Below are 72,089 nucleotides of genomic sequence, written 5' to 3'. Positions count from 1 at the left end.
AAGTGTGTGGTGTGTGTGTGATTACTGCCGCAGTGATCGTGGTGCTGTTCTCGGCCCTGCGACGGCAGCGGCGGAAGGAGACCCTGATCATGTCCAAGGAGGATGTGCGGGACAACGTGGTCAGCTACAACGACGAGGGCGGCGGCGAGGAGGACACGCAGGCCTTCGACATCGGCGCTCTGCGCAACCCGGAGGCGGTCGAGGGCAGCAAGACGCGACGGGACATCATCCCCGAGATGCTGTTCCCATACCGGCGGGCGTCGCCGGCCAGTGAGTGCGCCGACGTGCGGGACTTCATCGGCGGGCGGCTGCGTGACAGCGACGCCGACCCCACCGCTCCACCCTACGACTCGCTTGCCACCTACGCCTACGAGGGCAGCGGCTCCATCGCCGACTCCCTCAGCTCGCTGGAGTCGTCGCTCGCCGAGGGCGACCACGAGTACGATTACCTCAGCACCTGGGGGCCGCAGTTCAAAAAGCTGGCCGACATGTACATTGGCAAGGAGGGCGGCGCGGCCACCTAGCTGCACGGCATGAAGCGAATGCCCCACCCCGGCCGCTAACGCCCGTGAGACGCCCCTGATCCAGAGGGATTAACCCGCCCTACCACTCACCCGCTTGATTGTTTTTCTACTGACTCTCGCTGACTTTCACTTTTGCTATCTGGTGGATTCTTCGTCGACTATGTTGTGGCCATTGTGTGCTGATGAGAGGAGTGTTAGTGATCTTGTTGGTTCCATTTGTTCTCAAACAGAAAAAAAAAACTCTAAACAAAACAAACTCAGCACGTAATGGATGGCTGTTCTGGGCTAAACAGGAAGCACAGAACTACTGCAGCAAGGACAATTTGGCTTCGTTCGCTCGTGTCAAAGGTTTCGTTCACTTCATTTGCCAAGCTGTGGATAACACTGAAATCAAACACAGAAGTGTCAGAAATGCTGCAAAACACTGGCTTGTTTCCGAACGCTGTTGAAGTGTTTTATATCCATATTTTTTATGAATATATTTTAATAAAAAATACAAATGCACTATTGTCTTCAGTGTGTCCTCGCAGCAGTGTGGAATGGAGGCAGTCTAAGCTTAGCTGAAGTCATGTGAAAACGGAACGGAAGGGGAGGTTGTCGAAGCTATCATGGCAGCATCTGTTGACAGAACCCCTGGTCACCTACAAGGCGGCTGTGTAGATCGCCAGGGTCAGCCACAGTGCAGGCCTACAGCAGGATACCTGTTTTAGGGGATGTCATCTGTGTACAGTAGGTCACCTGTTTACGCACAGGGGAAAATGGCACAAAGAACATAGATGTTTTCTAATTGAAACTTAAAAGGTGCAAATTATCGCTAACATGTCTCCAGACTTGCGTCTTCAAGGGTAACGTGACAGTGACGTTAGCCGGGAATGTGAAGATCTCTGCTGAACGCGCATTAGGTGTTTTGGTCCCTTTGCTCATTTCCCTTCTTTTGCTCAGGATGAAGTGGGGTGCCAAACGTAACGAACCTGTAAGGTCTGTTGGGCTTTTGCTCCGTTAGGGGTCACGTGGGTCACACACAGGCCTGAAATCATTATCGTGGATGTGTGGGAGGGATGGAAGTTATTCTCTCCAAATAAAATGCCTTTGTAACATATATATAATATGAATTAGCTGATATAGGCAAGACCCTTTTGAAGGGAGTGTAATCAAAAGAGCTTGTTGTTCTTATGTTTGCTAATGGTTTAAGCTTCTGAAGAGCGCCACTGCGAACGTCAGTGTGAGCGCGAACATTTGCAGTGGTTGTAGAAGGAAGGAATATAACAGGAAGTGCTCTTGACTGGCAAACGACCCCTTGAGTCCATCAAAAGCAGAATGGAAACACTGAAGTAACATTTACTATGCAGCAGTGATAACAGTCAAGAGCGTAGAACCACTGCGACAGCTGAGCAAAACATAAGTCTGTATATTACATGAATCTTTATTTAAACACTCTATAATGTTAAAGGGCACTGCAATTACGCTTTGTAAGATGACTGTTCTCCCAGTTGTTTCAGACATTATTAGACAACAGTGAACTGTCTGCAGGTCCTGCAGGAGCACCAAAAAGAAAGCCCACAGTTCACCTAATAATAAAATAATAATAAAATTGGACCTGCAATTGTTTACACATCCAAAAGTGTTACATGTTCAGGGCCATTAACAAATTGCTGAAGGAACTTATTGCTGAAATTTCATCCCAAAAGATCCACAACATCAGAACACACCAGTTTATTTATTTATTTGTTTGTTTGTTTTTGCCCAGTTAAAGCAGTGTTATTATGTTATAGAAGAGTCTCATACTTTAGATAAGGCATGTAAGCAGTCATCTTATATTGTCACGCACTGCTTAATGTGCATGAATTGGCCACTCACCAGTGTTCTTTGATTACCAGAACAATGGCAAATTTTCATTCTCATTTGCTCTAGTCAGATTACTGTAATTTAGATTACTTAACATTAACTGCAACAGTTAGAAATGCTTTCATGAATGCTTACCTTTTTACCTGAAGGAGCAGTGCTGATTCGGAGCTGATGTTTGACTTTTGGGGTCATTTTCATCTTACCATATTTAAATGACTCCAAACCCAAATCTACAAGTTTTGTAAAATGATTGCCATACATGATATGCAAAACATATCATACATTTTCATACAAGTGTTTTCGGGTTTACGATTTATTTATTTATTTATTTGTGTATTTAAGTATTTATTCATTTTAGTTATTTCCAGTCCTTACCACAAGGTGGCGGGATTGAGCTGTCACAGCATCTGAGACATTAAGAGGCACTATGACTAACTGTAACAAATAACTGTAGGGAGTAACTGTGATTGCAGCACTTTATAACTCACTGCCTGAAATCATTCTTTGGCTTTATGTTTTACCATTCACTGATGATGTAATCCAAATAGATAACATAATAATCTATCTACTATAAGCATGAATACATACACGTCTTACTATAGTGTACTTGCATATTAGGTAATGTAAATGAGATTCATTGTCACATAGTGGACTATACGTTATCCTAAAAGGGCATATAAAGCAATGTATACATATAAACATAGTTTTGCTTTGTTTTCCCATTTTCAAAGACAGACTCTTGGTGGCAGACTGACTTCAGAAGAATTTGTACATAAACAGTGCTGACATGCAAATACGTCTCAGTAACTCATTATCACTGAGCATAATCTCTCGCATCATGTTATTGTCACCACACAAAATGTTGCCACCGAGGGCAATTAATTCATTTGTTACTTTTGAGCTGAAGTACTTTCTTTAGCTGGCACAGGATCGCCGTGTCCTGATTTCAACTCTGCTGCTAACTAAGAAAAAACAATCAATAATTTGCGAGAATAAAATATGAGGTCAAGCTCTTTTAAGACAGGGAAGCATGCCCACAATCAGAAAAAACCTGGCAACATCCATTCAATATTCCAGCACTAAGTAATTAATTAGTTGTTTCGCCTTTGTTTGCCTCTTGTGTTTGCTTCTGTTTGTTCATTTTAAACAGCCCACTGCACGCACTGAACCCAACAGCCCTGTAAGCAGAAGGCCTGACATATAGACAGAAGAGAGGCTTTTGATATCTCGTTCTCTCCCGAGGAGGTCGGCTCAGTTCAAGCGTTCTTGCTTATACACACGCCCCGGGCTTTGGAGTAAAGATGATCCCGGGGAGGGATGTGGAAATCTCTGCGGCAGAAGTTCTCAGCGAGACGCATGAAGGCAGCCTTGCGCGCTCTTCTAAACTCACCACTCGCCTTGACCGACGCGCGTGCCTCGCACCTGCGTTTACACCTGACTCACACCTGGGTGCATTTTACAGGCACGAGATTATGCACGGTTGCATCTCATACCGCACGGTCTGATCACGTGGAGCGCTGCCGATCGGATCGTTTTTCGCGCTGGAGCGAAACACGAGTCTGTATATTACACAAATCTCAAGGATCGTTTCCATCACAGCAGTGCCATTTCGCAGGGAGGGGTGTAAATACAGACATAGCAGCGTCGTTCAAGATCTTTGAGAGTGGGATCTGCTATCGAAAAAAAAAAAATCCAACAGTCCTACAGCAGGAAGGCAAACACTGAAACTGCATGCAAACAGAATGGCCACAATTTTTGAAAATTATAAATCTATGGTGTTTGCAGTTAATAAACATTTCTATAAAGTCTCAACTAGGTCACCGAATAAGCAACGTGGGCTCAATTCTACCTTAGAGATTCGGAAGCAGGAAACGGAATATTCACCGCACCCCTTCTTTTGTTTCACACTGGGTTTGAAATGAATTACTTAGAAACGAAGGCAGCTGGTAAGACCAGAGTATTCTAATGACCTTCTTTATCAAAACAGTTAGCTTGGGAAGCAACATCTTAGTTTCTGGGATTTGTGCTGAAAAATCAATTTTATGTCTGGATGTGGCTATGCTTCTTCCCCCTTCGTCTGCATATACATTTAAAATGTGCGAGGAACACGTAAAAGCATTTTTTTTATGGAACAGATAGTCCTTTAACCATTCGAAGACGAATCATTTATCAGATATGCACATTTGCCTCATAATTCATATTGATATTTCAAATTCTCATCTGAGTCACCAGATTTCATCCAGTTGGTGTAAATGTCAGCGTCATTTTCCTCCTGCGGAAGGAGCGAACCTCGCAGCGTGGTGTCCTCGGGAATGCAAATCGTCCATGATGGTAAAAGCTAGGACAGGACTTCTCCTCCTAAATGTCTCCCTTGCCAGGAATGACCTAATCTAACTGGGCGGGCCGACGAGACACATGTCATACGCTTGAGCTCTGGCGTTCGCGTCTAGTGGGATCTGTTACTCCACTGCTCCTGACTGGCGATCGGGAGGTTTTCATATTGCACTGCAGGCCCATGTTTTCAACAGGGAATTAACAGTGGAAACATGCCGAACCAATTTGATATAAATTGCTATAGAGGATTATAGTTAGTGTTTTATGGGATTTTCGCAAGGAGTCTGCATGCATGTCAGTGCATTTATTTCAGGATAAGACTTAAAGAGAAGTGCTCTTCAATGTAAGGCTTTCTTGCTAAGCATCATTATTACACAATACACTGCCTGGCCAAAAAATAGGTCAGCACCTGGATTTAACTAAGCAAATAGGTAAGAGCCTCCCATTGCATAAGTACTGCATGAGTGATTATGGTTCAGCTGGCAACAAGTTATTTAAGCCTAACTGATGCAGTGAGTAGCTTCTCATGTTGAAAGACACATCCTATAATTGTGGAAAAGATGTTAATCTGTTTCAGAAGGGTTCAATTATTGGCATGCATCAAGACGAAAAAACGTCTAAGGAGATTGCTGAAACTACTAAAATCGGGTTAAGAACTGCCCAACGCATTATTAAAAAGTGGAAGGACAGTGGGGAAACATCATCTTAGAGGAAAAACTTGGAAAAACTTTTTTTGAATGATCATGATCGGCGATCACTTAAACGTGTGGTGAAATCAAATCGTAGAAAAACAACAGTAGAACTCAGGGATATGTTTAATAGTGAAAGTAAGAGCATTTCCACACACAATGCGAAGGGAACTCAAGGGATTGGGATTAACAGCTGTTTAGCTTTAAGAAAACCACTTGTCAGTGAAGCTAATCGGGCAAAAACGGATTTACAGCTGTTCCAGAGTGATGGGCGCATCAGGTTAAGAAGAGAGGTGGCTGAAATGATGCACCCATCATGCCTAGTACCTACCATACAAGCCTGTGGGGGCAGTGCTATGATCTGGGGTTGATGCAGTTGGTCAGGTCTAGGTTCAGCAATGTTATGTGCCCAAAGAATGAGGTCAGCTGACTACCTGAATATACCGAATGACCAGTTTATTCCATCAATGGATTTTTTTCTTCCCTGATGGCACGGGCATATTCCAAGATGACAATGCCAGGATTCATCGGGCTCAAATTGTGAAAGAGTGGTTCAGGGAGCATGAGATTTTCACACATGGATTGGCCACCACAGAGTCCAGACCTGAACCCCATTGAGAATCTTTGGGATGTGCTGGAGAATACTTTGTGCAGTGGTCCAAATCTCCCATCATCAATACAAGATTTTGGGGAAAAATGAATGCAACTCTGGACAGAAATAAATGTTGTGACATTGTATAAGCTTGTGGAAACGATGCCACAGCGAATGTATGCCGTAATCAAAGCTAAAGGCGGTCCGACGAAATATTACACGGTGCGACCTTTTTTTTGGGCAGGCAGTGTATTTTTACACTGCGTAATATGTCATTGCAGAACTGCATGGTACTTGGATCTGAATTCAGGTAAATCCCATAATCAAAGCATGCTACTCGAGCAGAGATTTGCAAGGACATCTTTCAATTCATTCATCCAACACAATGACGCAGAATGAAGGTAACTGACCCAAAGCTGCTTGTTTAAGGGAGGATTTAAGTATGCCAATCATATCAAAGAATGCACATCTTAAATCCTTGATCCTTTGGGAATGTTGACTTCTTTTTTCATGGTAAATACACAAAGAAGAACGCTTCTGCACTGATTTTGGTGGAATGCTTGTGCTGGTTAGCAATGTGCACCGTATTTGATTGGATTTTGCGTCATGTTCCTCCACTGAAAATTCTCAACGCATCGCTTCCTATTTATTTGCCAGAAGATTTAGCAGGACTATTTATAGGATTACAGTCTTTTTCATATTGTGCATGTTAGTGTGCTTCTTGTAGTCATATCTGTATGATATACATGTATAAATAGTTGCTATGTTGCCCTCTTATAAGGCTTTGGTGAAACTAGCATTAACATTTTCTAATGCAACATGTGTTGCTAAAATCAGTAAAAAGATTACTAATCTGCATCAAAAGGTACTATTTACAATCCAAATCAATGGGCAGATATTAAATTACAAGCACCGTCAGTCGACACGAAGGGAGTGTGACACCTGTTTTCCAGTAGCTTTACTCTAACATCTGCTGGTGACAGAAGGTTCTCACTCAGTTAATACCAGCTGAAGGGGAACTGGAACACCAGGGCCAGATCTTCCAAGCAGCACCCATGTCTTTTGTTTAAAGAACATTTTTTTTTTGCCCCCCCCCCCCCCCCCACTAAGCCGCTGTCATCAGTGACACAACAGAAGGTACAACAGCCTGTTAGCGCTTTTTTATTACTGAAATAGTCCCTTAATGTTCCCTGCATAACGAAGCTGCGCAAAATGAGAGGGGCGTAAACTTGAGGGTATGCCCGACTCAAAGTTGATTATGCAGTATTAAGGGATTAAGGCAGTGGTATTAGAATGATGACACAAGAAACTGATTGATTTATTTACTGGGACTTACAGTGTATTCAGACAAGGTCTACTGGCACTTCCTACCGCTTAGATAACACTATATACAAATTGCTACGATTTTTAACATGTCAAATCTTAGGAGCGTTTTAGAAGTATAAATGCATGCCACAGCAGACCTGCTCTGGGCCTAGCCCTCGGAATTAACCTGTTAAGTTGCACATTGTCCCTGTGCACACTCTGGGCATAATAGACAGATAGCAGTAGCACGGCAAACTCGAGAACCTATTCACCATCTACTTGAAGTGCAAAGCTTGCCGGCAGGGAAGCTGAAATTACCAACATGAAATATGCATATGAAACCTCAATATTTCCTTGGCTTGTTTTCAAAGATCTGGGAGAAAAAAAATTACTGCTGAAGTCAGGTGGGAGCTTAATGTTTTATGAGAGTAGCCCTGGGACCTGGGATCCCAGTTGTGTACAAGACACCTGGTGGGCTGAATTCAAAAGAATAATGCAAATCTTTGTGCAACACAATATGGTGCCGAGACCAAATTTGCCATAGACTTTTTCTCTTCGACCCCGGGGAAAATGTGTTCACAGGAATTTTTACACCTATCTCTTAATAAAATTCATCTTGACAAGTTAAAAAGTTAGATTCGGTATTTAGTTGCAATGCATGCTCTAAAACGTTCCAGTAATGTTTATCGGAGGGTGGGGGGGCGGGGCTGGGGTATGGGGTGTGGCTGGGCTGGGAGGCGGGGCTGGGGGCAAGGCTGTGGTGGGAGAGGGGGTGTGGAGAGTTGCATTCATAGCTTTTGTTACAACGCAAACCATATGAAAACCAACAAAACTGCTGTTTTTTTGCGATTGAAATTATGACCTGCCTACATGGATCTCATGGTTGCCTATGTGAAAGGTTGTAGAGGTCATGTATAAACCCTTACTTTCATGCAAACAATTGAGAATGAACCCTACCATGGCTGATTAGGCATGCTCCATCCTGTGGAAAGTTGCCATGGGAACGCAGAGATTCATCAAAGTGACAACTCTTGTCGGATCTATTTGTCATCATGAAGACGACTAATGGCAAAGAATATTAGTGAAAAATAAGGGTCAAGATAGCAGAGTATTCCTGCTATAGAATAATCAGCAAAATCCGCAGCCTTTCAGCCGGCTCAATCGATTGTGATCGTAGCGGAATTTTGACAGAGGCCTCGCCATGGCCCGTTTCACGTCTGCAGTGTTAATCTGTGCTACCTCATCACATGCCCTACATGTAGCGCATCTTCTTACAGCCATGCTGCTGTCCGCATGGCATGCTTCCACGGGAGTGTGTTTATGGGATTTATGACAAGCATCGCAGAGATACGCTGCAGAGCACGAGGTTCGGGTCTTAGACCAGAGGCTTCAGCCGATGTCAAATTTGACATTCCACGGAGCCTGCTTAAGTATGAAATGGAGAATTAGGAAAACGTTCTGTCAGAGTACACGCAGTTTCTGGAGAAAATGGGTTTCTTGAGAGATGTTTCCGATGAAAGACCTTCACCAACCGTGCAAGTGAATTTACTGATTACAAACGTCTTCTGGGATTGCAGTTAAAATCTAAAGGCTGCGTCCTGTTTGGAGGGGCCCCTTCTCTCAATCGGATCACGGGACTGCTGTTAGCTGGATATCTTTGGGTGGCTCTTAACCCAGCAGTGGCACTGACACATGTAAAAAAAATCCAGCGACACCACTGTGCCTGATACACTCACACTCAGAGCAACACCCACTAGCATGCCACTACCCTGTCAGTGCCAATGCTGTTCTGAGAAAAACCCACTGACCAAATAATATCTGATCAGCAGTGGCCCTGTGGTCAGAAACTGCTCAAGGATCAGCGGTGCGGTTGTTTCACGTATTGCATGTGGTAACTAGGGTGTACCTCTCTGGTTTATTACCTTTAATAGTAAAAAAGATTACTCAAGTATTCAAAATATGTATGAGATAAAGAATTGAAGTATTTGCACTAAAATGGACTTCATTTCAGATAATTCCAAAGGATATATATATATATCTTACTGGAGGTCAGAAGAGGGTTCAGATGCCAGCAGAGTCTGGTGAGACAGGGCAGGAGAGGCTGCCGTAATCAAAACATTTTACTCCTAAAATCTGCTTTTGGCCTGACACTTGGCAGCCGCCTTGGAGACGGGGCTAAAATATTTCCAGCATTATTGCACAAGTTGCATGGTAATTGCCATCTAGCAGCTGCTGGGCATCCAAGAGGGATGAGAACTGGATCCCATGGCAAAATGATGCGATGTCACATCTGACCAGTCACATTTATGCCTGGCGTCATGGGTAAGCAGGAAAATATTGTGGTACTTAAAATTAGAAGATGTTGCACAATTTAGCAACATATTTATGCCTCGGCCATATATCTAATTCAAGACATTTCACAAGCCATTAGAAGGGGTTTAAGTGGTTGGATGTCGATGTCACAGCCACCCTGGCAGTCAGGCACAGAACTGGGAGTGTTCTCAAAGATAATGGCTTGCTTAAACTCTGCAGGTATGCCTGAGCATTCCCTGATCTCAGTAAAGAGCAAAATTGAGGAGAGCAACTTGAAATCTGGAAAGTGGATTTATTTTTCTTCTATTTAATGGTGACAATTTCAAGAGGGAGTGCACATTATGTGAAGGTTTTTCTTCTTAATCTGTATAATACCCACATGTATAGTCTAAGTAAATGTTGGTATATGTATGTATTAACCTACTAGTAGATAGCATGGAGACATTACTACTAGGAGGGCTTTAAAATGTAAAAAAAAAAAAAAAGATTACCCTGTGCTTGCTCTGTAAGTGACCCATTACTTCCTTTCTGTTGGCTGTTAGTCATGAGCCTTCACTTTCGTTCCTGGCATCTCATTCCTTTTGCTGTGACAGCATTCATAGTTGTTTAATATTTTGCGGAGTGTTGCTGAAGAATCAGGTCGCTATTTCCCTGTGGACTTCGCCCTGGTCTCACACATTAATCGGAAACTTGTGAAGGGCTGCTTAATTGGCTGATGAGTGGAGTCAGGAGTATTGGAACAGTGGTGGGAAAATCAGAAAACAAGCGTGTGCAGTGGAGTGGCACACCAGAACCCGGACTGGGGAAAACCGGCTTAGGGAAAGCTGCAGCACCAGAGCCCTGGAAGGACACTTCTCACTGGCAAAGGGACACAAAGGATCCCTGGGTTTGTCCTTGACTGAGTTAACAGCGCCTAACAATGGAAGCATCACTCTGGCCTCACACTGTCACAGCAGGCGACCTAATAGTTAGGATGCAGAGCTGTTCCATCCCCCAACACACTGCTGTTCTTATATAATATTTATGTTAGTCTGCTGTCTGATATTCACACATCTTGTGCTTTCTGCAAGCACTGCTACTGCAAAAAGCAGGTTGGTTTTAAGGTAAAAAGACACCATTTATTGTATTTATTTATTTTATATTTATTTTAGAGCAATACAATCTCCATAAAGCCTACTTTAAGAGAGTGAAAGCATTGTGTTAAAGATCTAAAGCTTACTATTCTGTCTCATTCTTCGCAAGCCATGTTGCAAACCTGTAACTAACTTTAGCGATTCTTGGTTTGATCCTACAATAAACTCATCTAGAATTTTTTGACTTCTTTCCCCTCAGCATGCTTGTTGATTGCTTTGCGGTGTGTGGTTTGGGTCATTATTTTCTGTCATGAGGAAGCAGGAGCAAATGAGTCCGGAGGATTTTTCCAGCACATAAGCTTTGAACATGGTGACGTATAATATCTGAAGCCAATCAGTTGACAAAGTCATTATTTCCATCATCAAGGAAGATGAATGGGACGGTGCTTGACGCAGTCATGCGCATCCTAGCCATGATGTCATCTCAGCTGCGTGTCACAGCTGAAAGAATGTGATCCTCTTTGTTCTCCACGCATTCGCATCACCGTCACGTCGATGGCGGCTCGCGCTGCTCTTGTCTAGCTTTTGCGCTCCGCTCCTGAACTCTGCGCGTTCTATTTCAGCCCTGATCTGGCCATTCTGTCCTTGGTGATGCAGGCTTGGCATTTCGCAGTGTGCTCAGAGCCACGTGTGTGTCTTTTGCAAGCAGTAGATAGTGATACAGACAAGCTGAAATGTGCCAGTGTAGGAGATGATAGGAAGCCTGAAATATACATGGTGCGCACCAGAGGAATTCTCAGCATCTTGGACCATGCAAGGACAGTAATGAGCAGTAGCTACATTCAGCAGGTGTCAGACAAATGCAGCCAGGCATTCCTAGGCTACGTAGAAAAATAGCCTACATTAAAAAATGGCCACGAGGAAGAAAGCCCACTTTATTTATGTTTTTCATTTAACAGGTGCACAATTAAAGCAAATTTCTAAAGAATGTCAACAGGATTAACGTTTCACATAGATCACATCGAAAACCGTTTGATATGACAGGCCTTAATCAGTCTTCTCACTTCAATATTCCATAAGAACTCCTAAATATTATGGCCTTAATACAGAGTATTGGATTCTGTTTCGGAGCACCAGCTCTTTATGCGACTAGATACTCCGGGAGGAGTCTCTGACCTTGGCATGCTGTGTCTATCGGTATTCTGTTACATTGGGTGTTCCAGTTTCCACGCTGGTGGCAGTACGTCCGCTGTATTTAACATTCCACCACCCTTACACTATAGCTGCAAATGAAATGTTCACGAAATCACTGTGATCTTCTTCGGATCACCAAGGCCAGCAGATGGAAGGTTTTTTTTTTTCTATCTGTGTATACATCTAATCCTGTAATGATAGAGGGTATTCAACCCTTTGCCTGTGGAATATAAATGTGGTCAGAGATGAATGTCATGCTGTTTACGTTTGTTCTGTTTGTTCTGTTACGTAGTGCAGAATAGATTTTAGAAGATGAAAAAGCAAATCATATCAGACCCTCTGAATAGGCCTGAGTGTATGTAGACTATTAATCAAATACAGAAGCATTGGATCAATGAACTTGTTTGATGGCCTTTTTAAAATAAAAAGATGGGGGGAGAAAAGCCATTGATGGATGATCCGACCCCCAAAGGATGGAACATTTCACATTCTTTATGCCAGCAGTGATTTGATGGGAGGCCTTGTTTGGGTCCGACCCAGCATGAAGGATTGCTCGGGTCACCTTGCGATCGCTCGTGGATGGGCATCACTTTTAGATGCACGCGGCGCAATCACACCCCAAAGTCCAGCGGCCACTCCCGAAGCGTGCGCTGGTGGCGCCATGATTGTCCCGGGCCCTCGTCCCGCGTCGTCACGATTTAACCTTCTCACCTTTTAACATGCAAAAAGACCCGCTCCTGGGCCAACACAGAACACGTTCACCTCTGGGAGAATTTCACTGTCTCATTATTTCTATCTCTGCAAATATATATAGATATATATATGTAGTTTTTTCTCCTTCCTGAGACAGAGCAGTGATGGTTGCCTATAGGTAGATTTGCAGTCGTACCAGATCTCAGGTGACAGGCGAAAGACAAGTGGAGGTGGCATAAAGGGATGGGCTGAGACTCATACATGACAGGTGAACTCATGCTTAACAGACAACATCGGCCATCACTGCACGGCTGAGGGAATCGCTTTAGGCTGCTCAAAATACAAATGATGCATGCCTGTCCTCTTCCTCCTCCATATTTACCAGGTGTGGCGTCCACATTATCTCGATACATGCAGGAGCAAAACATTGCATGAAACAAAGAGATTAAAAGAAAGCCGTTATTTTTGAGAAGTGAAGATGAAGGTCATTACAAGGGATATTGGCTCTTTGCTTCCGCAGAGAGGGTCTGGAGTTGTGTTGGTTTGTTTGTTTTTAATGTTTCGTTTTTAAATACTGAGCTGCACTTGCTGCGACTGGGCTCTTCCGTCTCCGTGCTGAACCCAGGACAGCCAGGCCGACGCTGGGTTTGATGTCGCTGCCCTCCCCATGTCCCCTGCGGCTGAGCCCTTGTGCAGATCTCTCAGCATTAAACCATCCCAGGGGTGCTGCATCACCTTTTATTCCACCTCAGAGCACTGCAGCCTTGAAACCACGCGACTTCGCTCAGCCACCCTACTGCGCTTTAATAAATGTTTAATGAACAAATAATAAAAGAAGGAACCATCACTCTGGGCTTTAACTGCACTTTCCTGGCAAAGCTATATCCTTCAAACTCCTTTTTTTTTAATCACGCAAACTTTTAGGAATGATGAATGCCAATATTTAGCCCATATTTTCAACCATTTTTTTAAAGGCAACAGAGGGAGCTTATAAGCTCATGTTCTGAAAGGGCCAGCTAGAAACACCAAGGATGGTAAAGGCCACACCAATGGGGGTGTGCTAAACTGTAGACTCATTAACCTTACACCTACATACACGGGCCTTAACGCACATGTTGTAGTCCTGATCCCGATTAAGGCATGAACGTCACTTTTTCACCCAGCACTTGTATCGACCACACGAGTGGCTAATTTGGTATCAAAGGTAAAGTTATCTACAGGCAATGGTAGCTCAGTGGTGAAGGTAATTGGTAGGTTGCTGGTTTAAGCCCCACTACTGCCAAGTTGCCAGTGTTGGGCCCCTAAGCAAGGCCCTTAATCCTTAATTGCTCAACTTGTACTCAGTCATAATTGTAAATTGCTTTGGATGGAAGCATCAGGTAAATCTATATATCAACAGATATTGTCTTCCACCGTAGTGCTTTCAAATGACTAACTGATGTGGTCAGATTTATCACATTTAATTAATTTTTTTTTTGCAATCTTGGAGTGTTTCTTTAAACACGCCCTGATTGTTATCATTTCACTCTGATTCACAGGCTGACCATTTTTAACCATTTGACACTGTCAAAGCTTCTACAGTGCCACCTCGGTGGACTGCTGAAATCACACCACACTACAGCAAAGCTTAATGATCTTTAAGCATACTTTTATATGCCGAGACACATGCTTTGATCACGCTGATCAAAACACACAGGACACGTGGATCGCGGCATTGTTTCTATGGAAATAAGGCCTCATTCATGGCAAAAGCAACCTCGTCAGATCAAGGTTCATCTGACGGTGGCCTTTGTGACCAAACCGTTTCTCCGGTTTTCAGACTTTGCCTGACATGGAAGCTGCCTCTCTCCTTTTATGTCATTTAGGTGGTTTGTAGCTCTCAGACTAGGGGGGGGGAAAAACCAAGCCCGAAGATATGTAAGGTCCTAAGCAAAAACAACAGAAAGCCCAAAAGCTTGTTTTGGAGATGTGTGGTTTCCCTGTGACAGAACTGATTCATTCCTACACAAGCCTTCCATCTCAGTTGTTAATCCGAGCTCCTTTTGATAAAAGGAGAGAGCAATTCCAGCAGGAAATGCACTGCAATTTAACGTTTGAGGGACAGGAGTAAATAGAACTCAGGATGAGTAGATGGGTGATTTAATTGCGTAGCTGCTGCAGTGTTCCCTGCGGTCACTGACATGCTCTTTTTTTGTGACTAGCCAGGGGCAATTAACTCTGCTTAGCTGCTACAGCTCCGCTGTCCCGTCGCGCAAGATTGACCAGTTTCCCTCATCTGCCAAGTCCTGGCCAGCTCAAATACGTTTTGCACGACTTTTGGAAATGGAGTGTACTTTATTTCATTTAGTGAGCAGCTGGAAAGCCATTCCAAAGTCAGTCAGCTACAGATATAGCTTTTTTTTCATTATTGTGGGATTTTACATTCTCCAACAGTACAAATGCAACGGCAATATTCACATAAAACCCCTTGTCAGCAAATCAAACGCTGCATTCCCCACTGAGTCATGGAGCGATCGGTGCTGTGCTGAATCTTAACTGAGCTGATGAAGGGTATATCCCTTCAGTTACTTCCACCATAATGTCCGTTTCCTTCCAAATATGCACACTCTACTGGCACATGTGCGTCTTGATAGAAACAAGGAAATTACGTGCGAAAAGTACATCTCAGCCTCTCGGGACAGCAGATTTTATTTCCGGCCACGGGGACTTGTCTCCACGTCGGCTTTCACAGACGCAAACACATTTAAGCACATTTAATTGGTGTTCGACTAAAATAAACACATCTCGTCTCAGGTAGGCGTTTGTGTGGGCCATGCATGAGTGCTACCCAGGGGTGGTATCAGCTTTGACTAACACAGTAAACCGGGTATTTGGGAAGTTCTCTTCACGACTGAGAAATGTGAGAAGTGGGCCCTGATAGCAGGCGTGTGCAAAGAGAGATGTGCAACTTACACCCCTCACCACACCTGCCAGTCATGCTCTCAGCAGGGTTTCGGGACACTCCTGGACAAATATGGCGCGTGCTTAATGAGACAACACAGGTACCGATTGATCACGTGTATGCGTGGGGGGAAAGTGGAGAAGAGACTAATGAAAGGGCTTTGGAAGTGAAGACAGACAGCAGAGGGGAGAAAAGGAGAGTGTAAGAAGGAGAGTGAAGGAGAGAACCATGTTGTCCTACATGTCCTGACACGTCCTGAGTGGCAGCGGTGCAGCAATCGTGACAGGGAGGCGGGACGCACATTGCTGGCAGGATGAGCAGGGCAGGAGACGAAGTCCTCTATCTCTCTCTCTCTCTCTCTCTCTCTCTCTCTCTCTCTCTCTCTCTCTCTCTCTCTCTCTCTCTCCTGAGTCTCCCTGAGTCAGAGCACTACAGGAGTCCAGTCACATCCAGCGCCATATGTGGCCTCAGTGTAGAAAAACAATTAACCCTGGCCATCAACGGTGGACCCTGAAGAAAAATGACCCTCTGTGATGTGTTTTTGTCTGTCTGTTGATCATGCGACCATGTGTCTTACCCACCCCCCACCTTTACATAAAATGTTGAAGATTGTCTTGCTAATGACCTTATTCTTATGACAGGCCTTCCTATCTGTTGCACCTCAAGTAATCCTCCACTGCCAACAGCTCAAGTTTTTGTATTTGTTTTGTTTTTACAGTAAAAGCAGTTCTCATTGCATATACATAGCGAGCGCATTGGAACTTGTGTCAAATGTGTGATCATTGCACTGTGACACTGATACTTGTGCACATGCTGTTTGCTGTTTGCAGGCAACAAAACAAACATGCAGTAATCCAGATGTCACCGCAATTTACACATAAAAATATGCCTTTAGATTAAAGTTTAGGTGTAATAATACTTACACGACTGCACGCACTGCACTCGTTGTATGTGGTGTGCTCCATCTCCACAGCCAATCAGTTAAGGGAATTTTTTTTCTGAATTTTGTATGTGTGTGTGTGTATTTGTGTCTGTGTTTGCTGGAGTAGGGAGATCAAAGACTGTGACTTTTCTCCACCTGGGGCCTTGTGCAAAATCTACTGTTTATGCCTGTGAGCTCAGCATTTACTCTAATGAAGCTCAGTGAACCTGTGGCATAACTTCAACCCCACCACCGATCCCTATGCCCTCCACCACCACCAACACCACTCAGCCCCTATGCCCTCCACCACCACCAACACCACCAACACCACTCAGCCCCTATGCCCTCCACCACCACCAACACCACCAACACCACTCAGCCCCTATGCCCTCCACCACCACCAACACCACCCAGCCCCTATGCCCTCCACCAACACCACCACCACCACCACCACCCAGTCCCTATGCCCTCCACCACCACCAACACCACCCAGCCCCTATGCCCTCCACCACCACCAACAACACCACCGAGCCCTATGCCCTCCACCACCACCACCACCACCCAGCCCCTATGCCCTCCACCACCACCACCCCCAGCCCTCCACTCTGACACAAAGAGGGTTTTTTGCTTTTTTTCTATTCCATCCCACCTGTGCTGGGAGGATTCTCTCTCTCTCTCTCTCTCACACACACACACACACACACACACACAAAAGTTGATCTCAATCAGGGATTGAGCGGTGTGTGGTCGCTGCTGAGTGCAGGTAAGAGTGCACTTTATTTGAGAAAGCTGTCAGCCCACACACAAACAGGAGCACAACTGCAGGCCCTGCCAACACACTGCCTTAGCCTGCAATAGCTGCATCATTAGCCAGTCTTGTGGCTCCGATCAACATGGACTACCTGGAAAAACACACACGCAAAGGTTTATGGACTTGCACATGTAAGCCACTCTGTAATTTTCCACTTAAGAGACATAAACATAGGTCTGTTCATTTAAGCTAGCAGAAAAGTCAGTGACAGTGAAATGCTAATGGAGGGCTCAGGTACTGTGCATAACGAAATACCAAATATGACTAACGAAATGTTTGAAAGTTTCATATAATTAAATGTTTTTATTAAGTCATGTTGTGGCCTAAGACTACTGCACAGTTGTTTATATATGAAGAAGATTCCAGGCAAGTAACTTCAGTGTACTGCAGTAAGTTGTGTAGTACCCAAAGTTTTCAGAGAAACAGGACCTTTCAGACAGAGGTCCTTCTTCAGATGTGGAAGCAAAGTGCATCTGAATTTGTAGAAGGAGGAACCAGTTCATATTTGAAAAAGTAGGTGTTTAAATTATATCCTTCATTCCATGGGATTCTAAGGTTCTTTTTCTTTGAATCTACTAATTTCATTGCAGCCATAGCAACAACTGGCAATTCAAACATATACCATGCATCCGGAAAGTATTTAGAGCGCTTCACTTTTTCCATATTTTGTTATGTTACAGCCTTATTCCAAAATGGATTAAATTCATTTTTCCCCCTCAAAATTCTACACACAATACTCCATAATGTGAAAGTGGAAAAAGTTTGTTTGGAATTGTTGCAAATGTATTAAAAATTAAAAAAACAAAAAAATTACATGTACATAAGTATTCACAGCCTTTGCGCAATACTTTGTTGAAGCAATTATAGTCTCAAGTCTTTTTGAGTATGATGCTACAAGCTTGGCACACCTATTTTTGGACAGTTTCTCCCATTCTTCTTTGCAGAACCTCTCAAGCTCCATCAGTTTGGATGGGGAGCGTCGGGGCACAGCCATTTTCAGAGCTCTCCAGAGATGTTCAACCAGGTTTAAGTCTGGGCTCTGGCTGGGCCACTCAAGAACATTCACAGAGTTGTCCCCAAGCCACTCCTTTGTTATCTTAGCTGTGTGCTTAGGGTCGTTGTTCTGTTGGAAGATGGACCTTCGCCCCAGTCTGAAGTCCAAGGTGCTCTGGAGAAGGTTTTTCAAGGTTGTCGCTGTACATTGCTTCATTCATCTTTCCCTCCTCCCTGACTAGTCTCCTAGTTCTTGCTGCTGAAAAATAACCCCACAGCATGATGCTGCCATCACCATGTTTCACTGTAGGGATGGTATTGGCCAGGTGATGAGTTCAATCTTTGTTTCATCAGACCAGAGAATTTTTTTTCTCATGGTCTGAGAGTCCTTCAGGTGCCTTTTGGCAAACTCCAAGTGGGCTGTCTTGTGCCTTTTACTGAGGAGTGGCTTTCATCTGGCCACTATACCATACAGGCCTTATTAGTGGAGTGCTGCAGAAATGGTTGTGCTTCTGGAACATTCTCCTCTCTGCACAGAGCAACACTGAAGCTTTGTCAGAGTGACCCTTGGGTTCTTGGTCACTTCCCTGACTAAGGCCCTTCTACCCCGAACACTCAGATTGGCCAGGTGGCCAGCTCTAGGAAGAGTCCTGGTAGTTCCAACTTCTTCCATTTACAGATGATGGTAGCCACTGTGCTCATTGGGACTTTCAATGCTGCAGAAGTTTTTCTGTACCCTTTCCCCGATCTGTGCCTCGATACAATCTTGTCTCGGAGGTTTACAAACAATTCCTTGGACTTCATGGCTTGGTTTGTGCTCTGAAATGTACTGTCAACTATGGGACCTTATATAGACAGGTGTGTGCCTTTCCAAATCATGTCCAATCAACTGCATTTACCACAGGTGGACTCCAATCAAGTTGTCGAAACAACTGAAGGATGATCAGTGGAAACAGGATGCATCTGAGCTCAATTTTGAGTGTCATGGCAAAGGCTGTGAATACTTATGTACATGCGTTTTTTTTTCTTTTTTCTTTTTAATAAAAAACAATTACAATTACAAACAATTTTTTCACTGTCATTATGGGGTATTGTGTGTAGAATTTCGAGGGAAAAAAATAATTTAATCCATTTTGGAATAAGGCTGTAAAATAAGAAAATGTGGAAAAAGTGAAGCACTGTGAATACTTTCCGGAAGCACTCTATATTCCTGAGCTGGGTGGAACGTGGAGAAAGAAGAAACAAACAGTCTGAGCTCTTCAAATGTGCATGTAGCAATACCAAACATGTAATCAATGTATCTCAGAAATACTAAAGGTACAGATCCAGTATATTGTTCAAAAAATGTTTCTCACCAAATTGAACAGGCTTGCATATGATGGCCCCAATTTACTACCCATGCCATCTTGTCTTATTTGTGAGTAGTACATGGAGGTGAAGTAGTTTAGTGTTAACACAAGAGTTAACACAGGAATATCTGTAGGAGGGTTCTTCTCAGGTCTTGCATCAAGGAAATGTTTTAAAGCTCTCAAGCCATCTTCATTAGAGATGACTTTGAATATGCACTGCAAAAAGTAGGGAGTTGCCAGGTAGTGTTTGTTCTTTCAGGTGTTTGAAGAAAGTGTGAGAGTCTTCAACAAATGTAGGTAAAGACTGAACAGCTGGCTGAACAATGTCATCCAGAAAGTGGGATGTAATTTCTGTCAGACAGGAACTAGGGCATACACTACAATAAGATTGTTTTCCTTATGAATTTTAGGGAAAAGACAGAAACAGCTACAGCGAGGATTATCTACAGTAAGGCTCACTATAGAATCGGGCAGGTGTCCTGCTGAAATGCATGATTAATAGTGGATTGACTGGAAGACTGTAACTGTGGAGTGATGTCAGAGCTATTCTGCCTAGTATCAGAAACCTGCATGATTGCTTCTTTCTTGTAAAGGACTTTTCTCCAAATGACAACCCCAACCTCAGCGAGTTTATATAACTCTTTTTGTTTATTTTTTTTCCTACTGCATTTAAAGAGAGTAGACTGCACTGACTTATAGCAGTGGTTCTTATTTTTGCTGGGATTAAAGTTTAGTTGGAACCATTTTGGAACGATGAGGTCTCTCAAACATCTTTGAGTAAAGTTGGGTTAGTCCAAGTATATATGTAAGTGTATGCAACTCAGAGAGCCTTAAATGAAGCCTTAAGCTACTCAGGTTCAAACAAACAAGAAACTAAGCTTTAAGCTAACTCAGCCTCTTCTGCATACTAATATCAATCCAACAGTCCCATAAAGAAATTTGGTACACAGCTGTATGCAACATTTTCCTGTGATCAGATCAACAGCTTGTTACATGTAGAATGCTCAACTACAAAAAATGATATCTAATATGCAAATGTGTCACTAATCTAAATTCCACTTCCAGAAGGGACTTCACAGTCTTACTAAATAAAAGAGAATAGAGGGTATTTGGCTCTGGGAATACATTTTACTCTCACTGAATACAAAGTGTATTTTGAATATTTTTAGGACCACTTTAATTGATAAACCAGCATTGCAAGTTCCCCACAAAAAGGCTCAAAGTACTTTATATATGAAGAAATTTAGAGGTCCGTGCCTCATTTAAGTCTTATGCAATTGGAATTTGGCATTTTATTCTCAAATCTTTCTGTGTAGACTGGATCTGCCATGCTCAACAAGCAACAGACTACAACTCAAATTAAGACCAAGTCAAATTGTTTGCCTTTAAGTCACTGAATTCAAGAAATAGCTTGTATTTTTACATTGAAATTTTCAATTAGTCATTGCCGGTGCCAAATTAGAAATTATAATTAGTCATTGTTGATGCCAAACTACTGAACTTCATCACCTTGTAAAGCCTCTGTGCCATTGTAACCAAGCTGCCCACGTTAGAATGGAGCTTTGTGCAAGCTTGCATCTTATGTCTCATTCATAATGAACTTACAGCACATAACAACACATAATAACTTATAGCATATTAGTGCTACAGATTTTCTCCCATTGGTCACTAACAGACTTATACTGGATGCCTTTTAAAACATGAAATTGTTAGCTAGGCAAATGTCTGGGGTGGCTGATGTGTGAATGAACACTAACTGAGACTATTTTGGCTACCTAACAGACAGTAATTCTAAATGTTAATAACCTTGTCCAACAACTTCGAAAATACAGCCCATAAAACACAATGGCACAGTTAACCCAGTTAAGTCATTTTCTAGAAAATGCTTTAAGTTCACAACCATGTTAGCTGGCATTAAACACAAAAAAAGATCAAATGATGCTAAATGAGGCTAACGCATACTAAATGATTCTCTAAGTTAATTGTTTCACAAGGCTACCCTACTGCTTGGTTCTGTGAGATATCATAATCGTGGATTCCCGTATAATAAAATGTTGGGGGGGGAGACCCATCACAATCCGAAGCTGATCTCCATAATTCAAATACACAGCCATAATCCTTGTGTGTGAACGTGTGTGGCTATGTTTGTGAGTGCTCATGTAACAGTGCATTAGCATAATCCCCTGGCCACGAAATGATGGATTCTGCATTTGTATATCAAAACCAGCAAAAAGCTGGGGATGTTCCTGTTATCTTTCAACAAACAATACCCACCTTAATGGGCAAACACTGCGATGTTTCATATGCTGATTAAGTTACCTTTCAAATCACGCCACACGACATACGCCCCCAAACACACATGCACACATCCCAAGAGTCTTTGACACTGTGTATCTGTTTGCATATGAGCACCATGCCAAATACACTAGGCATGAACAATCACTTCAGAAGAAAGTATCTTTAAATAGGTCAGTCGATAATGAGAGATTCATACATCAAAGGCAATTAATTTTTTTTAAACAGCAGTAATGGTTAAGTTAAAATGAGACTTGTGTGTTTGGAGGGGTCAGTTATTACAACTCAGGGGTGTTTCTCAGAACAGAATAGTAGTAAGTACATTTTAAACAAACAGAGAACTATAAAACATGCCTGCCTGATAGATAGATATCCATATCTACACAGACCCCTCTCACCGAGAAGCGCTAGGACACCAACACACACACGCACACACACCAACACACACACACATACACACCAACACGCACACACACACACACACGCACGCACGCACACACACACGCACACACGCACGCACACACACGCGCACATACACACACGCACACAGGCACGCACGCACGCACACACACACTTCACAAACACACACACACGCACACACACACACACACTGCTGAAAATCTGGATGTGTATGTGACAAAAATCGTAATAGTGAGTTTCTCGTGGCAAGGTGCTATTTCTCTTGGGGTTAACACGCGCATATCAACACTCCCAACACACACACACGCACGCACACACACATACACACACACACAAGCAAAAAAAAAAAAATAACATGCCTGGCTGAGTGTGAGGCTTCAAGCTCCCGAATTAATCCATAGATTGTGGGGTGGAGAGTAGGCTCCCCGCAGGGACGTGCCACCCCCCCCGCACCCCAAACTTCGCGCGGCTGCTAGCGTCGGACCTGCGAGCGGAGCGAGCATTATAGCAGACGGTACCGCACATTCTCGCGCTCTACTCGCGCCCCCATCTCACCCATACCCCCCGCACCCCCACCCCCCCGCCCGCCTGATACCGCAGCGCTCAGTACTGGATTCAGCGCACGCTCTCTCTCGCTTTCCCTGCACAAAGCAGCGCACACTTCTCAGATGAGAGAGAGAGAGAGAAAGAGAGAGAGAGCATTAAAAGAGCGAGTCACAACAGCAGAGGGGATCTGGTGTGTGCGTGAGACTCTCGCAACGTGTTTTTGGGCGCACGGAGAGTTTATTTGCTATAGCCATCCTACATTTGGACTCCTGCGATTTAAATCTGATGAGACTTTGAACGATAGATGAAAGGTATGTGAATTTATGTTTTGTGTTGCAGTTTTTATCAGCTTTTCTCCTTTTCCCACTGTAATGATACGAAAAAATAATATTTTTGCCTATATAAGGTTAGAAACGTCACAAATTAACGCAAATGTGTATGTCTTTTGATGAAAACACATAAAGGGTTTAAAGTCATTTAACAGTAATGAACATATCGTGCTATTGATTGTGAATCTCTTCTGCTGCACTTAACAGCTTCCGAAACAGTTATCTTGTGTAATATCTGCTTACCTCACTGATGTGGAAATGACAAAGGTACATTTCGATATGTATAAGTCATTCCTAAATGTGCAAGAAGCCCCTGAGGTCGATCTGTATAGGTAGCTTACTGTCCTTGAGTTCATTTCGAACGCTAAGGGTCAGGCTTCCAATGCGCCTAAGCTGAGAGCTGAAATATTTATCCTGTAAATTCAATGAGGAATAAGTAATAATTATAGAACGATAGGAGCAAAAATGAATAAGGTCATATTTCACTTTGTGCAAAGTGAAGTTTCAGAAAGTTTAACCGCTAAGTGCCTGAGCGTTATGTCCACAGAAGGCGTATCGCTCTTATATATCATATTCCATTTTTAAAATAGCACCGCGTTCACAGCAAACCTGTAGTGACTTTGTGTGACATTCGAGAAGCTTAATCGCATTCCAATTTAAACCTGCGCTAAGCAGTTTTCTCCCTTTGAACCCGGAAAGGGTGTTGAAGTGTTGAACGCTAGGTGCAGAACGGTTTGTGAAGAGGAGAGGTGAAGGCTATTGGCATTACTTCAGCAGGAAAGATAACTCTGAACAGTAGGAGCCAGGGGATAGTATGCACTTGTCTTCTGGGGTCAAGTCATTTGGCAAACCATGGTACCAGCACAGGAAAAACCTGGAAAAAGAGGATAACTTGCATCACTGCTTCCTTATGGGTGAAATTAAAACACATCAGAGTAAAGAATTGTGTCTGCAAATTCCCCTAACATATCTCCTGCAATGTCTAATTGAAAGCTGGAATCAGCTATAAGAGGGTCACTGTATGATTGTGTGCGCGTGTGTGGTGAGCAGGCTATTGTACCGATGTGTTTTTTGTTTGCTTGCCTGCTTGCTTTCTATCAAACACCATCCGCACTTGTATTTACAATGGAATTAATTCCCTGGTTCTGCACCTCTCTGTATTACCACACAAAAAGCTTTGTTCCTCATTCCCCCACGGTGCTCTCTGGTGCTGATGACAGCCCCAACAGAAAGCCTCCGTGGCCCCGTCTGCTCCTGGGAGCTGCAGCGGTTTGGTACATCAATACCTAGGTTACTCCTTTGAGCCTTATTGAGAAGGTCCACCAATCCTGTGAATGTGAGATTAGACATGGCATTCCGTCTGAGCACAAGCTCAGGGGAGCACACGCACAATGGGATATTCCAGCTCTTCATTTGCACAGGCCTTTGTGGAGGTTAAATACTGAAAAGACTGAAGAGCGTGAAAGAGTGAAATAAAAAAAGTGAAATGGAGAGAGAGGTAGATAGAGAGAACAGAGGGCATTTATGTATAACAAGTGATTAAAAAAACAACATTAGGGACCCTGCAGCAATGAAAACTAATGCTAGTCCTTTATAGTAGTGGATTATTGGTTAAGGAAGAAATGATATAATCATTGATCACATACACTTACACTTTATTAGAAACATCTGTCTTGTACCTAGATTCACCTTGTACCTATACTTATTACATTCACAATACAGTACAATATATACAGTACAAACTGGAGCCCTGAATGTGTATTTTTACACATACCAACAGTATGTGCATCTTTTTCCACATACAGATTGTCAGCCACAGTCTTCCTGGTTCATCACTGTCAGTCAGCAGTAAACATCCAGTCAGCAGTTCTCCCGTTGTCAAAAACTAGAGGATGTCTATCACAAAGTGTATGCAAAAAAACAGATGGAAATTGCATTCTAACTGTATACCTATGACATGGTTGTAAAGTGCGTGGTGAATGTATATGTGAATATAATGTAGACTCAATATATTTTTTACACATAAAACATTTAAAATCAAATTTTAACCACAGATTTCAAAACCGTATATCATATACATAAATATTCCTTCCTTTCGTCATCTAGTAACAAGCCAGCTTGCTAAAAAAAAAGCGTAGCACGAGTTCGAAACTCCATAAAAGCAACAGCATTTAATACTGGGCATGGGTAGATCTTTCCTCACTGTCTGCATCTGGATTCTGAAAGCATGCATTAAAAGTTGCTCAGCTCTTCTAGTGGTGAAAGTCCCGCTGAGGTCTTGACTGGATTTCTCTTTGTAGTTACGGTTGGCCCGGGCCATCTTGCCACTGGCACAGTGACTCAGAGCCCCCACACAGGGATTCTAGTTTGTCCTCCTCGTCCTTCTTAGCCGGGGTGATAGCTCTTTAAATGTCACACCAGGATTTCTGACTAGCTGCTTGTCACTTGAGTTGAAATGCAAGGATCTGCGCTTAAAGTTTCAGCAGTACTAGAACTCGCTGCATTGTGGTTAAGGATCTGACATCGACTTTTGGTACCAATAGGCCTATTGCATCCAGCACTCCACACATGACAAAATGAGTTTTAATGTTTTTTTTCTGAATTTAGAAGCTGCTAACGGTGTGAATTTTAACACTGCATCAATGTTCTACACACACTTACACACACGTATTTGTATGTATATATGTGTGTGTGTGTGTGTGTGTGTGTGTGTGTGTGTGTGTGTGTGTGTGTGTGTGTGTGTGTGTGTATTGAATTCCTCACTTTTTCCTGGAAGCTCAGGTTTTGGGTTGTTCCTGGGATCTACTGGAGCCATTCTCCCAGTTTGGGGGTCACAGCCTCCAGTGCTCTGGTTACCACGGGAACCACTGTTGGCTTCACCTTCCACATTTCCAGCTCTTCAGGTATTTTTCGAGCTTTTCATGTTCCTTGTTTCTGATGTTGCTATCACTTGGGATTCTTTATATATGTATGGATATTTATATAAGCTCTGCGTACGGCTTGTAAATTCCCTCATAATCTAATGTAATAATGATTAAAGTAGTACAACATCAAGGGATTAAAATTCATCCAGCAATTTCAGCTGTTTGCAAAAACAGGGAGTGTAAGCATGACTGTGGATGAATCACATGGCATTCTAAGCTTGCCAGGATTTTTCCCAAGAAGGATAAAGAAAGAAAGAAAGAAAGAAAGAAAGAAAGAAAGAAAGAAAGAAAGAAAGAAAGAAAGAAAGAAAGAAAGAAATATAAAGATCAGAGAGATTCAGACTTTATTCAATCATGTACTTCTATCTCATTCCATGTGTTATTGCAGTACAGCCTTGAATTTGTCAAAATGACACAAAGATTAGAAGTACAATGGAATTAGCCATGGTGGAGTTTAGGCGTTGTACTGATATTAACCTTGATAATGGCACAAGGAACAGATGTTTGAACAAGGCTGAGCTTGGGTAAAAGTTTCAGGTATGACTCTTTATATTTGTAAGGGTAATTGTGTTGAACTTGAAAGAAAGGTCTGTCAAGGATATGACATAAATCTTAAAAACAACACAAACCACTGTAACTGTTTCCACTCCCTTTTCAGTCAGGCGGCAACACGTGTAAATGATGCAACAGTGCAGTGGTAATTTAGTGGTGTACCAATGAATCTTCTGAAAAATGTTGACAGTGGTAGTTCTCCAAACCTACGCAACATCTCAACTCTTCAGGGTGCCTTTCTGTATACAGGGATGTTATAAACTTTAATATTCTTACTGAAAAAAACAGCACACTTAGAGGTTATTATGCCCTACATCAGACAAAGAACCAGAGGACCTGGCAATCACTAAAGAAACCTGTGGGATGGAGTGTGAGTTGTTCCAAGTGATAGGCCTTGCTGTGATAGGCCTCCTGGGAGAATTAAGGAATCAGGAGTTAGGATCATCAGAGATTGTTTTAAGGAAAAAAAAGTGAAAATGATATCTAGACATTTACAAAAATACAGCATATTTTATATATGTTCTAATGACAATTAAAACAGATTAAATTAATATGGAAATTATTTATATTTTATAATAATAACTATTAGAATACTTGTAGTCTGAAGCTATATCTAGCATATCCTATACAAGCAAGCTATAAATTATTCTACTGGACTGAAAAACTAAACTGAGAAACAAATAAGACGGTGCTGACTCCATTACTCTTGGATCCTCCAATACTCCTGGATCCTGTATTCAGAGAAAGCAATGGAGCATGAGAGGTGGATGTTCAGTGTGGACTATGCCTTAGGGAGGGTGCAGTTAAAAGCCACTCCAAGTTGAACTTGATGAACTTCGTCAAGTTTATTTTTGTAGTAACTGGGATCCACTTTAACCACAGCTGTGGCACTGGAAGGTTCATACTGTTGAATGAAGTTTTAAGATTTAATTATGCATTTCCCTTACTTTTGCTATCTTCCTTACTCTAAAATAGCTCCTCTGAGGAGTGTCAGCATAGTATCTTTATTCCCAAATCCCACAGGATACTGTAGCGCAGACTTTTATTCTGAAAGATGCTGTGTTTATTTCTCATCTCAAAAACAGAGGCTATATATATAAATCAAATTATTATTATTATTAACCTGCGTGTGTGTGGGTGGGTGTCGGTGTGGATGGGTGCCCTCCTTCTGAGATTCCTTTTGCTTACCCTTCAAGTTTTGCCTAGCCTCTAGCCTGCACATACTCGTAACAGTCTCTCTCACACTGAACATGACAGTGCTGGTTCAGTACTTCTGCTGGCTGCAGGCTTGCTGAAGAGTCTAATGTATATTCAGCAATAAACATGTTCATCCAGTAACTGGGACAGACTGTAAATTCATGAAGTCCCAAAGCATTTCACACGCCAGACTTTGTATACCTACAAATAAGCTGTGGAAACTTAGAAAGGTTATCGTAGAATCAGGCATTTTAAATACAGAGAAATATTTTGCCCTTTTCCGTATTTCCTATGTCTACTTGAGCCTAATACCTTGTTTACTAACATGCAATGTCGAGGATGTAATAAAGGAAGTTTAGTTTTTGCCATGCAAGGGTCTTTATGCAATCATCTGTCAAGATGTAAGAGTGCTCTCCTGGGATGTCTTGAAAGGCTTTGAGTGCGTTGCTGCATCTAGAGAAAAGTCGGGGTGTTCCTGTGGAGAATACAGCTGTAGATGTGCAACGTCCTGCCAAGATGAGCTTTGTCACTGCTTTTGAATGGCTCATGTTAACTCCCCCAGGACACTGTCATCACTCGCTATGTGAAGCTTTCTGGTGATTAGCATAACACTTTTCCTAAGAGCTAAGAGCTTTCCACTTTTCCCGGGTCGATCTTTCCACAAAGGACAGGAGATTGCTTACAGACGCGGCACACTCTTAAAGGACTACTTCACCCAAAAAACTAACACTGGTAAATTCCGACAGGTGGCCGTTGCCTGTTCAGATGGTGCAGTGGCATTTGGGATTGGAGTATTGCTTTAAGTCAGTGCTGCAACATCAAAGCCCTTCCAGTGGAGATATGTGTTGGACTGGCAGGTTGTGATATACATTAGGAAGGCTTCAACAGGACTATATTTATTACCATAACCCTTCTCCATAAACAGGGGAGCTCGGTTTTGGCATTTTTTAAATTCTGCATTGCCTTTCTCCAAACACAGGTCTGTTCCTTTGTTATCGTCTATTTTGCTTATAAAACTTCAGAGGCCAAAGAGATGAGCTGTCCTCTTGCATCAAATTATGCAGATATTTTCCATGCAGTTATCAAACTCCCGACCTTCATCTGGAGCAGCTTTTGCTGCCCATGAAAGGCCATCTGCATAGTCAAGCCATAAACAACCTTGCTGCACACGTGGGATCACCTCATTTTAAGGAATGATGCAGCATAAACAGCCACAGAGCTGTACCTCTAGCACACTCTTGGAGCCTTGCCAGAAGCCTTATGTCTGCGGACTGGTTCAATTGCTCCTCCATTCGGCATTTTTAGATGCCCATTCCTCAACCCTCCCAATGCTGAAGTGTGCTAACTGCACTCAAGAGGGCCAATTTGGTCAGCTTCCCTTTTCTTTGCACCGTGAGCCATGAAATCATTCAAGTACGATTACATCGTTGGCAGAAACGACAAAGGATTTAAATTACAACTTCAAAGACAAAAGGTATATTGGAAGTTACAGACAGTCTGGCTCTCTCATATTGGCCTCCCCTGCACATACAAAAAACAGGTGGTAAATCGATTAGATCATCTGCGCCATACCATGAATTTTCTTTCCCCTTTTTTTCTCCAGGCAGAGGGCTGGAAATTCAAACCGCCCTGGATGTTAGTTTATCAATGTCATCGAGACATCGTGGGGCACTTCGTCTTGGTTTTGGTCTTTGCCCACGGCCGGCACTCCAGCTCGCTTAGTATTCCAAGACGGATTCTCCAGTCGAAGTCCTGCACCTGATATTTTCCAATGCTGATGGGGAACTGCCTGCTTCTGTTGCTCTGGTGCCTCCTGGACAAGAGCTTTATTTCACCCACGCACTCCTCCTCATTTCAAAGCAGGCTGGGAAAAGAGCACCACAGGGGATTGTGGGACCACAGGAGACATGGCGTGGCTGGGCTTCAGAGAGTCAAGCGAGGCTGGGTGTGGAACCAGTTCTTTGTTCTGGAAGAATATATGGGATCTGAGCCACAGTATGTTGGAAAGGTAAACCTCTTAACTTTCATTCTGCTATACAGTTTGCTCCAGTATTTTCTAACCTCATTTTGTTTACTGCTTGAACTAAGTTACAGTTTTCTAAAGGGATCAACCGAGCAGTTTATTTGGTGATAAAAGTGTCAGTGAAGTCTAAATCCTTCAAGCGGTTCAAAAGCACTGCAGAGATGCAGTAAAGGTGTCTGCTCTAAAAGGTTTGGTTTTATTTTTATTCATGATTTTATTTTCTGGTTACTCAACATGACATGTTTTGAATAGGCAGTTTTAGTGTTCATGACTCTCAGTCAGGTGTTGTGTATAGCTGCAAGCAATATTACAGACAAATATCTTTACTGCCTTATTCATCATGAGGTACCATACTTTTTAGTAGTTTCAGCAGGTTTTCTGAGATTTTTATTTTTCCTGTATTAAAAAACTCACATAGTAGAGCATTTTTGCATTATCCTAAAAGATTATAACGTGTCTAGACAATAGAAACACAGATTCTGGATGCAAACGAAGGGTTAACGGAATTTTATACACCTTTATTTGTCCTAAATTAAATGTCAAGGCATACTGCAGAATAGGCTTGATCCTAGCACCTTTAGCTTAAGTGGGATCATGGCTAAATTGAATCGTCTATGGGCAACGTGACCACAGTGGTGGCGGGGGGGAGACTGGTGCAAGCCCTTGGTCACGCACGCCTACGCCACTTCAGAGGCATCTTACCGTCGGGTCCCTCGGCCACCGCCAGTTTAAGAGTTCCTCCAGATGACGCGCAGCAGTGGCTGATTAATCTGATCCGGGAAGAGCCAGCAGAGAGAGGGGATCAAGCTTTAATTGCAGAGATTTCGCCTTGATGGACTAAAGTAAGCTTTAGATTAAAAAAAACAAAACATTTAGGTGTTGATATGAAAGCACCGTTCAGAGATGCAAAGAAGATTGTGGGCCCTTGTGGCTTCATTTCATAAGCTGGCTGCATCACAGAGCAAAAAGGTGTTATGTACAGTTATTGTTTCCTCGTACTGTAGCATGAAGCGAGACTGGGAAAGCACTCTCAAAGTGCATGCTCTCTAATAGATAAGATGGAGATACTGCAAATTTTTGGCAAGCAGGACCTAGAGTTCATGCTTTAACAAAGGTGAAGACCATTTTTGGTACGGAAATGTTTAATTGATTTGTAGGTTTAGGATTATAGATAATAATGACATTGTATATGTCTAAAACCTAGGTTATATTTTCTATAATTATGGTCCCTTCATATACTGTCACATAGTTATCATATATGTCCACCAGTAACTTATACAGATCTATAAGTACCTTGCTTATTAAGGAGCTTTTAAAATTTTAGGAGTTTAATGAAAGGAATGAAAATAAAAGCGACGATAAACGTACACTAACTGGAACAAAAACTAACGTAGCATACAATGACCAGTAAACTGTCGCAGAACCACAAATGGCTTATACAGGATAAACATAACAGCGTAGCAACCCTTAGGTGGTGTGGTGAATGAGGCGCAACACGCACATCCCGAAGAAGGTGTGCTGAGTAACCATAACAAAGGCAAGTGTAACAAAAGATGACAACATAAACGAAGGCACACGCACCCTCACCGTTGTATGGAGGAGGCTACCGGCAGTGTCGGGGGGGGGGCACTGTCACATAATGGTTACATCTGTGTTCTGACTTAAAGCAAGTAAAGGTGACCACAGAACTTCATGCAATTTCTACTGGAAATAAATGCATGTTTTAAAATTTTATTTTTATGTGAGCTGCTTTGAAGCAGATTGGTCTGCAGCAGTTCTTCTTATGATGTACCGGATATTTGAAACATTAAGAAAAGGAGTACAGAAGTAAACTGAGAGAAGCCATGAACTGTGATCAAAGGAGGCACCTCATATGAAGGCTGTAGGAAGCATCTGTCCTCACGCTCCAGAGTTTCTGGCACAAATTTAGTGGTGGTGTGGAAGAAATGGCTTTACCTCCAAAGGAATGCTATTGTGCAGAGATCTTACAAAAATCACTCAAAGAAATTAATTTGACAGTGGCAGTTTGACTAAATGAGAGAAGTGGAATCTTTAAAACATCTCACCACTCAGCTTTAAACACTACGTACCTTGGGTCTGCTTTGACAACAAAAAACATTTGTTTATGTGTTGCTCAACCCATTTGTAACGCGTGGTGGCCTGAGTGACGCAGGGCGAGGGGCAGGACGCACAGACTCCGGCGACCGGGACATACATTTATTTACATTTCACACATATAACGATAACGGCACTCACAAACACTACAAACATTAACACGGACATTAAACGGTTAACATTTAAACACGGACGATAAACGCAAATACTTCTAACAACAAGAAAGGGAACATTGCATCAAGACATTTACGATGTTACATCCACAATGACCAACACTCTGCACACTTCCACACGGGTTTAAATACATACAAACAAACACGGTGCAGGTGTGTGCAGGTGTGGCCACAAACAGATCCTCCCACTACACGTGGCTGGCCAAAGCATGTGACTCGCGGGATGCGAGCGTTCCGTGACATCATTCATATTCCCAACTTGTCATATGTTGAATCTTGGGCAGAACCCTTTGGTATCAGTATCAGAGACAATCAAAGCATCATGTGAAAATATTGTATTGTCTTCGGTAACTAATAAACCAAAATATATGTATAAGTTCCACAGCACAAATATAAGAAGAATAAGCAAATAAAGAATTATATAATAAAGTCTTCAGGCAGGAATGCCACAAATAAACAAAATCGCAGCTAACTAAAAAGATCTCCAAATAATTAACCTGACAAAATGGATACACAAAAAGTGCGGATCATCACTCCTTGGCCTTTTTCTGACCTTCAACATTTCGTGTTCTCTAACCAAATGGCCACTCTGGTAATATTAATCCTTAACATTTAAAAAAACAAAGAGTTAAATCGCATAACTGACCAATCAGACTTGTGCTTCAGGGTCCTCAGATCTACACTGTTTGCACCTACAACTTTGCCTTGGTAATATTGGACACTTTGGTAATAGAAATATCTAACTCTTTGGAATATTGATTAAAACACAAAGCTGACCACATGTATTGCCATGACCTTATCCAGCAGGCTCCTGGAATATTAATTTGATGTGTCCAATGAAAATTAACTTGGCCTATTTTTGGCAAATGGCCAACTGTAGCAAAAGGCCAACCATGTAACCTAGGATCTCCAAACCTTGCAACTTTATCAATAGCTTGTGGATTGTGCATTGTTCCCATGGGTATACAGGACTGTGCTATCAGCAAACATTTGACTCTCCATACCAATGCATACTGATGGATGATTATTAATGTAACAAATAGCAGAGGTCCTAATATAGAACCCTGTGGAACAGAATTAATTTGCACTCATTGAGATCAACCAGACAAATATGGTTTTATCCAGTCTTGTGCTTCCATTTATACAGAGCTAACTATGAAAAAAGTATTTGATGATTTATAGTGTCAAAGGTCTTATGCAGATCAAGACTGCCAATCCCCTGCCCATCCAATTTAGCTTTGATAATTTCAAGGAAATGACAGCATGCTGTTTCAGTCAAATGTTTTTTTTTTCCAAATACATAGTTCATGGGATGTAGTAATCATTTAGAATCAAGATGCGCTATCAGCTGCTCAGCAACTACTTTCTGTAAAGCCTCTGAAACAGCAGGAAGAAAATTAATTGGTCTATAATTACTTACTTCCTGTTTATCAACTGATTTATAAACAGGTGTTACTACTGCAACCTTCAGTGTGCTAGGGAATATGTTTTCCTGAATGGACTTATTTATAATGTAAGTTACTGTAGGTGTTACATTATTTCTATACTTTTTGAGAAAAGGTGTGTCGATTCCAATGTCCTTTGCTTTAGGGTTTGATAATGAGAAAATTTTGTTCCCATTTACTTTACACACATGTTTCAATCTCAGTACTGTTTTGGCACTGTTCAAAATCTGGGGAAAATGCATCTGTGATGAATTCTGACACATCTTTATAACAGAATCAATAAAATAATCATAAAACCATGGACCACCCTAAACTGTTACACTGAAGTGTATAATTAAATTCAAGCTGTATATCACCACTCCTTCAACAATACAAGTTTGTCAATAATTTTCCATAAAATGTTACTGTTAACTTCTGCATCTTTAATAATTCCAAGAAATTTGCCTTAGCCTTCCTGCTTCAGTCTTGTAACCGCATTTTAAGACTCAGTGTCCAGTCCCATCTTTCAGAATTGTTTTAAAGCCACATCTTTTCTTCATTTTTTTCCATTGATTTTTATTCTCATTGTTTGTGTTTATTCATGAGACTGAGATAATAAAAAGAGGGAAAAGAGGCCTTAACATTGCATTAGACATATTAATAACATAAAACAAAAGGGTGTATAGAAATTTTGTGTCCTTTCAGAATGATTTGCCTAGAGGCCTCTGCAGGCTTCTGCAAAGGATGCTGGGTAGGCTTTGGTGGACCTGAAAGTAAGATATATGACCTCTCCACAAGGTTGAGGACCATACAGAAAAACAATCTTCTTTAAGATAAGGTCAAGAGAAGTCTTCACTTGGAATGTGGTGGTAAAGGGGTCCAACTGGTGTGTGTGAATATCAGTTTGCATAAATTGACTAATGTATGGTTTGGATGTAATAGTGGCGAATGCAAAAACTAATATGTAAAAGAAGGTGGGGTGAATACATAAATCACGTCTGACAAATGTATAAAAATTTGGGTTCTTTGTGTGATTGTTAGACAGTCTCTGGAGTGTGCCTCAATAATGCTTGTTATCCTGCAATAAAGGACAGGACCAGCTATTCTCTTCTACTAATTCTCAAGTCTGCATCTTTATTTTCTATTTGAATGTTTAACTTTAAAACTAGCTGACTGTGAATTTAGGAACGACAAGACATTCATAGATGTCGTCGGAAAGTCAGCCGATATGGAGAAAGTTTGTATTTCCACTTTAATTACAAAAGTTCACCAGGGCATTATTTTGTGTTGGTGCAGCTTCAATTTCTAATTCTGAAGCATAAAGACGATCAAAGCAGTATTGAGATACTACCATTGATCTGCAAGTAGTAAATCCAATATAAGAGTCATCACATGAAACTTTTTGGAAATCTTCAGGCTCAGGACTAAGTTGCAAAACACCACACAAGAATAGAACAGTGCAGAGAAAAGAGGAATACCTCCATTTTTTAAAGCAGTCATTTGTCTCCTGTTTTGATGTTCATGCTGCCAGCACATTGCAAGCGCTCGCCCCTCGCACCGAAAAGTGGAGTAGATGGTATATCGACTCCACAATTCAAGCGGCACAGCAAGTTCACTTTGCAACTTGATGGATCACGCCCAGCTGCACGGCAATGGAAGGACAGTCACAAGCCATGACCGCAATCGAAATCACAGCTCTGTACTTTCCATTCTCCTCATGTACGATGGCCATGTCTTCCCTCTGTTCAGGCTTTCAATTAAAAGACAGGCGGCTTCCCAGTTTGTTTAAGGAAAGGTGAGACGGCGGCACCTGTCTCAACTGTGACAATCATTTCTGACCCCGCAAATGACCCATGGCAGTATTTTAAGGATCTGTCCATGCGTGCAGTGAAAAAAACATTATAGGGATATTTTCTGACACAATTTTACAAAAATAGTAGCATGATGATATAGGGAAAGTGCCAAAAGGGGCTTAGACCCCAGAGGGTTTTTGGGCACTGTCGCATAAAATTAGGAAAGATTTTTGCAACGCTCACATAACATAGAAAAAGACATGATAGGATTTACAAAATGTAGGTTCCCATTCCAATGCAAAAGAGATATTTTATTACATCCGCTAAGCAATTCCCATTATAGGTGTCCTACTTTAGCTAACTAACAAGAAAAATTTGTTTTCCTGACACCAGCATTCCATTCACAGGATGTTCATTCCCAGGAAGATAGCATTACACAGAAAGGACATTACACTAGCTTTTACATATTTTACTTTTGTTCGTTTAGTAAATAAATAAAAAAAATAGTTCAATGATCTTAATTTTACAGAAAACATGTAAGTAGACATAAAATGAGGAAATATTTTCATGTTACTGCCGTATTACACGGGGAAAGCACTGATACAGGGATTTGTATGTTAATTTCCCATAAGCGAAAATCATAATATTGTCTCATAATCTAATAAAACGTGTCACTGCGTCACAAAATATTTATGTGACTGTATGACAAACAGGAATGAGACTAGTTTGATATGTAGGCAGTGTAAAAGCCTGTATATTTCTAATTAGTTGTGTGAACAGAGTGATGTTTCTTGCTGGGCAGAATAAAACCTGAGTTTTATTTTGAAAACGTGATATTTTTGGTCAACACTCTTAACAAACCAGTACCAGATAGGCAACGGAACAGAGCAGAATCTAGATTGAAGTCTATGGGATTGCTATGCGTACCAGAATCTGACGAAAAAAGGCCACCTTTGGCATGCACACACTGGTGGGTTCTCCCCAGGCTTCAGAGAATGACGGGTTGGGAATGAAAATTAGTTGGTTTTGCTAGAAGTTTGCTTTTTTTAAAGGACCATTTGAGGTCCCCCTGTTTCCTTGAAGGAGAATTTAGTTAGTGTAGTGTTCATGGACTCCAGAGCCTTTTGGAATTTGATTAAACTGCATAGAATGCAAATAAGTAATCTGTGAATGTACCTCATGCTGAGAAGGACAAACAAACATGCTGTGTTCTTTTTCAGCTCAAATGTAGAGGCAATGCACATAAACTGATTATAAATTATAACAAATAATTTATTGTCATATGGCAAAACATACTGGATGATTCCATTTTTACAGGAAGGGATTCATCTATCCAAAATTATAATTTAAAATGTATGAGAAATTAAAGGAAACAGCATGTAGATAAACAGAGCTTTATAAGATATTATGCAGATACATAATGCAGTCTGTATTATTTATGCATTTCTCTATATTTATTTCTATAATAACAGAGAGTATGAAAATTAGAACCCAAAATCTGTTTATTTCTGAGGCTGTTGGGCCCCCATCAATCATTACCTGCTGTCTGACACCTTTGTGCATTTCACACGTGTTTTGACTGTATTCATTCATAGAATAAGCACTTTGGTTCTTCTAAAGTTTAATTGCATTTTTGAACAAGAAACAGGACAGTTTACCAGTACTTCCTCTCATGTGAGCAACATGCTCCCTGCCCTTTACGATAGGGATAGATTATCTCAATGTCACAATTTGTTCTATGTGCGTGTGACCTTTAAAATGACATTTTATCTCCAGAGTGAATTCTTCTTCTTTTTTCTTACTACCATAAGAGCCTTCACCCCTGCAGTCTGACGTGAGGCCTTGTCTGGCTTTATTGACAGTTAACATCCATAACAGTGTGTCTGCGGATTGAAAGACATCCACCCTTAATTTATAGTGCTCATTGACATTCTCTATAAAAGATGAAACATATGAATCAAGCTGGACGCAAAACCTCCTTTGATACCTTTATTAGGGATCATGGATTATCTGGTACCTTATTGCCAGTTCCGCGACCCGAGCTAAGTAATGAATTCTTTCATTCAACGACTCGTTGTACCTCATCTAATGGGATTTTTTTAATTAGCTTGACATGGCTTACGTGCTGATAGAGAGAATGCAGTTTCTAAGGATGGCCTTAGCTGCATTGCTACAAAGACATGACTCAACATGGGAAATGGAGACTACACTGCTGGGATTAAGTACATTACTTGAGGTGGCTGAACTCTATCCATTTGACAAACTGTGGAAATAATATCTTTTTTCCTTACATGGGAAGGCCTTTGAAACTCATGGATTGTATACCAGCTGCCTATTCATTCAGGAATGAGGCTTTACTTGTGACTGTTTGAATCTTTATTCCAAATACTTGGCCTAATCATTCACATAACCTCATGTAGTGTTGTATGACTTGGGATATAGCTTTCACAAGTTTTTTTAGTGTGGTTAGATAACAAAAGAATACGTTATTAAAAGAGAGTCCATGTACCTGCTTACTCAAATATTAAAATTAACAGTTTTACAGTTTATTATTTTTGTGCTTCTAATCATCTGTGGAGATGAGGCCCGGCTAGTTCTATTACCCCCATTGGCTGTTAGCATCATGATAACTGGGTTAACCTTCATTCACTTTTAGAAAATGCGATGATGCCTAAGTGTGATAAAACACTGTCCTGCCAGTTAGACATGTTGAATGCTAACGTTATATTACTAATGTTGAAAATGTTGTATTCTTAAAACTCTTGAATGCACTCTCACCAGTTGCACTGTCGTGAATGTTGCAGCTACACAGTGACCTGGATAAAGGGGATAACTTGGTAAAGTACACACTGTCTGGAGAGGGAGTCGGCGCCATTTTCACTGTAGAGCCTACCACGGGGGACATTCATGCCGTGCAGAGCCTGGACCGCGAAGTGAAGCCTTATTACACGCTACGGGCCCAGGCTGTGGACGTGCTAACTGGCAGACCCCTGGAGCCAGAGTCCCAGTTTATTATCAAAGTCCAGGACATCAACGACAATGAGCCCAGATTTCTGGAGGGTCCTTACTCAGCCAGTGTTCCAGAGATGTCTCCTATAGGTAAGCTGTGGCTTCTTCACAGCCCTGTGTGGCTGGGGAGGTGATGAAGTGAGAGAGCCGTCACCTTAAAATACATCTCATGAATGCGAGACGAGGACTTAACCTTGCCTTTGGGCAACGTGGCAAAATTCATCCTTTGAATGACTCATCTTGGTTACATCAAATACGGCACCATTTTTTATTGCATGGAAAATAGATGAACGTAATTACACAGTGATGTACCTGGGGAATTGCTTTTCAGGAATAAGAGGGGAAAATAACATATTGTTGCTAAATCCAAGTTGAGTTCATGAATACCTCTGTTGTAATCCTAGGAAAAATTGCAATATTGAAATTGGGTTGTTTTTGTAATTTAATTCTATTTCATTCTTTTTTCCCAACTATTAGTCCCAACTATTTCACAAATTCTATAGTCTTATTTTGGATTCCTCATTGCCTGCATGTACAATCCAGTATTATAATAAGGGAATGCATTGTTCATTGCCAGTACTGGTCCTCCTGCACATATTTGTAGGTTTCTAATAGATGTTACATTAAGCCTCAATAAGTTCTCAATACAGAATATTCTTGCAATAAAGTTATACTAGAGTTATTCTATTACTACAGTTACTCTCTTATTAGAATACATTAGAGCAAGTTCCAAATGACTAGAATTTACTCTGTTCTGGCAAATTAGAATTTGTTTGTTAGAATCTAAACTTCAGTTTATTCTAGAATGGAAGATATGTTATTCTAATTTACTATAGCATATCAGGCCACTTCTGTGTTAATTGGAAAACAGAATTGGAAAAGTACACTGTTTATTCAAGCTTTGTCAGTCCATTACCTCATATATCTACTACTTTACAAGGAAAGTTACTTCTAGGGACAGGTTCCACGTCTAATCTTTTAAGTTTTCTTTCTCAAAAGCAGATACTGCCCACATGCAGTTTCATTTAATTGCCTATCCTGCATGCTCAGTGACCAGCTCCCAACTAAACAGCATTACTCTAGTGTGACATCCTGGCCTTTTTCAAGCCTGCAAACTTCTTCTTTTTTTTTAACAATGATAAAGGGACGGTTGAAATGGCCGATGCCTTTCCAGACATTCCCATTGACCGCTCTGCAGTGTTTGGTTCCGCAGTTTGGCTCCCGTTAGGGTGAGGTTGGAGAGGTGCGGTCACGATGTTGCACCACCCTGCCGCATACGCACGGTGCTGTGTGTCGCCAGAGAGCCTCCCTGCAGATTTGAGCCCTTGTCTCCATGACAGCAGAGGCTCTGATGGCCCATGTGTGTACCTTATTGATCGCATGCAGAGCTCTGCTTATTGTAATTAATTTGATTAGCTTTAAAAAGCCCTTTAATTTTAAACAAGTATGCATGTATATTGTACTGTTTGGACATATTTTTATATTTAATATGTTATTAAACATCCTTTTTCTTGTATTTTTCTGGTACTTTTTGGAGAACTTACTTTTCAGCGCATCTATTTCAAAACATTGCCACTTAATTGCTTTGAGATGGCCTAGTTATGTTGATTACGCTGATGGGTTCTAATTAAGCTCTTGTAAGTGCGTCACGTGCACGCGCTGTAGCCGGCACCGCTGCAGCTCCTGTAGTCAACGATCCAATCTGCCCTTGTGTCTGTGTTGCACAGGCACATACGTGATGCAGGTCACAGCCACGGATGCAGACGATCCAACTTATGGCAACAGCGCTCGGGTAGTGTACAGCATCCTCCATGGCCAGCCCTACTTTTCAGTGGACCCCAAGACTGGTAGGAGACTCCGGTGGTAATTCCTGGTACCACACAGCTGACTTCCTGAGCCCAGATGGTCTCTGGCTTTCTAATTATAAAACCGGGGCAATTATAATGTTTGGCTATGCGCTCCGCATATTAATCAGTGTCTGTGAGACCAAGAGTTTGCATGAGAGCGACGCTGTTCTGATAAGCGGCCAAGTTTCAAGTGTGTGTGTTTATATACAAAAGCTTGTCATTTTGTTGCGCATTGGCCTGGCATTTCCATGACCCAGTGTCATGCCAGCGTTGCCTGATCAAAAGGTATTCCCACTGAGAGGGAAGCTATTAAGGCCGATTAGCCTTTAGTGGAATGTCAGACGTTCACCCTTTATGGCGCTGCCCTAAGGAACGTGGATTAATGAAGCGCTATTAGAAGCCTTATCTCTCTTTCTCCGCCGCATCCATCAAAAGAGCGCCGAGCGCCCTGGAAACTGTAGCTTCACCACCTACTGTATGCATCTCTATTTACAACCCCTGTCTGCTTCTCTCCATGTTCTGGTTCCATCCAAGGGGTGATAAGGATCGCCCTACCCAACATGGACCGGGAGGTTAAAGAGTCGTACCAGGTTTTGATCCAGGCCAAGGATATGGGGGGTCAGCTGGGGGGCTTGGCCGGGACCACCACCATCAACATCACCCTGACTGACGTCAATGACAACCCGCCAAGATTTGCTAAAAGTAGGCTTTTGCAATGTCTGTCTCTAAGAAGGACTCTGAGTCATGAGTCACTGACTAGTGCTTGCTACTGATATTTCCTCAAGCGACTTATGAAATAAAATAGCTTCGCGACATTACAGAAAATGTGCCGGCAAATTGTGTCTGCAAATGTTCCCCCATCCCAAATTCCCCAACTCTGTCATCGTTTGCCATTGGGAGGGGGTTTCTATCCGCTTGTACCCTGTTTAACAATGCATTGGACTAAATCTTTCAACAGTTGTACATTTGCCGTTTGTTTAGCAAAGGGAGTTGGAAATGAATCTGAAAAGGAGTTTTTGCACGGATGGGTTCGCATCAGGATTAAAAGTCGAATGAACATGCGCAGCTGCCAAGGGCTAATATTTGGATTGTTAAATGCTGCAATTTAGAGCGCAGTAGCGTCACGCGCACCAAGGATCAGTTCTACGCACTGACCTGGCATTTCTCCGAGTCGTATATCTACAGCGGAGTGTGGTTATGACAGCCGGCACGGTCGCTGTACACAAACACAGACAGCTTGGCGGATTTGCAGACGTGATTGCCATGCTCCCGTGCTGTTGCTGGAGCCGTTAAAGTGATTAGCAGATAATTAGCCGTAACCACCTCTACAAGCATACGCTCGTTTGCAAGGGTCTTTAGGTCTCTTGTGCTGATTTGTTGATGATCGGTTCCTCTCTCTAAAGCATGCTTTGCTGTGAGTCCCGCTCCAGGCATCTTTCACCTGCAAGTTCCGGAGTCGGCGCACGTCGCTTCCTCGATAGGGAGGGTTAAGGCTCACGATCTGGACTTGGGGAAAAACGCAGAGGTGGAGTACAGCATCATCCCGGGCGACGGCAGCTCCACTTTTGACATCTACACTGACGAGCACACACAGGAGGGCGTAGTGCTGCTGAAGAAGGTAAAAAAAATCCCCCATTTAAAACTGGTTATTTTTGTAGGATTGTGACTAATACGTCCAGTGTTTTGTACTTGTGGAACAATTTAATGCCTCTGTTCAGTTAATAAAAGCTAATTTGTGACAGTTGACATTAAACAGACTAACAGAGTAAAAGTTTAAAAAACTGCTCCTGTCCATGTATGACTGTCTCCATTAAAATGAGAGTGGTCCGAACGGATCCTGGGTCAGGGTTTATACTTGACAATAAATGCATGATCAGGCCACATACAGACTAAGAGAAAACTTCCAACAAAAAGCGAACCGACTAGTGTTTTCTTTCCCCACATGTGTGCACATAGTACTGATGACATTAGGCCACCATGCACCACGTGACCTTCATATACGTGTGTGTGTGTGTGCGTGCACCCCCAAGGGGAGGACCTCTTATTACAACACACCAGCCTCACTATTCTCTGGGAATAATGCATTACCCGTCATAAAACTGATAACGCGCGACCCACTCTGTGCCACTGCTCCCTCCAATCAAAACCCGGATCCATCACCTCGTATACGTGGGCTGCGAGTACTCTCAGGATATCCCTGCCCATGCTTAGCGCATGGGACCAGCCGCAGTCGGTGCGTGGAAGAAATCCGTTATTCGAGGTCTGGCAGAGGAACGACTGAACAATTGATCCAAGAATGGATCGGCTTGTGTCTGCCTCTCCTGCCTCTCAACGAGATGTGACAGGAAGACGGGTATGCATGCCCGCTCACGTCCACGGCTGTGCACGCGGCTCGGCGATTAGCGTGGGGGGAGCGTTCTCCAGTGGGTAGAGGGGTTGCTGTGTTATTGCCAGGAGCTGCAGAGGTCCCTCTCGACAGGAGTCTTCCACATGGCAATCATCAGTTCTCTGACACGCTGGCCATGGTCTCCTGCACGTCTTACTGCAGATTTCACTCCTTTCCGTTTGTACTGAGGATCGTGGTGTAGTCGTGAAATATACAACTGCGCTGTGTGTATTGGTGTAGCAGTGCTTGATTACGTTAAGAGAAGGTTTAGGTTTGATCAACAAACAATGGTGATGGCGCTTCTGTCGTCCCCGTGTCACAGGAGGGTGCTGTACCCTGCATTCGGCGCAGTGTCTCCTTTTGTCTACGTTTTTTTTTTTAAACCTCTTTTCCCTTATTCCCTGAGCTGCACTCAAGCGCAGGAGCAGCTGTGGCATAGGACAAAGTCACACAGTCCTTACGCGGCAGAATGGCTCTGCCATATCCACTGACCCAAAAAGCAGCTGCAAATGGATATGCGGAATCCTCGGCATGGCGCTCGGGAGAGGTTCAATGATGGAGCCCCTCTCCCGCCTCCGTTCTCCAGTCCTGGACACCTTTCTCTCCCGTTTGGTTGTTATTTCAACCACCTGACCCCTACTCCCTCCCCATCCCCCAACACCCTCCCCTGCCCCCAGCCCGGTATTCAGGGACCTCGTCGAAATGTCGAAGAGGTGCATTATGGGATCTCTCCTGGCTTTAGGGACTCTGAAACGGGACAGAGCTGTAAGAGGATGCTGGAGAGTAAATGGGTTCAAAGGGATAATCGGCTGTTCGAGGCCGGGCTTGTGGCATCAGCCCACCTCGCCGAGTGATTGTGTGAAATGAAATGAGAGCTCTAAGAGGCTCTCTCGGGCTGATTTAGTGAATAACATGTTATTGTAATGCCTTGGCGTGAGGGCCGTCCGCCGTGGGGAGCACTCGCTGTCGAGATGATGAGAAAACGGGGAGACAGAGAGGCATATCAGCGTGCCAAGCCCATGTGCCCCCGTCTCTATCTGCCTTTATTAGTTTGATTTACACGTTTCTTTTGCCTTCATTAGGGCTGCTTTGTTTGCAACCGAAGCACTCAAGTTTTGTGTCAAGGAACACCATCCCCAGAAACCTCCCGAGCAAAATGAGCTTTTTCGCGCAGCGTAGCAGAAGTAGGAATTCATTAATGATTGGCAATTAGTGTGGAAATTAAGGGTTTTGTGAAGGCGCTGTATTGAATAACAAATCAATGAGTCACCTTCCTTGACATGCGTCTGATTGCGGATTCTCTAATGTGAGGTGGAGTGAAAACGGAAAGATGAACTTTGCTGCTCCGGGTCTCCACAGAAGTTTCCAAGGGAGCAGCAGAGTAGAAGGAAAGAGCGCCACCTAAAGGCCCAATTTCCCCTTTCACGGATTTAGCCATGACTAAAAACATTCTAGAATCTTTGTTTTGTGGCGGATATCACCAGCGCTCCCAGGGGCATTGGAGCAGCAGTGTTATGTCTGGAATGCCACATGCATTGCAGATTTCTGTACTTTGATGTGTGGCAGTACATTTATGTGCATTTTGATCATTCTCAGAGCTCAGGTGCTTGGTAGGAAATTTGATCCAACTCAGAGGAGAGGACACATAGTGACGTACGTGTGTGTGTGATGTCACAGTACACACTGATCTCTTGTTCTCATCCCTCGTGTTCTGATGGCAGATTATAATAATCTGTTGGGGTTTATTCAGATGCTTTCACGTGGGTGATTTTTAGATGAGCATGTACATATTTTCAGCCTCAAATTTAAAACAAGCAAACAAAAATAAAAACGAGCTTTTCTAAGATACATGCTGAATTTTATTTCACATACTGTGGTAAGGTATAATAATTATGATACAAAAATGAATTTGAAAATGAATGTTATGCTTTGTCCTCTGCGATGTCAAAAGGGAATAATTCTACCAACGAAGCATGTTCGCAGTCAGGCTTTATTTAAGATAGTGATTCACATCGCTATTTTTGGTGCAAATCAGGCATGCGGAGTTGCCGTGCGACCGGTCCACCGCGCTCTTTGGCAGGGTTTCGGAGAGGCTGTATCAGTGTGAATCAGGGGACAACCTGGTCCGCAGTTGTGACTCACGTCTGCACCCGGCAGGGAGCTGGGCTGCCAGACGGCTGTCCGTGTGCATGCGCTGGTTGAGACATGGGCGGGCCGCACAGTTCCGGTGAACAGACAAGTGGATGGTGGCACTCCAGACACGGCCCTGATAATCCCTCCCCTGGCTAGAACACCTCCGGCTGGCTGTCTAAACCAATCAACCCCTCAAAACCCCCCACCCCCACACACAAATTACGATTGATAGGTTTACTGCAAGACATTGTGCTGCATCACTGAGCTGTAAGAAGACCAAGATGATAGTGCCGTGTTTATCAGACCAGTTGCTTAGTAGTCTCCCTCCGACCCATCAATCCCAACAAGAATTTTCCTTTTCCTCAGCTAATAGAAAGTGTGAATTTTCTTCATGGTGATTGATGGCCATGGTTTTGCTTTCATTTAGTGCTACCGTTCTCGTTCCGTTGCTCCTTACAATGATTGGCTCCTGAGGTGAGAGTAACCGTGTGACACCCACACGGCGCAATCGGTGATCTTGATGGAGTGGAACTTGTAACGAATCATCCCCCTGTGATTCACTAAGAGCACAACTCCTGCAACTAAGGAGTGGTGAGATTTCCTCAACTGCAGGCCTTCTGCCTAAAATTCAGTTTTTTCGACTGATTATGCAGTTTAAGCGGATTAAGTAGTGTTATATTCATGGTTCGACTGACTGAGAGCAGAAGGCTTCATTAGAGAACAAACATTGACTATTCTTATGTTTTATCGTGAAGGAGGTAAAAATAGGCATCTTTAATGATAGATTTCAGAAAGTCAATATGCCTTCGTGATATGCAATATTTGTAAACCCGCTCTTAGACGCTGGAGTGTGAGCTCTAATCAAAGGGGCGTAATCATGCAACATCTCACCTGAAGCTGTTAAAGCAAGCTGGTCTCGTAAACCCACCCTGCTGCATGCCGGCAACCATTTCCATATCAAAGCGGACTCTCCTTGTGCTCGACACATCCCTCTACTTTATATTTAAAAAAAAAAAAAAAAAAAAAAAAAAGGTGTAAGGCCTGTGGTGGCAGTCCGGAGCGCCCTCACATGGCTTCCGAGGTGTCCCTGGCTGGAGGTAGCTCGGTGGAAGGTGGTTTTTGGGACTTGCGCTAGGAGGTGTGTACACTCTCGTCCCTCGGGGCGACCCCTTTGTCTCACCTCTCTGTCTTTGGCCGTACCGAAAAATTTTGTCGGGGGGGTGGAGGGCAGAACAGTAGTCAGCAACGTCAACAGTAGCGTTCTCCAAACATATGGCCTCTCAGGAGAGTGACTCACTCACTTTCTGACAGCCGCGCTGCGACTGACTATCTGACTGCGGGTGACCCCATGGAAAATATGCGCGAGGTTTTAACTCACGGTGTTTAGACAACAAGTCTCTTGTAAAGGGCATAGTCCCAGTGCCAGCCTCTTTTGCAGCTCTTTGCGAATAAACAATCAACTCGGCATGATTTTTGCTGATATGATTTGCTGCAAGCATTTGTTGCACCGTTCTGCAGGGCCTTCTGTTAGCTGAGTCAGCCCAACGGCTGTGTGAAGCAAGTACATCACAGGGCTCCGGTTATACAGTGCTCTTGAATTGTTTTGTCTTTCCTGCCCGAAGACTTTAACGTTAATCATTTGTAGCGTACTTTATCATTTATTTTGTAACAAAGCATGAAACAGTAAATTATTTATGGTTAAAACTCCCATATGAAGTTCAGATAGAGGCTCCTCATCACATTGCATTCCATGCAAGTCCTGAAACAGTTTATCCGAGGGCTCTGGCAGAGACCGCCACAAGCTCAGTGCGCCATGCCCGGCTAGTCTTTTACATTTCTCTCTCACACTTTTTCGCCCCTACCTCCCTCTCTCCTTCTCCTCCTCCCTCTCCCTCATTCTCTCTCCCATTTTGTAAGTGTGACTGTGCCAGATCCTGCCTTTTTCCACGCATGAAAGAGCTGGGTTTTTTTTCCCTCTTCCCCTCACTTTCCCGCCATGTGGCATTACACCCTCCCCCCACCTCCACTTCCCTCTCATCTTGGTGGGAGACCTCTGTTACCGAAAGCTTTTGCCGTTGCATCATGGCTCAAATGAGGCATGGTCGATTTCAAATTGCAGGAAGGTCAGTCAAATAAGGCCATCTGAATCGGAGAGTTCACAGGCGAGATTTTCGCAGTTCAATTACGAGTTGCTTATTGGTCACACGCTGGCCCCTCAGAAACGCTTGTCTTATTTCACACTTGCAAAGTCACAGTTGTAAGCATGCAATTACTGTTATGTTCCAAACCTTTTGCCTTCATCTTCTACCCACTGCCCTTTCCTAGTCTATCATCAAAAGGGAGAATAATGCATATTTTAAAAAATGCTACAACAAAATTCCTGAAAAAATGAAGGAAATATGCGACAGATAAACAATAATGGTTAGTCCATGATATAGGCTGTACCTCTTTCTGCCCTGATCCCATCCCTGTAGCATAAACTCTGCTCTTCCCCCCCTCACGGGTCCTAGCCGCTGGACTACGAGAGCAGGAAAGTGTACAGCTTCAAGGTGGAGGCGTCCAACGCTCAGCCGAATGCAGCCTTCCTGCACCCGGGTGCGTTCAAGGACTCGGCCACGTTGAGGGTCAGCGTGCTGGACGTGGAGGAACCGCCGGCCTTCAGCCAGGGCTCCTACGGCATGGAAGCGTATGAGGACTCGCCGGTGGGCAGCATCATTGGGGCGGTCACCGCAGAGGACCTGGATGCAGGAGACAGTCCCATCAGGTAGGCGGGTATGAAACGGGCATGCACACACACACACACACACACACACACACACACCTGGACAGGCATATGTAGATTTTAACTCCTTACATTCTGAGTGACTCTGTCCTGATAAACGTTGTGTGTGGTTTGGGGTTTAGGGCGGATGCAGTGTAACATTAAGGGATTGCCCCACTTTTTACCTCCAGGTGTGTGTGTGTGTGGTGTGTGTGAGTGAGGGTAGTCTGTGACGTGCTGGAATGTGTGATGTGGTACAGAACAAAAACTTGCCTTTTTTTTTTTTTTTTTTTTTGCTTTAAGATGAATATTTCATAGCAGGGCACAAATGGAGTTGCGAGTTATTGATTGGGAGTTATTGATGATGACTTGGTAGCCCGTGGTCCGTGTTTAATATTTCACTATGGCACATTAGCTCTTATTCTGCTAGGAGGCTGGATTACAATAAAACACCGGCTGACAGCGTGCAACACACTGACCTAACAGGATTCCATAAATATGGAATGATGCTTTTACCTACGCTTATCCACTGTGGATCTGCTCTGCTTCGGATTCCGTTTCCCCCATCAGATCTCTTGTGGAAAAGCTTAATCTGTTGCATTAAGACGTTGAACCAGAATGGTTTCGTATGCTGATGGTGACAGTGGGGAGGTTTTTGATGGGCACTGTAATGTTTGTTGTGCCCGTGTCCCTGTGTCTGCTTTGAAGATATTCCATTGAGTGGAGGAACAGCTCGGAAAATTACTTTGACGTTGACCCCACCGAGGGCACCATATCCACCCGTGAGGCCCTGGACAGAGAAAAGACAGCAAGACATAACGTTACTGTGGTCGCGACTAAAGTTAGTAAGTATGAGAGCGACACTGAGAGAAAAGTGACGGCATAGGAGGTGTAATATGATCTGAGGTCCATTAAACAATGAATTTGCTGCTAGACTAAATTGCTTTAACGGCATTCACATTCATTACAGTTCACTCAAGCAAATGTTTAAGCGATCATGATATTGCCACCTTGTGGACGATAATGGGAACTGCAATACGAGGTTCTCACTGCCACCACAAACCTGATTCCTAAGTTTTGGCGTGGCTAGAATTTCACTCTATCTGACAAATCTCCCCAGTTATGTCTGCAGTTCAGTGTGAAACTTAGTGGTGTATAATTGTAGGGATTTGAGTTGTGGTGCTTAATTACCCAACCCTTTGACGTGCGAGAAGCATATTTGTCTCACTCCAAAATATGCCAATATTTGGAAGAAGATAGGGGAATTAACATCACTAGAGACAGGTCAGTGTAGGTTATGAAAAAAAAAAAGTAAATATAAAAGTATATGCCCCTTACTGCTAAAGCATAGCCTGCTTTGTCAGAGGTTTACTTTACGGCTATTCATACTTTGGCGTTCGGCCTAACAAGCCTGCCCACCAGAAGTTGGATTCTTTTTATATATATATAGCATATATAAACCTATGACCTATATCTGACAATTAATGCTAGTTTATCGTAGCATACCCACAAGTTAAGCAACAAAAAAATTAAAGGCCCTGTGGATCAGACCTATACCCAACAGGATGGGTATAGGTTTATGATAGACTACTACATACAGGACATTGCAACTTTTCCACTAAATGGTTTGCTGCAAAATGAAATCAAACATGCCAGGAAAGGGTACCGATGCAACCAAAATACAAATGGTCAGTTTTATTCCAGTTCTGTGGGAATTCCTTAAGGTACACATTCCCAGCTGTGCCTACCTGTTTCCTCAATGGGTTTTCGGCAGGAATGTCACATCCTGCTTCCTCTACATAATTGATGGTGAATTCTGTAGGAGGGTTTTCACAGGGCTAAACCCCAGGGCTCATTGGGGTAAACCCCAGCCTATAGCCTCCTTCCTCCTCACTGTCTTTGGGTGCTGATTACAGTTAGGCAGTGTAGTCCAGACTGTACTGTTCATGAGTTCATACAGACTCATCATGAGTTCAGATCGACAAGACTGATTAATCATGTTTTAAGATGAGTGATGTGATATTTTTTAAACTATATTTAAATTTAAACTAAGCAAACTTTACATATTCAATGCAGCAAAAAAAGTCATTGAAGCTTGCAATACCAAAACAAATCAGGTGGTGTCAGTATTTTATGCTCCGGTTTTCCTTTTACTAAGTGCAAGTATGAATTCCATCTGCCATTTTGTGTAATTCTCAGTACATCTCGCATCTTGGCACATGGACACTGTCTGCTTTGATCTTTCAGACAACCCTCTCCTGTTCAGTCGTGTTAGCGTCGCAGTCGACGTGCTGGATGTCAATGAGTTCCCTCCGGAACTTTCCTTTCCTTATGAGATGTTTGTTTGTGAAGATGCAAAAGTAGGCCAGGTAAGTGTGTGTGGGTGTGTCGGGAAAGCAGCATCGTCAGGGAGAAAGACTGTCTGTGTCTCTGTGTGTGTGTGTGTGTGTATGTATGTGTCTCGCCTATGCTCTCCTTTGAAGCTGTGCTGCTCTTGTTCAAGGCTGTTGTGGGTAAATGTGCAGGAAACGCACCTTGATCTCCTCTTTTTTCATGAACGAGTGCCACTCTCTCCGAACTCTCGGTGGCGAGCCTCTGGAGTGTGCACGTCAGAGAGCCGGGAAGCACGCCTTTAAGGAGCTGTTAGAAACGAATCATTCTGACACACGGAAAAGGAAAACACTTTTCCTCAGGAGCCGGATATAGAAAATGCTGTCACCCACCCTTCTGAATTCCAGACTGTTTTCCAAACCGAACTAAATTACTGACATTTGGTTACCTTTGGTCTCCACTCCTCCTAAAGACAAATTTACACCTACTCCACTCTCCACCTGCTTCCCGGCGCCGAACGTTATGAAAAGTAGCAGACTCTCCCGCACTACAGACTTACCGTATGATGACGCTGACGCGTGAAACTCTCCGCTGAGAAAATCACTGCTGTGCTTGATAAAATCACATAAGGCCAATATTCGCAACCATGCCTCTAGCATGCCGGTGTTAACGCAGTCTCGCGAAGTGTCCATCACCCAAAGAATATACCTATACAGTGTTGGTCTCGTGGTAAGAAGCTGATGGCAGATAACTGTGTTCTAACAGATGGGCTACAGTTTATAATTCCCGTAATTATGAACCGTGAGATAGATGTACCCGGTGAGTGAAGATGTAGGTGTTTCTAATTAAATGGATGGAAAGTGTATATCCAGGTGTTGTCATGAAGCCGTTCCTCATGGCAGGTGTCGGTCTCCTGTGTCCCGCCCACATCCCGGTGTACACGGCCTTTAAGCCGATGTTGCATGTCTTGGCACAATAGTGTTTGTGGGAAACCCAGAGGATGTGGATGGAACTGGTGAATTGGAATTGGACCAAAAATAGGATGGGGGTGCGGCCTCCCTCTGGGAGCAGGCGTATCGTCGCAAGGTTAACGGTGATCAACATTCCGACAGTTTAGCAGCTTTGGCCAGTTCGTTGCAGCCTATTGCCATTCAACTTCGATATGAGATTTGTAGGGTGAGTGAACTAGGGTGGGGTTGTGGAGAGAGAACAGCGACATATAGACCGTCTCCTCAAAGTCGTAGTCAGACGCCGGTGAAGTTTCAGCGCAGGAAGTCTGTTTTCCGTTCTCACCACAAGCCATTTTATCAGTACAAGAGTTGTCCTGTACCTGAGAAATTGCTTTTCTTCGAGAATTCATTATAGAACCACATATACCGATACACAGATGAGGATTTGTTTACCTGGAGTTAACAGTTTCAAATGGCATTTTGTACAGAAGTGTAATTCAAATGCATAAATGAGGCTCTAGACTCAAGGTGACGAAATCTGGTTTTAAGCTCCAGTTTCTTTGCTTATACTGATATTTCCTGTGAAAAACTCAAATAGGAAATGAACCTTATACTCTATTGATTTGGGAATACAGTTACTTTAAATAGCAATAAAACAAATCCATCTGGAATGACCTATATGTTTCCAATGCATTCAGAATAAATGTCCATTGCTCAAATGCACCTGGAATAAATGCATATTAATGAAATACGTACACACTAAGTTTTAAGAAACAAACCTTAAAATGTGGCTTTAACCCTTACATGTGTAAACGGTCCCACCGTTTGTCTTATAAAGCTGCCTTAACTCGTATGTAGGTGATCCGGGTGCTTGGTGCTACGGACCGAGACATGCCTCACACGGGGCACCGATTCTTCTTCAAATCTCCCAAAGACATCAGGAACAGGAACTTCACCATCAGAGACTACGGAAGTAAGGAGGCCCTATATTAGCAAACCCTATCCATCATTGACATTAAACTCCACATGTTTCTTGTTTTCTCTTGTTTTCTCTTTTCTGACATGCAGGGTCACATAAAAGGTTACAAAAGTAAGAAGCGTCTTCAGAGAAGAAGAATCGATCAGTAAATCAATCAGCTAATAAAAGAAAAATACATGCTTTTAGTTTTTCACACAGCTGTGTTAGGTTTAAGCCATGTTATTACTAAGTCTACAACTAATTAACCCCATCCGCTTAGTTAGAATACTTTGTGTGTATGTATGCTTATGTGTATATATATAATATAAATATAAATAATGTGTGTGTATATGTCATTTTTATTTGTAGATAATAGCTAAATCCCCTACTCGTTATGCGAACAAGCTCTTGCGCACGGTTTTTGTTTAATCTAAAATAACCTTGTGTAACGGCTGCGTGGGCTTCATGGATGCTCACGGCGTGAGCCGGTGCGGCCGCGAACTAGGTCCTGCAGTTCCTTGCACGCCTGTGTAAACACCGCCTGGTTTGATTTCCAGCCCCTGTCGAGAGCAGCCAGCATGCTCGCCCAGGTGGGGGTGGCTGGGGGAGGGGCCGACCTCCCACACCAAGGTGGCCTCATCTCTAAATGTTAAGCATGGTAGCTTCAAACAGCCCTCCTGCCGTCAGGCCTCCCCTCCGTCCAGGCACAGCGCGGCCGTGAAATGCTTTCTGTTCAAGGGCACTCCAGGCGAGGATTGGGCTGTAATGGGATCTGAGCCAGTCCGTCCGCCGTTGAAAAACCGGAGAAACGGTGCCTTCTCCAGCGGTTGACACTTGCGTATATTGGAAGACATCTTTTTAAAAAAAGGCCCACTCCTGCCAGAGCTAGCGACTCCCGACTGCAGATGCAGATCTGATTCACGGAGGCGTAGCTCCCAGAGGCAGTTGCTCGAGCAAATTCCTTCACACGGAGCTGCAGGAAGGAAAATTTGACTCTTCCTGCCTGCCAAAACAAGCTCTTCTCTGAACTGCGGTCCTCTAAGCAGATTCAATGTGAACAGCCTGTAACAGATTTAGCTTTCTGTCATATTTGGAACCTGTGCCACTTTGAGTCGAATAAGAGGCCCGTAAATCCTTAATTCTTAGACATTAAAGCAAAGCTGATCACAGATATTGGACTCACGATGAAGGTTTTACTGGTAACCCTGTTTGATGTACTGTGACCCTCAAACAGGTGCGTGTGTGTGTGTGTGTGTGTGTGACTGCAGACAACACAGCAGGGGTTGTGACCCGGCGGGCAGGCCTCCAGCGAAGCGAAACAAGCGTGCACCTGATCCCCGTGGTGGTAGAGGACAGCGGCTACCCGGTCCTGAGCAGCACGGCAACGCTGAGCGTGCAAGTGTGCCCATGCACCCGTGACAGTAGCAGCACTGCGGCCTGCGGAACCAGGGCTGCCTTCCTGCCAGCAGGGCTCAGCACCGGGGCGCTTGTGGCCGTACCGCTCTGCCTGCTTGTCCTGCTGGGTGAGCTGCTATGCTGCGCTAATGCATTAGCGTGGGACAGCGTGAGGGGGTTCACCATGATATGCTGTCAGCTGTCAGACAGGGAGAGGGAGGGAGGGAGTGAGCGAGAGAGAGGGAGTGAGCGAGAGAGGGTGTGAGTGAACGAGCGAGAGAGAGAGAGAGAGGGGGAGCAAGCAAGAGAGGGTGTGAGTGAACGAGCAAGAGAGAGGGAGAGGGAGAGAGAGGAAAAAAGAGAAAGATTCTATTCTTTATTTCTTTCTCAACTTTTGCCAGAGAGAGCATTTATGATGTGTTTCAAAATATATTGTGTTGATGTTATTGTTAGTGAAATTCACACAAGGTAGTAGTGATATTCTGGTTTTGTCACTAGGGGGCACTGCAGTAAAAATAATAGCTGTATGTGACAATGACCACACAACTGGAACAGGACAAGTAATGTGCAAAAATCTGTCTGCTTAATTGTAGTCATGGGATTATCTTTGCTGCATTTCTTTATTTTTAAAATAATTATAATTAGGTCTAATTTGTTGGGCTTCTTAGAGACATCTCTCTGTCTGTTTCGCTCTCTCTATCGCTCTCATTCTCTCCCTCTCATCTCAAGTGTCTCTAAGGGGGGTAGATAAAAAGTCAGATTGACTGCCTCTTCCGCCCACCACAGAAGTGCAGCTCTGCGACAGTAATAAGCTGCTCATCAAACCAGTAGGCCTGCCACATATGGGCTGCCATGGTGATCGGGGTGCCATGGTGATCAGGAGGAAAAACAACTATTGGCCTCTCTGGAAATGACCACCAGGGTCTCTGCCAGCTTCGTCTGGATCTGTCTGGGGAGGAGGTGGGGTGGGGGAGGGTTCTCTGTCTGTTTCAGCAGCAGTATAAGCTACCGTATGCCAGTGGAGCTCACATGTGCCGTCTGCTCTGTTGCAGCGACTGCTGCGCTCCACGTGGCCCTAAAGTGCCACAAGAAAACGGGCACGCTGATGTCATCCGAAGAGGACGTGCGGGACAACGTGATCCACTACGACGATGAGGGCGGCGGCGAGGAGGACACCCGGGCCTTTGACATCGGCACGCTGCGTCACACCAAGGCCGCCACAGACACGCCTCCGCGGGGGGAGACGGGGTCCAGGCCCCGCCCCCCGTCCCTGGCCGGCCCGCCACCCGCTGACAGCGCTGACCTCCGGGCGTACATCCAGCAGCGGCTACAAGAGAGCCACAGCGCCACCGCGGCGCCGCCTTACGACTCCCTGGCTACATACGCCTACGAGGGCGAAGGCTCGGCAGCGGGTTCCCTGAGCTCCATTGAGTCTCACATGCAGGAGCCCGAACAGGACTACAGCCGCATGGCACTCTGGGGGCCACACTTTAAGACCCTGGCCAGGATCTTTAGCGGGCCTGAGCCTCAGGCCACAGATCCACACACGGGAAATAAACCCGTTCGCCCACAGACCGAGGGTTCAGAGGAGGGACACGCCTGATGTGATTAGATATTTGGCGAATCTCTGCGAAATGCCAGGACGTTATTGATTTCAGGCATAACATTCAAACTGAGACTTTTATGGCAGAGGAAAGGCATGTCCCCCCCACCCCCCCGGCCACATGCCCCCATTTTCTGTTTTGAGCGAATTCCAGTACTTTTTTTTTTTTTTTGACAAATCCAATTGCATCTTAAGTTCAGCTTTATATCTGTACTTGTCAAAATCAGAGTATCAATAAATCCCTTTTTTGGGGGGATTCTAATACACCCCTTTGATATTAAAAAGTGCCTCAAAAACTTGTTCTTGTTTCTTTTCTCTTAATTATAAACATACACACTCCTAGAAGCCAGGAAAGGCTACTTATAGCATGGCTCAAATGTCAGACTCTACTGAAAAACACCTGACCAATTGGACCTATAATCAATGAAAATTTAAAACCCTCTAGCCATCTCTGGGTAGGATGTCTTGTTATGAAGGTGACCAAAGGGAATGTGTGACTCTTGTCTGCTGTTCTACCACACGGGCTGTTTCTAGAAAATTGTGTCTGTAATGAACTGAAGCTGGGCATTTCGGGTAATAAAGCTGACATAAGACCTGCTTGCATTTGCAGTTTGTGTCGGGCTGAGCAGCACACACAAACACGCCTCTTATCCTTCCTCCAACACTCCCACCTTAACGAGCCCAGGCCGTTACTGTGCCGCAGCGCTGGGCCCTGAAGCGAGGAACCGGCTGACCACATCTCTCGCTGGCTTCGTTGGGTAGGACAGATGGGCTCCCCATCCTCCTCCAGCAAACCAGTCAAAGGCAGCGTGGGCGCTGCAGGCAGAGCAGCGTCCTCCGAGTGTGCGGAGTCGCGCGGACGGTAGTTTTATGAGCTGCGCAGCAGCCCGCCGGCATGCAACGTGATGGAGCTGTTCCCTTTCAGACTGGTGAAGCATGCGACGAACTCGGTCTCCAAAAATGGGATGTGGACACCAAGGAGAGGAAACGAAAGGCCAAATCTAAATGGCTCGGTAAAGCCCCTCTCTAACCCCCAGCCCCTAGACTTGGTATTTTCAGTATTATGTTTGCCAAGGTGTTTCAGGTAGCTCTGCGGGCTATGTTTTGTAAACAAAAATGGATGAGATGTAGCCCGGGAAACCGTACAACTTGTGCCATTCTGATTGGGTATTGCCACTCGTCTCCCCTTGAAGAACTTTACTGAACATGTCACATTGGCCTCCTCTTATTTCCAGGTACGGTTTCTCCAATTCCAGGAGGGATCCTCTTATTCCTGTTTTATTTTAAGGGTGATGTCATGCCTCTCACTTTATAGATCCCCCTCCCCCACTCTCCTTTAATGCACTACCTCCAAATTTAAACGGAAATGTCAAGTGGATTCCAAATGTCAGATAGTACATCAGGTTCTTTTGTGGTGAGCCAGGTAACTCTCATTTCAATGGAAGCAGGATAATTACAAGCTTTTGAAAGATTTCACCTCAAGGCAAAGGACAATAATGGGATAATGTTCGTATCTTTCCAAATTCGATCTGCCCCCTACAGGAAAAGCATCCATCCTTGCTGTACCTGAGAATAAAGATATCAACTCCAGATTGTAAAGAGCATGTGTACACACTTTGCATTTGCATTCATTTAGACCTGACTGAGAGACACAAGACTACTCCCTCGTTTATGTGCCGTGCAGCTCTGCGTGTCTGCCACAACCTTTCGCTTGTTCACTTTGTACAAACTGGCATCACGGTGAGCTTGAATGGAGCACTTAGTATGGATCAGTTGGTGCACAGCTAACAGCAGGAAAGGCAGCCTCTCCGAGTGTGACACCTGACAAGCAGTAACATCCTCGATATAAATCATCTCCGTGGAAACCCGGGGCTGAGTTCACCTTACAGTTCACAGGCGTTCTGCCCTTGTGCCACAGCGCGTGTCCTGTGAAGGTCGGGCAGTCAGTCGCCCCGGAGACAGTGAGAGTGAAACATCATCCTGTTGGGCTGGTTCAACACCCAGCTCACGTCATCCTTTTGGGCTGGTTCAACACCCAGCTCAGGTCATCCTGTTGGGCTGGTTCAACACCCAGCTCACATCATCCTGTTGGGCTGGTTCAACACCCAGCTCACATCATCCTTTTGGGCTGGTTCAACACACAGCTCAGGTCATCCTGTTGGGCTGGTTCAACACCCAGCTCACATCATCCTGTTGGGCTGGTTCAACACCCAGCTCACATCATCCTTTTGGGCTGGTTCAACACCCAGCTCACATCATCCTTTTGGGCTGGTTCAACACCCAGCTCAGGTCAATCATGCAACCGATGGCTAAGACAAATGGTGCCATGACGGACATCCAACATGGGATGAGCCGAATTGACATTAGAAGGGGGATGGCCATCATTCATGAACAGTTTGCCGTTCGGGTCACACCACAGGACAGTCGCATGCTTGTTTTTGTTTTTGCTGTTGTTGTTTCTTATTATCTTTGCCTTGGAAAATTAGATCATTTTATAAATAAAGACATCAAATAATGTCCAACTGATGAAATAATGTGAAAAACGTTTTAATCTATTTTTAGTCTATGATGCGACAGACTATGGTACAAAATTTCATGAAAGACTTTCAGAACCATTATGTCTTGATGCAAATGTTTTTCCAATGTTAGCCCCAGTGCCTCCATGAACGTGAGAACTATGTAATTAATATGTGATATTAATGCAAAAATATTGAAACTGGGCTACAGAGGTGTTTCTCAAGAAATCCTCTCTTCCTTCATCACAACAGTATTCCAGTTCCCAGCTCAACAGTACAAATGCATTGAGTCTGGAAATCTCGTGAGTTCTACTGCAGCAACACTCTCTGCTGAAGTACCCTCACATTCACTGCTCCAAATATGTCACCGAAAAGTTCTCTTGTGAATCACTGGAGATTCAGATGTGTGCTTTAAGCTCAATTTCTCTCTCTGTCTTTGTCTAGCTCTCTCTCTCTCAGACGCACTCTCTCTTTTTTCTTACACACACAATAACAAAGGCAGGGGTAACAGTGTTAATGTAGCCCAGAAACATCTTCCATTCCAGTTTTCTGGCTATAATATATTGTGTACCTTTCTAAATCATGACCTGAAAGCTATTCCACTTCATTTTTTCACTTTTTAATTAATTGGCTCTTTGTTTGCACCTTTTTTCAAGAGATACACACACACACATTACACTGAAATTCTCCTCTTTTCACTATGCAGGAGAACACTGTCTTTTCATCACTTTCCATTAGTCTGCAGCAGTTACCAGGATATGGTGTTGAAAGACACTCAGAGGTGCCCTTCTGCCTGTGTTAAAATGTTGGAACATGCAGAAGCTGCACTCTAACAAGCCTCAAAAGACAGCCAGCAGTTTTCCCCTCACTGAAGGTGAGCGCTTCATCAGACAGCGGTGTGGTAGCTCAGATGCTGATGCCCGTGTAGCCACTAACTCGGGGTCGCACCCTAATCCCCCCCCCCCCCCCACCTAAATCACTGCAAACTTTCACCCTGGTGATTCGTCCAGGGGTATTTATTACCCATTTACCGGACTTATCTCTCTGCTCCTTCAGCCATCAGCCGGGGGAGAACAGTAAAAAGCCGTGAGCTACAGCGGTAAGGCAGCTGAAAGGAAGGCGTCTCGTCCCTACCGACATCACATTGCCAGCTCCTCTGGCTGAGATGACGTCTGGCACTATAAAGGTGAAACATGCGCGAAGAGGAATTCGGATGCAAGGACGCGTACAGAGTTTATCACCAAGCAGAACAGTAAAGCGTCTGGGAAGACGGCACAAAACACAGTGTTTTGTGAAATATGAATGTTAGTTTTATGATGATGTGTGCGTGTTTCATGTCAAATATAGGGTAAAACTATGCTTGGAATGGTGGATTCCAGAACGGCATAAATCCGAGCTACTAAGGCACTTCTATATTTTACCTCTGTCGTTCCATGAGCCCTGGCTTTGCGTTTCATCGTCTCCGGACTCTGGATTGTCCCGTGTCAATTGTAAGCAGCCTCTGTAGATTTTGGGTGTTCTGCCCAATCTCTACTGGAACCGGATTAACATTACAATTCCTACTATTAATAATAGTAGTTTCTAATATACTGTATATTTCTGATATTTAACCATTTACCAATACAATAAAGGATACATAAAATTAAATATAGCTGTGATAATACAGGGGCAATAACTGTAATCTTAACAGCTGTTTTCTTTTGGAATGGATTCACTTTTTTGTCTCGTTCAACTCACCAGTATGTATCATTTCACCAGTCAGCCAGAGCAGCCGGCTTTATTTCGAAGGCTCTGCTGGGTTTTACGGAAATTAATATTGATCCTTGTATCAAAGTGCAGGGTTCGGTCTGGGTCAGTACTCCATTTCCAGCTAACTGCTGCAAAGCTACACAGTCCATGCTCCCTGATTTAGTACCTGGACAGTGGTAGTTCATTCAGGTCTTTACAGAATAGAGCCCCGTATCAGTGCAGGTATTATTTTTATAATACCAGAAAACTCTGAATATACTTTAAATGTGGAATAATTTCAATGTGACTATATGTCACTATTATAAAAAAAGTAATATGCTGTGTCCTTTTACTGATTTCAAGTGGTACTCTGTATACCCACACCACCTGTCTCTTTCTTTCTCTATCACACACACACACACACACACACACACACACACACACACACACACACACACACACACATTCCCTCTCTCTTACTGTTGATTGCTTCAGCTCCAAAGCATATTAGTTTTCCTTCCAGTTGCTGACCATATTCCAGCCATCACAAAATATGGGTTAGTGCCAAGCAGGACAATCGGTATTCTCGAGAATATGTTTCGTGTGCGGCTCCTCCTAAAGGCATCAGCCAATCCAACAGAAGTACAATCATGCAATCGACATGCACCCACGTGCAGCATCTGCCAGCTTCTTTTTATCCATCTGCTTTATTTATTTACTAAATCAGAGGAGTTGGGAGGATAAAATAGCTCACTAGATTCACTGCCTTATCAAAATTAGGCTACTCCACTTTAATGAGGTAAATGTGATTTCAGAGCTGGTGATATCACAAAACTGGTGCATGAACCCTGCTCTTTCTCCATAGAGGAGGCTATTTGGAGTTAAGCCAGATCACTCTTTTGCAATACAGTGTAATAAAGTGAAATACTGAGAGAAAATCTCAGGTCATAAACATAAATAGCACTTTAACGCTCAAAAATGTTCCCATTTAACCTGTCGGCTAGTCAGTTTAGCAGGATCAGCAGCTCAGTGTGTCACATGGCTTCAAAGTGTCTGAACGTTTAACACAATCTTCACACAGCACATGGTCTACTGTCAGAGTGAAGGGTGTCTTCATCTGGTGCCCGGCTCTCGCTGGCGAGAGTGCCCACCCTGATTAGCTGGGGTCGTGTGAAAGCAGCCACAAAGCAGAACTCTCGAAGGCCTGGCTCCTCCTCGCCGCTGGCACACTCCGCTTTTTAACATGCGCAACATGTTCGATGCTTCCACCTGCTGTGTGTGAGCACTCAGAATAACGAACGCCTCAATGTCTGCCCAAGTACTGAAGAAAACACGAGCACCATGCTTTTCTGTGCTGTTATAAGGTGGCATTAGCATATTTCCGATGCTGGCAGCTTCCTCGCGAGCGAGGGAGAAGTTGAACATGTCTCCTAATGAGTCTCTGCCCGTGTCCGCTGTCCCTCGGCCTTTAATTCCCTGTGTAAGTGTTTTAATAATCTCGTCTCGTTATTGGCACCTGTTCCCTCAGCCTCGGAGGTGCCATTCCAGTCGCCCCTGTGAATGCCCAGAGAGTGGGCTGCCCACTCGATTTGCGAATTTATGGACCATACAGGGAAGTCACCTCCCACCATCTCTACACCCCTGTACACTCCATACCCCCAAAGGGACGCTCATGCCGACAGTAACAGGAGCTGACAGTGTGTTCTTTTTCGGAAAGGTTGTGGCCAAGGTTCTCATTCCGCTCCACTGGAAGAAAGTGTGTTATTGTCATGCCCAATTCTGGCCCGATCTAAGGCAGAGGGATAATGGCAGCTATAAATGGAGATGTCATCATACATCCACCAGCGTGTCTTAAGGTCCAAGTGCCAATCAAATAGTCTCAGATAGACCTATCCAGACCATGTTATCTCACAAAGACAACTATTTTGTTTTTTCCCTCCTATCTCTCCAGTTCATCCTTTATCTACTCTTTTTATTTGCTGCAGCAGTTGAAGTGCCCTTACTTCTAAAAACCCTAGCCTGTTCCAGCTGTTATAATGAGACACTCTGTCACTGCCGAAGGCTTGATATAACTTTGAGGAAGAGTCAGTTCAAGCAACAATCCAATTAAAATCTGTTAGGTGGAGCACTGAGACAGATCTCTTCGCACTGCTCTGACATCTCATGCTACACTGACCTTGGAGAGAGATAACATGGATTTCGAGTTATGTTTGTCACTCTGTCCTATCTCAGGCCTTGTGTGTGACACGCACGTGAGATACCTCCTCTCCGCCAGCCATGCTGTCTCACCTGGGCCTTAACCGGCAGTCTCTCCATCTCATAAGCAGTCTATAGCCGACAAAGGATCATTCATCATCATTTACGTGAATATGAATCGCTGCTTTAATCACCTTGGGGTGATTTTGCCTGCTTAATTCATCAAGGATCCATGCTGTCATTCAGGTTGGTGGGACATGAAAGCACTCCGCACCATTCAGACCGAGAGCTGCAGAGCACCCGCGCGATTACACAGCCGAATTCAGAATCTTTTTTTGGAGCACTCTCTGTGTAATCACCATCACATGAAAATGAAGGAAACATTGTGAGTTGACAGTGTCGTGCATTGCAAAAGCCCAGCGTTGAATTGCCATCTACAGTGTTGAATAGACTCCTGCAGCGCTCATTTGTGCACAGTTGGACACTGCTCTCTTTACTGGCTATATGCAGGCTTTGGTTTTCACTTAGTAGAGCTTCAGAATCATGTTGATTGCACAGCTGATGAAGGACCTCTGCATGAAACATCCTGTATCTTTGGAGACCTTGTGTACTGACATCATTACTACCCCCCATTTTTTTAGATATTTAAGTCTGAAAAGTATGGTTTAAATACCACCATCTTTTATAAACCTACAGACTCTCATTCTTATTTTCAATACTGCTCTTCACATTCCAAGGACCGCAAAAACTCCAGCCCTTACAGCTATTAATCATTAATCAAATTTAATTCTATAGGGCTTTTTACAACAGATGTTGTCACAAAGCAGCTTTACAAATGTCCAAGTCCAAGCCTCCAGTGAGAAAGCCAAGGGTGACAGAGGAAAGGATAAACTCCCTAGAACATGATGACACCTTGAGAGGAACCAAGATTCAGAGGGGGGGTAGGGCATAGTAACAATTTTAAGAGAAAAATTAATAAGAACATGAAAAAATAAGACTTAAAGACTAAGCACCAGCTAATATGAAACTGTCAAACACATAAATATAGCGAAAGCTGAGTTTCTAATTTGTAGTTATTGATAGTTAGAAAACATTTATTTATAAACTCAAAAAAATGTTGTTTTTCCTCGCCCGCTGTCTTTGGAAGTTGTCATAAATGTCATCCGTGTGATGGAGATGGTGGACAACATCTCAAGAGGAAAGAGTTGAATTGTAGGTGAGGCAAAGGTGTTCAAGACCCTCTGTGTGCATAGAAGTGAACAGCATGAGTGCAATTACTTCACCCATTTTAGATGACGTTAGCTAACATTATCTAGCTTTGTAAGCGGTAAGATAGCTAATTGACTGACTTGCAAAGCTTGGTGCCATACTGGGCTAACTACTCCGCGGCGATCTTATGAATGCGAATTAGACGTAGACATTTTTACAACAATAACGATAACTGAACATTTGCGTTTAGCTAACTAGCCATTGTTATTAAAAGTTCAGTGTAAAGTTTATAAAGTTTGTTATTTAACTAGCTAGCCAGCTAGCCCTGATCCAGCATCTTTCCAAACATGATTGGTTAAAACTGTCAAATTATTTCTTTCTCTTTTTTTTCTCAACGTACCATGTTAGCACTAGAAATTCATTGAAGGCAGCAATGATAATGCATACCTTTTAAGGCCAGACCCATTTAACCTAGACACATATGGTTAACCTACCAAAAACACACATTGGTCCACTAAAGCAAATGCATTAGCTAGCTTAGCTAAGACGTTGATTATTAGCAAAAGAGCACTGCTAAGTCTAGGTAGATAGTAAAATGAGAAATATAACCAGTAGCTAGTTGGCTAATAAACACACCTGCTACAAATGATTGTTAATAGACAAGATTACCTTTAGTAATACCTTTTTAGGATCGGTTTTCAGTATAATGGCTAACAAAACGATTTTAGCTGCCAGTTGGAATTCCCAGTTCTGACCACTGGGTCAGGTTGTTCGTGGCTCACTGGTGCAGCTGCTTCTATCGCAAATCTAAATGGTTGAATTTCACTGTTATGATATACAGTCACACCCACTGGCACTGCAGATTCATAATCTTCAGCAAATTCGAAAATATCCCAGCACTAGAAAATGAGTAGTCCACATCAATCATACCGGTGTTCAGTGTTGTCCGCCAGTGACGTCACTCAGTAACATTCTGGAATTTCCAGAGCGACATCGGATTTTTCCGTCAATTTACTTGAATTCGTCATTTTGAAAGAAATGAACATTCTCTTCCTTTTAATTCATATATACAGTTTTGCAGTAGCTAAGATCATGTGGAATCTTCAGGGAGGTCTATTAGGTGCTGCCCTTAAGCACATTTGCAGCAAGGATGAAAACAATTATAATGTGTGAATATTTTCAGGACTGGATTTCCTGAGGAAGTCGCAGGTTACACCTTTGCTCATGTTTTACCTTTTCAGAGAGTAGACACACTGGCTTATAAACAATCTGCTGGTAAAACAAGAATTCCTTTTATGCTAACTTATCAGCCTAGAATATTACACGTAAACACTTCACAATCCTCCAGGACAATGCAGAGACCACGTCCCATTTTAAGAGTTCCCCATTAATCTCCAACAGATGAGACATTAAAGGTGTGCATGTCAAGAGTGAGGTATGACCACTCATATAATAACTGTGGTGCTGTAGCCTGCAACCGCTCTAGATATACTGTATGTGAATTTATTAACACAGCCACTGAAATAACTAGCATGAAAAATCAGCTATTATCACTCATTCCTCCTCATGCATCACTGCAGGAGTTGTCTCCTATATTACTTGCAAAAGGTGTAATCAGCTTTACATTGAAGAAACCAAGAGAAGGCTCGCTGATTGTTTTGTTGAATACCTTTTGGACCATCAGAATTAAGGATTTGGTTTCCACTGGAAAGGCATTTTAATACTAATGGACACTGCATGACATTGCTAGTTGTTGCTATGGCAGCAATGAGGTTAAGAAGCTCAAAGAAAAACCAGATTTACACTCTCTGAACTTTAGAACCCCATGGAATGAATGTCATGATTTAAATGTCTGCTTTTTCTAATATAAATTGGTTTCACCTCCTAGAATTTCAGAAGCACTTTACTTGACACTGCTGATGAAGGCCCTATGTCTGAAATATCCTGTTTCTCTGGAAACCTTGTGTGCACTTCACTGCAATTTTGACTACTTATATATATATATATATATATATATATATATAAATAAACCTTAGTCCAAGTATATTTAGCCAGTTTCATTACTAAACTCATGATACAACTGACTGGAAAACTGTTCACCCCTCCATAAGCACTGACATGTTTATTGCTTGATAGTAATTAAGGCAGAAATTTTGGAATGAAAAATAATCTAAAAGAAAAATCTGAGGAAGATTTCATGTAGAGGTGGGTTTCTCTGAAAATTATGTGTACCACACTGCAATCTTTGCAACCTTTACATTGTAAATAAACGCAGCCTCCCAGGGAATATCCCCCATGCAAGCCTCTTATTACGGTTTTGTTCATGATATATACAGAGGTTGTAAAAATTGGAATATATATTGGAATATATATATATATATATATATATATATATATATATATATATATATATATACACGTACACACACACACACACACACACACACATACATATACTTCCACACTTGTAATGTACTCCAGTTTCTACCACCTCTGTATATACCATGAACACAATCATATAAGAGGATTGCATTGGGGATATACCCTGGCATGCTGCGTTTACTTACAACAGGCAGGTTAATTAGTAGGGTAGCATTCTTAAGGAACAGTGCGTGAGTTGAGCATTCCTCTACTCAGTGTGAGACTGCATGGTGAGGTTCCTCAGGCAAGTCCGAGGGGAATAAAAAGGTGTGAGAGGTTGGCGTGTTTAAATCTGACATGCGCAAGGCTCCCTCCATCAGTGTTGGTCGCGTGCTGATTTTAATCCCCCTATCACACATCACCAGTGACTGGTGCTTGATATAATCATCGCCCTACAGCTGGATACGATTGGAGCTGGTTCCAGCTCAAGTACACGGTTTTGTTTTGTGTGTTAGTGGCGCTAAAGAGGCAGCAGTCAGTCTTCACTTGGCTTTGTGCTTTATTTCACTGTGTGTGTGTGTTGTACAGTACCAGTCAAAAGTTTGGACACCTAATGTATGTTTTTAATAGTAATAATGTCATTTTAATCTAATCGATTATTCTTAAGATGTTTCTGATACAAATATAAATTGGGAAAGGTGTTGGACTACAAATATGAATTCATTTTCAAAATTCAAGCACACATGGATGTGCACACACACCTGCACAATTTTAGATGCACCCTCAGCAAATAGTTTTCTTTGAGAACTTTAGTTCTGAAGAAGTGCTCTGCATTTGAGAATGTCTTCAACACTGATGTAAAAGCATCATAGGTGGTGCCTCATGAAGCTAGTTAAGAGAACAGCAAGAGCGTGCAAAGCTGTCATCAAAATATAGGACAGTTACTTTCAAGAATCTAAAATAGATATTTGTCAATATTTGTTTATCACAGCATAATCACATAGGTAACATTGAATTGGGTTGATACCTTCTCTGTTTTAAAAATGTGGAAAATAGTAAAATAAATGTAGGTGTGTCCAAGCTTTTTACTGGTAATGTGTATATATAACATTACCTGTCTCACTCTTACATTGGGTGGTCATATCTTTTTCCTCACACCTTCAAACCGAGGCCTGGAAGTTTGAGGGTGCTGTGAAGTATTTTCACTGTTCCTAGGATCTCGTTTCTCTAGACTTAGCTTGATGTTTTCATTCCTGGGATCTGTTGGCTACTCAACTCCAGCTTAGGTGCCACAGTCCCAAGGTTAACACAACATTCCACAACTTTTTCATATTCATACATATGTTCTTGCAAAGTTGCCCCGGGAGTAACTTAGGCTTGCTTTCACCTGTTAGCCCTGTAACTTTGCCTGTACTGCCTGTAGAAGTTGATCTACATTTGGGTCATTCGAATTGTATCTACAGTTGATATATTCGCATAGACTGTTAGGCCACTTTCCTTTTTGCAGACAGCAATATAGTTAACCCCGTTGTTAGCTCCGTTGTCTAGTAGTTAAGTTACCTCAATTTATTTATATTGGCACTTTAATATCCTAAAATTAGTAGTGCAATAAAACAAAAGCAGGACTGTTACAATGCCCATAATCACCGAGGTCTGGACCTTATTATATTTTATTTATTTATTTTGAGTTATAACAACATCTTAAGCTAATAGGACTGGATAAAAATATCAGCAGCTGACAGTGAATGCAAACAGTTTGGACTTGTTATTTAGTGTCCGCTGTGTGTGAGAGGGCGCGAGCACAGCTGTTTTGTCCTCAGCACTTCCACTGACAGCAACTGTAATTAACACATTTTGGCAGCAGCACAGCAACCGGTCGCGTGCATGCGAACAAGCAGACAGCATACCATACGATAAAGCAGTGGTCATTATGCCATTATTTCTACGAAACGTTCAAAAGAATAATCTTGTACAGTGTCTGGAGTAAGGCTGCACGAAACATGTTAAATATGTGTACTTGACCACAATGACTAGGCTATTTCTTTCATATGTTAGCTAGTTTCACACAACGCCGCTGAAAAACACACTGAAAAACATTTGTCACAATAAATGGATTCACATCATAACTTTTGGAATGTCAACTATAGTGTCCCATGAGTCAATAACAAAAATTAAAATTGAGAACACTGCAACCAATTCAAATAACAGCCAATGTCACTAAATGCCTTGCTGTTATTTGTCGTTTGATTAGCATCATAACTAATGGCAGGTTTCTGAAAAAAAAAAATTGAAAGAAAAATATTTTTTTAAATAAAATTGCCTTCTTGGTTTCCTTATGAGTGCACCACTATTCCTATGTTTATGATCCACTGTAAATCTGAACGTCAACAGAAAATCAATGCTGGCCTAAACGCCCATGAAAGACGTAGTTAACCTTAGCTTAATTATCATATTTCATACCGTAGACCGAGGCTGTGTGTTTTGATGCTACATACCCTGAAATTCCATTCATTTATTTATTTTCGTACTTAGTTACACTGCGGAGACCACGCCGAGGCTAAGAGCGAGGCCTCATTAACTTTTTCTTTTTCTAAACGTCAGCAAGAAACAAGGCAAAAAAGGCAAGCACTAATAAAACATCAACAGTCAGCTTCTTGAAATCCTCTTTTTTAACAGCTACTGCATACATTAGGCCACCTCACCATTACCAGATGTGGCTGACCCAGTGTGCCCCACAACGACATGCTGGTTTTAAAATACTCTCTGGTGAAAACCTAGAATGAGAGACCACATTGTAGATCAGTACTAGACTTCTCTGAGACACTTATTATGGGCCATAACTTTTACATGGGGTTATTTTCAAAGTCAAAAGTGTAGTAATGTTGGCTTTATATTACCATTGTGGCAGTTTGCTCAATGCAACAGGATGCAATGGAATTTCTAGACCGACAGGGCCTGTTTGCTCACGTTGTTTTCTCTGAGCCGCCAGAAATGTCTTTCATTGCTCAGAATGTTGCTCATAAGTCTCAAGCCTCTGCCATCTGCATAGCTTTTTGCTGAAAATGCCATCTGGACATTCTGTCAGTCCTGTCAAACCACTCCGACTAGACAACACCATCAAAACCTATTAATTTACTTTGACCCCAGAGCACAGGTCCACATGTGCGCACACACTTGCACATGCACAGACACACACCCAGGTCGCCGGTAAAGAAACGGGTGTGCAAATGATGAGGGTCGTCCAGCTTTGATGCTCAGAGGAGCATCCCAACCGCTTTATATATGGGTCATGTGACTCGTACAATCCCAGTGCTTGACCAAATACATCTATAATTTAATTCAGCATGCTGAGATTTATACAAACAAACAAACAGATAACTGGCCATTAATCGAATAATTGCAAGCAATTTACAGATTCATATTATTTTTTACACTAAATCAAAGCCTGGTTGCTGGGGCATAATTTAATTTTAATGCAACAGCAAGTGGCTACTTACAGTGTATACAGCGCTCTTTTTCAGTATACTGCTGGAGAATTTTAATACCAATTACAACCTCAATAGAAGGATCAGGCATTAGCAACTATCCTTGCCCCAAACAACCAGCGTGATTAATCAATAAATGCTTTGTTTAGTTTCGTCCATCTTATCAACACAGTAGAACCCCCCTCCATAGTCCGTTTTGCATCCTAAACATCGATTGTATGATTTATGGCTGATCTTGGATCATTAGCTAATGTATATGAACATTAGTTCTTTTGACTTTATGTTGCGTTAGCACTCGCCATTAAGATAGAGGGGGCGTGCATAAATGTGGCCAGGGTTCGTGTGAAGATGCTGTCCTGATTACAGTCTCTACAGCGCAGACGCAGCTCCCATGCTTGCTATCTTCAAAAATTTACACTGGAAGTCAATGGTAACATAGTGCCCACTCTATATACAGTCTATAATCCAAACACACTGCTGTTAAAACTCAATCTTGTGCTACAGGCAGAGGCAGAAGAAGATGGAGTAGAACAAAAATAATTGGCTAATGGTCTGCGGGTGGGGATTAAGGTGATTGGCTAACAAGTAATGGGTGGAGATTTTCAAACACCGCAGTCACCCCACGCTGCGACTGCCAGAGAACATCTGTAAGAACATGCTGTGGCAGTCAGCGGAACCGAAGCAGTCTTGCGCGTAATAGTTTAAATCTACCTACCATGTACAACAAAAAGCAAGCCTTTAAAGTTATTAGGACACCTAGTTAGAAACATTAGTATCTTCAAAACACCTTTTGGAATAAAATGATGGCTACATAATTGTCCCATACACGAGCAGAAATAGCCACCACTCTTATGCTGGAAACATTTATTCCACCTTAATACCTGCCTCAGAGGGATCAGTCAAATACTATTCAACTTTAATATCTTCCTCATAGGCAAGCAGATCATGTATCATTCTGCAGCTTCCTTAGAGGGAACGTTATCACCATGACAACATTTACATGGCTGCACGCGCCGGTCGCAGTTCTGCAACGAGGCAAGGAATGACTTTTTCATCCAACGTCAACAAGTGAAAACGGAGCCAACTCTGATGCTCTGGGTTTAATAAACAAAAAAACAAACAAAAATGCTCTCTAAGTCAGTGCACAACATTACGAGTGCCAGGCAGTTACCACACTGCCATCATTTTACTAGCATTCTTAGCAGTTAGCTAACATTAATTTGCCTGTACAGCATCTTGCTAACATCAAACAAGCGAATAAGGGAGATACAGGAGATGCTAGCTCGCCATTCAGTTCTCCAAGAAAATCTACAAAAGGCCCAACCACAAATTGTATGCACACAAATTGTACTGAGGACGTGCGGTGTTCTAAACATAAGCTCCGCCTACTGGTTATTTTTGAATGACACTATTTATGCTCTTAGCCAATCAGGTTCGTTCTGGCTCCAAGGCAGAGCTGCCTTCAGAGCAGTTTTGAGTTGCGCGTTTGCACGTGAGTTGTTTAAATCCCCATGCAGCTCTTGACAGGATTTTTTAAAGTGATGTTTTCTAAATACCACACTGTATCACGGTGCCTGAGAGCATTCACTCGTCAACAGTGGCAGCGTCCCCCCTGCTGTGCACGCCTCTCCGTTTTGAAACTAATTTTCTGCAATTTGCCCCCAGTAATGTCTCCCCTGCCACTGAAGGGAATCCCACAGGGACTAAAAATGGTCAAACAAACAATTCCTTGCCAAAGTCTACACCACTATTTCACGGGTCAGGTATCCTTTAATAAGATGCATCAGAGATTCAAAAATTCATCTAACTGAATGCAGAGGAGTAAAAGGTTCGGCAGTCGGAATAACGCTCAGAAAGAATAAAAACTGCCATTACTTCACCCCTCTCATTATCATTATCCTTGCATTGACACTATTAGATATGTAAAATAATTAACTAATGATAGCAAATATAGGATGAGTGAAATGAGTGAAAAATGACTCAAAATACTTATTAAAGAGATCACATTTCAGGATCTTCATCATCTTAGGATCCGATTGAAGGTCCTTTATTACTGATGAGCTAGTTAAATAGTTCCCTGTAATTGGTGTTTGAATGATTTAACTGCAGTCAGATGTGGTAGAGAGAGAGAGAGAGAGAGAGAGAGAGAGAGAGAGGAGGAGGAGTAAAGAGTAACAGAAGGTCAGACAGTGAAAGAAAGATAAAAGAACAAGAGAGTCGTCGAGAGAGTGGGAGGGGGCTGGGAGGGGTAACACAGAGGAAACTGAGCTATAGCAGAGCTTCCCTCTGTCTCTCCACCCTGTGCCATCTTCCCCAGCACCTCATCGTTTCCTCCCTCGACCGTGCACGGATTGCCTGCCGAGACGCGAGCCTGATACACCTCCGTCTAGACAAGTACGTAGCCATCGACCGGCTAATTGCAGCCGGGGAGCTCCTCAAAGCACCTCACCGGCTGTCTCCACAGCGCTTCCAGGCTACGGTGCCTGCGTTTCTGTCCCGCCCCCTCCTCCCTCCCCTGTATGCCTCTGACTTCCTTCAGATGGAGCCCTGACCTAATGCGGCAAGTGAACAGGTCAGTCGCGCTACCTTTTCAGCTTTTTCATACTCTCCCATTTTGGCACGGCACTGTTCGGGACCTGAACTGTTCGGGACCTGAATGAGACCTGAACGCTGATGGTTTTGTTGGCACGCATAAAGCTCTAATCAAAGCCGCACTCCAGAGGTAATTTTGACACTTTGGTATGACTTGATTGACTTATTTATTTACTTGTTTGTTGATGCTTTGTCAAATTATTTTTTTGGGTGTATGGGAGCTCACTGAGAGGTTAAGCTGCCATATAACTGTAGTAATAAGACTCTTTGAAAGCCTGCTAGCAGCTGGTGATTAAATGCTATACTAAATCCGTTCGACTGTTCATCTGAATCACAGATGAAAGATAGTTAGGCGGTGCTATGTGCCGTTTAATTGCTGTAAGGGACATAAACAGATTTCAGGACTGTGGTGATACACCTGTCGCCACCCGTTTTGAGTGTATGATTTATGTTCTGAGGCACCTATCTGGAGGTTGAATTGCATGTTTGAAACTCTGGAGCTGAAGCAGATGTCACTTTTTTCCTTGATGTCTTTTTTTGGATATCATCATCTAGACCTTCGGCTTAACATTTCCGGAAGTGTTTAAGTAGCTTGTGCGTCTGTGTGTGTGTGTGCGCGTCTGTGTGTGTGTGTGTGCGCGCGCGTCTGTGTGTGTGTGTGCGCGCGCGTCTGTGTGTGTGTGCGCGCGTCTGTGTGTGTGTGCGCGCGTCTGTGTGTGTGTGTGCGCGTCTGTGTGTGCGTCTGTGTGTGTGCGCGTGTATCCATACGTCGTTCATGTGCAAATTATGCCTCATTAGTTGTGAAAATTTTCAAATACTCATAACACGCTGACTGCCGCCAGCTCCTGCTCAGGTGTGAAGTGAATTTATATGGCTCTATATTTGAGTTGAGAGTTTGCCAACTGACACAACAGCAGGAATCTGGGCCCCTTTTACAGACTTGCCCCTTCAAAAGAGATGTGGAAAGAACCCTGGCTAATGCCCAGCCCTCAGAGTAAGCCTCCCTCACTTCAGTCACTGAATAATGATGTCAAACACCCCCGTGCATATTCTGTCTTTTAAATCCTAATGAATGCAGGTAAATTGTTGCAGGAAAAACTGATCCTAGATCAGTAAGTTGTCTGTCTATAATATAGGATGTTGCAATGGGTAACAGTTTGTTGACTGACATTTGCGAGATTTAAATATGCAGGCTTTGGTTGTTCAAGAGCTCAACTGATCTGCTGCCAGCATAGCTCAGTACAAATTTTTAAAATAAGA

The 72,089-nt window shown here is 43.1% G+C and overlaps 2 protein-coding genes across 2 annotated transcripts in view; both read left to right on the top strand.

Annotated features, from left to right (window-relative positions):
• Positions 1-1,012, top strand: part of cdh10a (cadherin 10, type 2a (T2-cadherin)) — a 16,338-nt gene extending 15,326 nt beyond the window's left edge. The window contains 1 exon segment of the mRNA XM_027001282.2: positions 34-1,012. Coding sequence (XP_026857083.1) covers positions 34-524 — 491 coding nt within the window. The 3' untranslated portion in view covers positions 525-1,012.
• A 22,013-nt stretch (positions 1,013-23,025) lies between these two features.
• cdh12a (cadherin 12, type 2a (N-cadherin 2)) lies at positions 23,026-54,830 on the top strand. Its single transcript, XM_027001228.2, has 13 exons — positions 23,026-23,150; positions 25,950-26,071; positions 29,445-29,849; positions 38,174-38,468; positions 40,106-40,225; positions 40,760-40,927; positions 41,656-41,843; positions 47,255-47,508; positions 48,214-48,350; positions 49,753-49,874; positions 51,645-51,759; positions 53,013-53,267; positions 54,192-54,830. The coding sequence occupies exons 3-13, from the start codon at positions 29,613-29,615 to the stop codon at positions 54,740-54,742; spliced, it is 2,442 nt and encodes an 813-aa protein (XP_026857029.2). The 5' UTR covers positions 23,026-23,150; positions 25,950-26,071; positions 29,445-29,612; the 3' UTR covers positions 54,743-54,830.
• The last annotated feature ends 17,259 nt before the right edge of the window (positions 54,831-72,089 follow it).

The sequence above is a fragment of the Electrophorus electricus genome, chromosome 7 (genome assembly GCF_013358815.1).
Source record: "Electrophorus electricus isolate fEleEle1 chromosome 7, fEleEle1.pri, whole genome shotgun sequence".
Lineage (NCBI taxonomy): Eukaryota > Metazoa > Chordata > Actinopteri > Gymnotiformes > Gymnotidae > Electrophorus > Electrophorus electricus.
The sequence above is the reverse complement of the archived record's forward strand: the minus strand, read 5'-3'. Positions and strand labels throughout refer to the sequence as shown.

What these genes read in the sequence shown, in the direction of transcription:
- cdh12a (XM_027001228.2), top strand. Translation starts at nt 29,613, where the DNA reads ATGCTGATGGGGAACTGCCTGCTTCTGTTGCTCTGGTGCCTCCTGGAC. An exon ending in AGCCACAGTATGTTGGAAAG is followed by an intron (nt 29,850 to 38,173) that starts GTAAACCTCTTA and finishes TGAATGTTGCAG; the next exon opens with CTACACAGTGACCTGGATAA. An exon ending in GCAGGAGACAGTCCCATCAG is followed by an intron (nt 47,509 to 48,213) that starts GTAGGCGGGTAT and finishes TCTGCTTTGAAG; the next exon opens with ATATTCCATTGAGTGGAGGA.